The sequence below is a fragment of the Erinaceus europaeus genome, chromosome 12 (assembly GCF_950295315.1).
Source record: "Erinaceus europaeus chromosome 12, mEriEur2.1, whole genome shotgun sequence".
NCBI lineage: Eukaryota > Metazoa > Chordata > Mammalia > Eulipotyphla > Erinaceidae > Erinaceus > Erinaceus europaeus.
This window is the reverse complement of record NC_080173.1, coordinates 74203263-74275351: the sequence shown is the minus strand read 5'-3', so window position 1 is coordinate 74275351 and position 72089 is coordinate 74203263. Positions and strand designations below refer to the sequence as shown.

Sequence of the window (72089 nt, the reverse complement as noted above, 5' to 3'; positions counted from 1 at the left end):
ATGTGTTGACTGTTGAAAGATAGGTTGGCCACTGTGTAAGATGAAGATTAGTGCCTTAGAAAATCAAGGGGGCACAGAATGGGAGAATATCTTTACATGCCATACATCAGACAAGAGGCTAAAACCAGAATATATAAAGAACTTGCCAAACTCAACCACAAGAAAACAAATAACCCCATCCAAAAATGGGGAGAGGACATGGGCAGAATATTTAACACAGAAGAGATCCAAATAGTCAAGAAACACATGAAAAAATGCTCCAAGTCTTTGATGCAAATAAAGACAACAATGAGATACCACTTCACTCCTGTGAGAATGTCATACACCAGAATTGATAGAAGCAACAAATGCTGGAGAGGTTGTGGGGACAAAAGAACCCTCCTGCACTGCTGGTGGGAATGTCAATTCGTCCAACTTCTGTGGAGAACAGTCTGGAGAACTCTCAGAAGGCTAGAAATGGACCTACCCTATGACCCTGCAATTCCTCTCCTGGGGATATATCCTAAGGAACCCAACACACCCTTCCAAAAAGATCTGTGTACATGTATGTTCTTGGCAGCACAATTTGTAATAGCCAAAACCTGGAAGCAACCCAGGTGTCCAACAACAGATGAGTGGCTGAGCAAGTTGTGGTCTGTATACACAATGGAATACTACTCAGCTGTAAAAAATGGTGACTTCACTGTTTTCAGCCGATCTTGGATGGACCTTGAAAAATTCATGTTAAGTGAAATAACTCAGAAACAGAAGGATGAATATGGGATGATCTCACTCTCAGGCAGAAGTTGAAAAACAAGATCAGAAAAGAAAACACAAGTAGAACCTGAACTGGAGTTGGTGTATTGCAACAAAGTAAAAGACTCTGGAGTGGGTGGATGGGGAGAATACAGGTCCAAGAAGGATGACAGAGGACCTAGTGGGGGTTGTATTGTTATATGGAAAACTGAGACATGTTATGCATGTACAAACTGTTGTATTTACTATTGAATGTAAAACATTAATTCTCCAATAAAGAAATTAAAAATAAATAAATAAATTCCAACAATTATAAAAGCAAATGAAAACTTTGTTATTTCAGAGTTTTGGCCTATCTCAGAAGTATCTTCTGAGAATAAGTTGGTCTTGTCAATTTTTCTTTCTGAGGGGCTGGGTGATGGCTCACCCAGTAGATGACACCTATTACCATGTGCAAGGATCCAGATTCCCCCACCTCACCCAGTCACCTGCAGGTGGAAATTGCACAATCGATGAAGCAGTGCTGCAGTTGTCTCTCTCTCTCCCTCCCTCTCTGTCCCCCTTCTCAATATCTCTGTCTGTCTCTATCAAAAAAGGAGGAGGAGGAGGATGGAAAAAAGTTTTTTTTTTTTTTGCCACCAGAATTATCATCAAGGTTTTGTACTTTCATGATTCTGTCACTCCTGGAGGACATTGAAAAAAAAAAAAGAAAGAAAATCAAGGGGGGGGGGGTCGGGCGTTAGTGCAAAGCGTGAGGACCGGTGTAAGATCCCGGTTCGAGGCCCCAGCTCCCCACCTGCAGGGGAGTCGCTTCACAGGCAGTGAAGCAGGTCTGCAGGTGTCTATCTTTCTCTCCCCTTCTCTGTCTTCCCCTCCTCTCCTCCATTTCTCTCTGTCCTGTCCAACAACGAACACCAACAATAACAATAATAACCACAACAAGGCTACAACAAGGGCAACAAAGGGGGGAAAATGGCCTCCAGGAGCAGTGGATTCATGGTGCAGGCACTGAGCCCCAGCAGTAACCCTGGAGGCAAAAAAAAAAAAAAGAAAAAAAGAAAATCAAGGGGCTGAAGCAATTCAGCATAGGAGAAAAATGTAAGGATGCAGACTTCCTCACAATTCTTTCCTGCATACCAGCCAGGAAAAGTGCCTGCCCTCCAGACTTTGTCGGTATCCTTAAACTGTCTGCATTAACTGTGAGTGTTTCCCAAGGTGGTCACAGTGGGTTATTTAAATGCTTCTTCTTGCTCTTAGGAATATCCGTGCTTATGTGCAGAAACTATTTCACACATTTTTCCCTATGTTTTGCTATGTATCCAAAAATGAGGGTGGGCTATACTTCTTGTCTCTGTTGTAAAAAATTTGGATAATTTGAACTTCAAAAGTGGAAGGGAAGAGAGCTGAGCCAAGAAGCTATATTGTCACTACTACCCTCGAGAAGGAGGTAAGTTTTAGGCACATACATCATGAACCACTAGGAGAATGGCAAGCTCCTGAATTACGTATTCTTTCTGAGAGACAGTAAAGGATAATGAAGAACATCAGAGTTGGATTCAACCCAGTTTGGATTCTAGCTCTGCCTCCTACTGGCCTGTAGGTAAGGCACATTGCTTTTCTAGGTCTCAGATTAAAAAAAAAATCTGTCTATTCTATACTCCCAGAGAGATGATGAATGGGGAGGTTTCCAATGGAGGGCATGAAACACGGAATGCTTATGGAAATGGTATGGAATCATAGCCCTCTTATCTTACAATCTTGTTAATCATTATTAAATCACTAATAAAAAATTTAAAAATATGTATTAAGATAAATCAAATTATTATTTCCAGATCTTCCCCACCCTTATCTCTGAGAGGATTCTACAGCCCCATTCCATCACCATCACATTGGCCATGTGACTTGCTGGTCAAATAAAATTGTGTATAATGAAACAAGTCCTTAAGTAACATCTGCTCATTAGTTGTCAGCTAGATTCTTTCCCTTTCTTTTCTTTTTCTTATTCTCAGCAGTATTGTAACAAAATGATATCAAACCAAATGACATTACTCAAGGATCTGCTGTTTGGATAATAACAGTCTTGTTTCCCCTTCACCAGAAAGTGGGGTTCCAGTAGGGTGAAGTACCTTACAGAGGAACTTCTGTTAGGGTGGCATGGGAGGTGGTAGAACACACTAGTAAGAATTATATTATTCATCTATTTTATTTATTTTTTGTGATTATAGTGGGCTACAAAATCACAGGATTACATGCTATAGTTCCACACCATACCCACCAAAGGTCTGTGCCCCCACCCTCCCAAAAATAACCACCAGTTTTCACAAGTCTTAGAAACAGTTTGCTTGCCTTCTTTTTTCTTGCTTAGTTCTAGATCATGGTGGTGCTGGGGATTGAACCTAGAACCTTTGTTGCCTTGGGAATGGGAATCTTTTTACATAATCATTATGCTATCTCTCCAGCCCTGTGCACAGTTTTAATATCATCAGAGACTGAAGAGAAGCAGAAAATTAAACTCCACTGGAAAGCAGTTTAGGTTCCAATCCAAATATGGTGCACAATGGTGGAAAAGGACCTAATTTGGTGGTGAGAATGTTTTGAAACTATTTCTTAAATGACAAAATAGCAGTGATTTAAAAACAATGGGAGTGGGGGCTGGCGGTGTGTGGGTAGCACAGCGGGTTAAGTGCACGTGGCACAAAGTGCGAGGACCAGCAGAAGGATCCCGGTTCCAGCCCCCAGGTCCCCGCCTGCAGGGTAGTCACTTCACAAGCGATGAAGCGGGTCTGCAGGTGTCTATCTTTCTCTCCCCCTCTGTCTTCCCCATCTCTCTTGATCTCTTGATTTCTCTCTGTCCTATCCAACAACTACAAGGGCAATAAAATGGGAAAAATGGCCTCCAGGAGCAGTGGATTTGTCATGCAGGCACTAAGCCCCAGGAATAACCCTGGAGGGAAAAGAAAAAAAAGCTTCCTTTTGCACTTGTACTTCTTTTACAAAAATCAGAAATAGGCAGTCTGTAAAATAGACTTCCTAGCTTTCATCCACCTTAAGATCCTTAATCTTATCTGCTCTGTTGCTACTTTTTGGTTCCTGTTCATTAATCATTTTGTCTCACTTTATATGCTGCCACCTTCCAGCCACCAAATTGTAGACACTACCATGATTCCATCATGACTTCTCTGGGCAGACAACCTCACCAATGTGTCCTGGAACCTTGCCTCTCCAGAGCTCTACCCCACTAAGAAAGACAGAAACAGGCTGGAGCTATGGATAGACCTTCCAATGCCCATGTCCAGTGGAGAAGCAATTACAGAAGCCAGAACTCCTACTTCCTGTACCCCAGAACCAGTTTTAATCCATACTCCCAGAGGGGGAGACAGAAGTAATAGGAGGAAGATGATAAGAGGGCTCTGAACTCTAGCTCCATGAGGACAGAGACCATTCTCTTGCTGGCAGAGAGAAGGAAAAAGGGAGGAACACTTGGATGTAGTAAGAGGGTCATACGTATCTTGAAGGGGGAGAGAGCACTGGACCTGGAAGAATAAAGGGCAATTATGTACAAATGTAGACAGTTGTAGAGATGATAGTTAACCCATGTCTGCAACCTTAGGAGAACTGTGGTGGCTTGCAGTGGAGGGACTGGGGATTCAGAACTCTGGTGGTGGGAACGGTTTGGAATTATACCCCTGTGGGCATGTAATTTTTAAAATCACTAATAAAAATTATAAAAAATTAAAAGAGAAGTAGGCAGTCTGGAACTGGGGTGATTATGTCAGATTACTGCGGGTGCAGTTTCCCTCTAGCTCTATGTCCTGCCACTCTTAGGATGTGGCTCTTGTCCTCAAGGTCCAGCTGGTTACTAGAGTTCCAGGCACTGCATCTGTGTCTCAGGCAGGGGAGTGGAGGTGAGGGAGAAGGAGGAAACAGTCTCCTTTCCTTCTAATAAGACTTAAGGGCAGTCACACACAACTTTTTCGTTTACTTCTGACTAAGCAGGATATAGTCACATGAGCATGCCTAGCTGCAGTGGGGATTGGAAAGTAGTGTTTGATTCCAGGCAGCAATATGCTCAGCCAAAAGCAAGGTTTCTATTAACTGAGGAGGAAGGGGGGAGGATGATGTGGACAACTGGTAGATTCTGCTGCAGAGGGAGATGAGACCTAAGGACTCTGAACTCCTCTAACAGAGGATGATAATGGCAACCAGAGCTGCTTTCCTTCATTAGCTTAAGTTAGGCTCATACTGAGATTTGAGCACTAGAACTCTTTTTTTTTCCTTAAAATATTTATTTTAGAGTACACAGACCTTGAGTTCATCCCTCAGCAACGCACGTGCGCGCGCGCGCACGCACGCACACACACACACACACACACACACACACACACACACACACCACCCCACAACCCTAGGTCAGATGGATGGAGTTTGCAATTAGTGGTATTCATATATTTTTTCCATATTTGGGAGCTACTCTCTTCCAAGATCCAACTTTCTAGTCCTATTCCCAACTCTGACACCATCTTCCCAGACAGCACTTCCAGCCCACCTGAATGTTAGCTCAGGCAAAAATTAGCAAAGTCATGGCCCCTTTGAAATATACCTAAAATAGACTTCCTACCTTCTTCCAACATGAAGACTCCAAGTCTTATCTGCTATATTCTTACCTTTAGGTTCCTGATTATTAAAAAATTTGCTCTATTTTATATATTAATGCTTTCCAGCTACCAAATAGCAGATGCTACCATGATGTCAACCTGACTTCCCTGGGCAGACAACCTTACCAGTGTGTCCTGGAACTTCACCTCTCCAGAGCCCTACCCCACTAGGGAAAGATAGAAACAGGTTGGCGATATGGCTAGACCTTTCAACATCCATGTCCAGTGGAGAAGCAATTACAGAAGCCCCAACCTCCCACCTTCTGCACCCTATAAAGATCTTTGGTGTATACTTCCAGAGGGATAAAGAATAGGGAAGCTCCTGTGCTAAATATGAACATATCTACATGGGCCCTGGGTTAGATCGATGGGGTAAACAGTTAATTGTATTTATATACTTTCTTCAAGTTTGGGAGCTACTCTGCTGTAACCCAGCTTAATAGCCCTGTTCTCAACTCTGAAACCATCTTCCCAGACAATATTTTTAGTTTACGTCCATGTTAGCTATTAAGCTCAAGCAAAAATTACTAAAATCATGGGCCTCTAGGAACATACCTAAAATAAACTTTCTTGCTTCTCTCTACTCTAAGATCTCTATTCTTCTACTTTTTGGTTCTTGCTTATTAAACATTTTATCCTGCTTTATATCTTACTGTCTTTCAGACACCAAGTTGCAGATACTACTATGATTCCATCCTGACCTTCCTCAGCAGAAGACCTCACCAATGTGCCCTGGGACCTCACCTCTCCAGAGCCCAACACCACTAGGGAAAGATAGAAACAAGCTGCTATGTCCATGTCCAACAGAGAAACAGTTATAGAAGCCAGCAGTCCCACTTTCTGCACCCCCAAAATAACTTTTGTCCATACTCTCAGAGGGGGAGAAATGTTAGGGGAAGATGACCAGAGTTCTCTGAACTCCAACTCCATTAGGACCTGAAGAGAGAAGAGGAAGAAAGGAAGGACATTCAGAAACATTAGCAGGTGTAGGTGTGACTTAGAAAGAGAGAAGGCAGGACCATAGAGAAAAATGGGATATATGTATATATTACTCAACCCATATCCGTGGCCTTGGGAGAATCACTGTAGTTTCCAATGGAGGGAATGGGGACTTAGAGCTCTGGTGGTGGGAATGGTGTGATAATATACTCTTGTATCTCATAACTTTGTAAATAACTAATAAAAAATTACAAAAATGTACATGTGTGCAAGATTATTGGATTACGTAAGAATATGATAAATCGGGGGTCGGGCGGTAGCACAGCGGGTTAAGCACACATGGTGCAAAGTGCAAGGACCAACTGAAGGATCCCAGTTCGAGCCTCTGGCTCCCCACCTGCAGGGGAGTTGCTTCACAGGCGGTGAAGCAGGTCTGCAGGTGTCTCTCTCTCCCCTTCTGTCTTCCCCTCCTTTCTCCATTTATCTCTGTCCTATCCAAAAACAACATCAATAGCAACGACAATAATAACCAGAACAATGATAAAAACAACCAGGGTAACAAAAGGGAAAAAAATGGCCTCCAGGAGCAGTAGATTCGTGGTGCAGGCACTGAGCCCCAGCAATAACCCTGGAGGCAAAAAAAAAAAAAAAGAATAAATCAGAAAGTTAAAATAGTAGATTTGACAGCTTCTGGGAAGCCTGGTTTCCAATTGGGAGGTGCATGCACTAGGCTCCATCTTCATGGACCAAGTGGCCTTGTGGGGGGAGGGTATAATAGTGCTTTTATGTCTGCTCCAACAGGGCTACATATAGTACATATTCACCTGGAAGAGGAAGACAGGTGAGGACCAAGATCTTCAAGATAAAGATTAGACAGTCAAGGAATGCATACACCCACGATTCCACTGCATGTGTAAAAAATGATGCCAGAATTCCAGAAAACTTTGGTTGGTATCAAGAATCCCAAAAGGGGGGTCGGGAGGTGGCGCAGTGGGTTAAGCGCACGTGGCGCAAAGCGCAAGTGACGGGTGTAAGGATCCCGGTTGAGCCCCCGGCTCCCCACCTGCAGGGGAGTCGCTTCACAAGTGGTGAAGCAGGTCTGCAGGTGTCTTATCTTTCTCTCCCCCTCTCTGTCTTCCCCTCCTCTCTCCATTTCTCTCTGTCCTATCCAACAACGAACAACATCAACAATGGTAATAATAATAACCACAACGAGGCTACAACAAAAGGGGGGAAAAAATGGCCTCCAGGAGCGGTGGATTCATGGTGCAGGCATCGAGCCCAGCAATAACCCTGGAGGAAAAAAAAAAAAAAAGAATCCCAAAAGAATAGAAAGGGTTAGTTGTGGTCTTCCTAAAGGAGGAGCTGGCAAAACTTTAGGTAAAAACTTTGATTCGATTTTGAGCAAATGTTCCCACTAAGGGAAGCGATGCCCAATATGTCAAAATGTAATTGATAGGGAGTCGGGCGGTAGCGTGGGTTAAGTGCACATGACGCCAAGCGCAAGGACTGGCGTAAGGATCCTGGTTCGAGCCCCTCCCTCCCCACCTGCAGGGGAGTCTCTTCACAGGCAGTGAAGCAGGTCTGCAGGTGTTTATCTTTCCCTCCCCCTGTCTTCCCTTCCTCTCTCCATTTCTCTCTGTCCTAATAACGACGATGTCAATAACAACAACAATAATAACTACAATAACAAAAAACAAAAAGGCCAACAAAAGGGAAAATAAATATAAAAAAATTAAGAAAAAATGGAATTGACAAATAGCTGGTTTCAGGAGCATGCCAGCAAAAGTAGCTGCAGCTAAAGGAAGAATATCACCTGACTGAAACTCACCATCACAGCATAGAAGAGAAATATGCTTACATGGTTAAAGTAGTAAACTCTGGTGAACTCACCTTTTCACCTCATCTTGAATGGAGCTTGAAGTAATCATGTTGTGAGATAAGTCAGAAAGAAGGATGAATATGGGATGATCTCACTCATAGACAGAAGTTAAAAAAAAAAAAAAGGGAAACATAAAGCAGAACTTGGAGTGGGCTTGGTGTACTGCACCAAAGTAAAAGACTGGGTTAAGAGGGGGAGAGGGGGGAGCGTTCAGGTCCTCGGACATGATGGCAGAGGAGGACCTAGTGGGGGTTGAATTGTTTTGTGGAAAACTGGGAAATGTTATGCATGTACAAACTATCGTATTTTACTGTCAACTCTAAACCATTATTCCCTCCAATAAAGAAAAAAAAAAGTAAGCTCTAGGTATACTAAGTCACAGTGTCACTTATACCAAAAGCTGATCTGTGGCAGAATCTGACATCATCCCCAGGAAAGCCTTTGAACATTTCTTTTACAAGCTACACCAACATGGTATGCCAGTGTTCTATAGTTTTTCAGCTGTGACTGGTAAATACAGAAAGATGGCATTTCTCATTCAAATGTCAGAGCAGTAGCCTACTTATAGACTTTAATGACAATGAGGTGCTTAGGTAAAAGAACTAATTCATCATAAGGATCCCAGTTTGAGCCCCTGGCTCCCCACCTGCAGGGGAGTCGCTTCACAAGTGGTGAAGCAGGTCTGCAGGTGTCTTTCTCTCCCCCATCACTCTCTTCCCCTCCTGTCTCCATTTCTCTCTGTCCTATCCAACAATGACAACATCAATAACAACAACAATAACTACAACAATAAAACAAGGGCAACAAAAGGGAATAAATATTTTTAAAAAACTAATTCATGTATTTTACAAACCGGATGGCATCCTGAATACAGAATATTTCCATTTACTAAATAAGTGCAACATTAGAATGGCAGGTGGAGTAGCCAATATTGAATACATTTTGAAAATAGGATATCGAAATGATAGAGTATATGAGTGTCCAGACAAGTACACAGACTCTTGCAATATTGCAATAAAGCTTTATTTTAGTAATGAGAGAACAGAGACACCACTCTGACACATGCAATGCTAGGGATCAAACTCAGCTTCCAATGTTTTAATTCACTGCACTACCTCCTAGGTTGTTTATAATGCTTTAACAAAGAAAAAATTATTCAAGGAAGTGAAGTCTTACAGGAGATTCTAGAAACATGCGGCTTCACTGCTCCAGGCTGACTTTTTCAGATAGATTGGCTGGAATGTGTGTGTGTGGAGGGAGGAGGGGGGAAAAACCTCAAAACTAAGTCCTCTTTCAATGTGCTGGGGGCTAGAGCAGAACCCGGGTCACACACAGCATAGCAGAACACTATCCAAGTGGGCTATTTTGCTGGTCCTATAAACATGCCTTTTTCAAGAAGGTCTCTCTTCTCTCAATAAATGCAAGAACAACTAATTTGTCCATGTTGCTGAAAGACTTTTTAAGAATATATTGTTTTTGAGCTCAGATCTAGAGGGATGTAGAGGTCACACAGGCTCCTAAGCTAATTATGGGCCTCAGATCATATCAAATTGATGGGGTTTATAGTCAACAATATGTATACCCCTTTCCCATATTAGGGAGCTACTCTCTTCCCTGATCCAGCTTTCTGGTCCTTTTCCCAGCCATGACATCATCTCCCCAGACAATAATTAAGATTCACCTGCATATCAGATTTCAGGCTCAGGCAAAAAAACCAAACCAAACAGAACAAACAAAAAACCACTAGTATAGCTACAGGCCCTTTAAAATATAACTAAAATATGCCTACTAGCTATCTACAAAATGGAGGGCCCCTCAACACTTCATCTGCACTATTCCAGCCTTTAGGTTCATGATTAGTCAACAATTTGTTTGGCTGTGTATGTTAACTCTCAGCCACCAGGTTCCAGATGCTAGCAGGATGCGACCAGACTTCCCTGGACAGACAACCCCACCAATGTGCCTTGGAGCTCCACCTCCCCAGAGGCCTTCCCCACTAGGGAAAGAGAGAGACAGGCTGGGAGTATGGATCGAGCTGTCAATGCTCATGTTCAGCGGGGAAGCAATTACAGAAGCCAGACCTTCCACCTTCTGCATCCCACAATGATCTTGGGTCCATACTCCCAGAGGGTTAAAGAATAGGAAAGCTATCAAGGGAGGGGATGGGATACAGAGGTCTGGTGGTAGGAATTGTGTGGAGTTGTACCCCTCTTACCCTATGGTTTTGTCAATGTTTCCTTTTTATAAATAAAAAAAATTTTTAAAAAGAATATATTGTTTCCCTTGAAGTTTTTCATTTACATTACTGAAGTATTTGCAGACATGTTGAGCCAATCAATGGACTCTCCTTTATCTCCGGTTCTTTCAACACATCTTCACTATGTTTTTACATTGATTAAAAAAAAACCAAAAACCAGGAGGCAGGGCTACTAGCAGAAGCAGATGTGTTTCTCTCCTCCCCTCTCCTCCTCTCCCCTCTTTTCCCCTCCCCTCTCTTCCCCTCCCCTCCCTTCTCCTCTCCTCAAACAACTAGGAATACCAAAGGAGACCACCTGGGATCTAAACAAGACAGGACTGGAATGACTTCAGGAACCCACCAAATCACCGGTGAGTGCAAACACGTGTGGTGGGTGGTCAGAGAGGAGCCTAGGGAGAGATTAAGGGGCTGGTAACGCGGCAATTTATCAGTTGAGACACCACCTCCAGTCTGTTCCACCAAGGGGACAGCTGAAGGGAGGAGAGGACTCCCCAGAGACTCACCAAGTGCAACACTGAGTCTCCATTGTTACTGCCCTCAGAATCTGGAGCAGCGGCAGGAAGGCCCTGGACTGACACCAGGGGACAGAAACTAACCAGGAAACTCAGGAGAAGACCTATACCTCCTTTTATGCCACTGAGCTCCAAATCAGGGATTAAAATACTATTGAAACAACTGTTAACTTCCACAACTATGAACCTTTTAATTACCTTACTTAGACACAAGTCAATCCAGGCAAGAGTGATCAGTAATTTGAAAAGTACTGAGAGAGGGGCCTCATAACATAATATATAAAATGGTTAAAGCAACAAGAAGAAAAACTGGTGAAATGAACCAGGACAAGAGTCCAGCTAAAAGCCCCCCAAAGGGTGAAGCACAAAATAATGAGGTCAACATCCAAACACTAGTTAAGGAAATAATCACAGGAGTTTGAAAGAATTGTCATCAGAAATGCAGAAACAACAAATGAGACTCTGGAAGAAAATACCAATTATCTCAAGGTTATTAGATAGCTGAAAGCTGAAATAGCTGAGCTAAGAACACAACTAGCTGAACAAGCTAAAACAGTATCAGAACAGGGTCACAAAACAGATGAACTCCAGAAAACAGTAGAGGGGAGAGACAATAGAATCAATGAGGCTGAAGACAGAATTAGCAAGATCAAGGATGAATTAGAGACAACTTGCAAGCTTTACCCCTGCAGGTGGGGACTGGAGACTTGAACTCAAGTACTTGCGCATGGTGACATGTCCACTTACCAATTGTGCTATCCACAATCCAGTACATTATATTTTATTTATTTATTTTAAATTTTAAAAATATTTATTTATTCACTTTGGTGCCCTTGTTTTACTGTTGTAGTTGTTGTTGTTATTGATGTTGTCATTGTTGGATAGAGAGAAACAGAGAGAAATGGAGAGAGGAGGGGAAGACAGAAGGGGAAAGAAAGAGAGACACCTGCAGACCTGCTTCACCTCCAATGAAGCAACTCCCCTGCAGGTGGGGAGCTGGGGGCTGGAACCGGGATCCTTACGTTGGTCCTTGCACTTTGCACCATATGTGCTTAACCCACTGTGCTACTGCCTGACTCCCATTTTATTTATTTTTAAATTGAGACAGAAATTGAGAGGGAAGGGACACAGAGAGGGTGGAGGTGGAGGGAGAAGAAAAGGGAGAAACAGCTACAGTGCTACTTCACTGCTTGTGAAGCTTCCCCTGCCCCCTAAGTGGCGAATAAGGGCTTAAACTCAGGTCCCTGCACATTGAAATTTATGTGTTCAAGTGGTTATACCATCACTAGCCCCACTTCAGTAAAATTTTTAAGAAAACATGACAGATGAAGGATTAAATCTGTAACACATAAAAAAAAAATCCAAAAATTGATTTAGAGGCCTGGAGAGATAGCATAATGGTTTTACATAGAGACTTTGATGCCCAAGGCACCAAAGGTCCCATGTTCAATTGGGGTACCACCATAAGCCAGAGAGGAGCAGTGCTCTGGTAAAAATAAATAAATAGGGGCTGGGTGGCACACCTGGTTGAGTACACACATTACAGTGTGCAAGGAGTCTGCAGAGAGGAAGCTTCACCAGTGTAGGTGAAACAGTGTTGCAGATCTCTCTCTCTCTCTCCCTCTCCCTCTCCTTCTCTTCCCTCCCTCCCCTGCTTCTCTCTTAACTTCTGTCTCTACCCAAAATATATAAATAGATAAATGAATAAATAGTATTTAAAAATAAGTAACTATAAAAACCCCAACTACTCAGACAGAAATAAAATGGATATAATGGCCAGCTCTAGAAGAAGAGCTCTAAATGACCAGTAAATACTAAAATGAAATTCTTGCTTTTCAGCAGTCAGGGGAATGGAAATGAAAACAGATATATAAGATTGGCAAAACAAACATCCTGATCATTATGTTCAGTATTGGCAAGGCTAGGAGAAGTTGGCCACTCTTACACATTTGCTAGTAGGAATGTCAATTTCTGGAGACTCTTTGGCAGGTGATCTGGCCAATTCTAGTATAATACAAAATCCACATCTCACATACCATGATTTTATGTGTGTTATCTCTGAAAATATGCCTGAGGGACTGGCAACAGTGGTCAGTTTTCTTTGGAGAAGAAAACTATGCTCTAGAAAATTTACATATCATGAAGTGCCTTTTGTACCTTTTGGACTTTATATAGTATTGATACAGACTTCTTAGCTGACAAGTAGAATCTTTCTGTAATTTTTGTTTGTTTTAGTTGCTAAGGTTATTGCTGGGCTTCAGTGCCTGTACAACTCCACCACTTCCAGGATAATTTTTTTTCTTCCCTCTAGATAGAAGGTAAGACAGAGATAAAGAGAGGGAAGGAGCAGGACTGCAGGACTGCTCTGCTGTGAAGCAGCCCTGCTGCAGGCATTCCTGTGTGATGGTCCGAATCTTGAACCTGGGCCCTTGTACTTGGTAATGTGTGTGCTCTACCAAGTGAGCCTCCCGCAGATCTTGAGATTTATTCTTTCTAATATCTGTGTTTATGACAATCGATTTCCCTCTAAAATGGCTTTCACAAATAGTGTGGTTACCAGAACAAAGGGAAGTATGGGGGAGGAGCGGGCAGAGCGGCCATTTTGACCTTGTGATGACACTGAAACTTTGCTCATAGGTGCAGTGAGTCATATATACATCTAGAGGCATGAAACTGTACTCCCAAAATTTCACTGTGTTATAAACCAATGATAAATATATACAATTTGATTGAAAAAAAAAAAAGAACAGGGGAGTCGGGCGGAAGCGCAGCTGGTTAAGTGCATGTGGCATGAAGCACAAGGACTGGTGTAAGGATCCTGGTTTGAGCCCCCAGCTTCCCACCTGCAGGGGAGTCACTTCACAGGCAGTGAAGCAGGTCTGCAGGTGTGTCTATCTTTTCTCCCCCTCTGTCTTCCCCTCCTTTCTCCATTTTTCCCTGTCTTATCTAACAATGCTTGTGAAACGACTCCCCTGCAGGTGGGTACCTAGGAGCAATAAAGGGAAAAACTAACCAACTAATTTAAATCAACTAATTTAATATTAATTAAAATTAAAAATACTAGCTCATCAAAAGACTTTAAGAGAATAAAAGAACAGGTCACAAAGTGAAAACTATTGGCAACAAATTTTACCACAAAAAAACTCACGCTAGTCCTATGAATCATAAAATTCTTTAATCAATGAAAAACAGAAAGGAAGAAAGGAAATTGGGCAAGATATGAAAACGCACCATGTAAGAGATATCCAAGTGACTAATATACAAATGAAAATATATATACTCAACTTGATTATAAAAAGGGAAATGCAAAATAAATCATAATGTGATGCCACAATACACCTTCTAGAGTAGCTGAAAAATAAAAGTGACAATAACAAGTGTGGACAAGACTATGTTGACATACGGCAATGACAATCTTATAGCACTGTTGGCTGAAGTGCAAATGATAAGGTCAGTTGGGAAAGCTCACTTCAGAAAGTTTGGCATTTTCTTTTAAAGCAGAAGATCCACATAGGTTCTAAGCCAGGTTTATGCCTCCATATTGATCCAATAAAAATCTGTGCAGATGAGACACATATTGTTTGAAAACTCACAGGAGCACCATTCGCGAAGGTTCCAGATTGAAAACAATATATATGACCATCAGAAATGGAATGAATAAATACATTTTTTTTATGTGTAGACCATAAACTAACTGCAGCCACATGCAACAGTATGGATGAACCCATGTAATATTGACCCAAATAAGTCAGCACCAAGGAGTACATCACTGCCATTCCACTCACAGGAGGTTAGACAGGCAAAACGAAACCAAATTTGAGTTTATAGTATGCTTAGCAGGTAAAGTCAAAGAGTGGGGAAAAAAAAAAAACCCTTAATACCAAGAGTATAGAGAGAAAGAAGTAGTGACTGAAGAAGTATTAGGGGAAGCTATGAGAGTGTTAAAAGGAATTCAATTCTTTTCCTGACCTGTGGGGAAGGGACACACTGATGTTTGCTTTATGATAATCCAGTGAGACATATATGTTTAGTTTTCTTGCTCTTCATGTATCTATGTTCTATTTCAAATACTTCTAAATGTCCTAAGATAAAGACTAGAAAACATGGGAAAAATCTGTTTGATTAGGTGACATAATTTTGAGCAATTTTTTTTTGTCAGATGTTTGTGGTTATTTTAGTATTATTTTGTCAAGCAGTGTAACACCTAAGTGAGCATTTGGGAACAAATAGCATTAGGAAAGAAATTCATTCTGAAATGAGCTGAGGCCTGAGAAATACGCTAAAGAAAACATGAAAATATTTTTTTAAGGTCCATTCAGAGAAGGGGGGGAAGTCAAGGCTAGGTCAGTGCTTGGGGATTTTGATGTAATGTAAACAGATGAGAGAAAGAAAGCAGACCCACTCAGCTTTTGTGCTGTTTCTGTCTTCCTCCAGGAGAATAACCTTCAAACTAAAAAAGACAGGCTAGCCATCACAGAGATGAAACTGGAGTCCAAGAAGAATAAAGAAATTGTAAAAACTTTGTACTGTAAGATCACAGATTAGTCAACACAGATAACAAGGCATGCAAGAACCAGGGAACAGGCAGAAAATGGACACCAGACAAGGAAATAGCAAACACCCTAGTTTATTGAGGGGGGAGTCCTGTCAATGTCCCACCCTGCTCCAAAGCCAAAACTCGGTGGAAACGAATCCTAAAGGTGAGTCACTGGGAGTCCTCGGTCAATCAGGGAAGACAAGTCTCAACAAGTGGTTTTATTTCAGACAATGACAACATCTGACTAGATGTGACAAACATAGCTCACATTGGGGTATATGTCAGGAATTTGATAAATTCGGTATATCACTCAGAACTTCCTAGAAAATGGGGAGCCTGTTGCAAATAAGAAGCAAACCTACTCTAAGACCCTAAAGATGCGGTTATCAGGGAGGATGGGGTAGGTTGTGCTGCTATGACTACAGAAACCCAGACCCCAGCAGCTCTCCCACCAGGCCCATTTCTCCCTGTTTATCCACAGTGCTTCAGCAGAAGCTCTGCCCTGCCTTCTCCTTGTTTTTAGACTCCAGGCCAAGCAAGTAGCTCTATCTGCAGAGTCACTGGGATGGGAAGAGGACGAGGAGGAGGAGGAGGGCGGGGTCATTGTGTTTTGGTTCTGAAAGCTGCCATCCTGGAGTGACAGACCAACTCATGGCCCATCTAAACTTCAAAGTGAGTAGGAAAGCACATTGCTCTGGGAAGGCTTAGAAAAGTCACAACTGGGATCCATGATTGCTCAACAAATTGTTTGGCTTCATATGTTAACTCTCTTTTCAATCACCAGGTTCCAGATGCCACCAGGATGCTGGCTAGGCTTCCCTGGATTGAAGACCCCACCAATGTGTCCTGGAGCTCAGCTTCCCCAGAGACACACCTTACTAGGGAAAGAGAGAGGCAGACTGGGAGTATGGACCGACCAGTCAACGCCCATGTTCAGCGGGGAAGCAATTACAGAAGCCAGACCTTCTACCTTCTGCAACCCTCAACGACCCTGGGTCCATGCTCCCAGAGGGCTAGAGAATGGGAATGCTATCATGGGAGGGGGTGGGATATGGGGATTGGGTGGTGGGAATTGTGTGGAGTTGTACCCCTCCTACCTTATGTTTTTGTTCATTAATCCTTTCTTAAATAAAAAATTAAAAAAAAAAAAAAGAAAAGTCACAACTACCTAGTGACTAGCATGTCTGACCTCCACAAACAGATGGCAGTCTTCAGCACTCTCATGTGGCTATATAAGCTGACCCAAGTGGGCTTTGGACAAGGGGGATGGACCTATAGATTGACAGGGATCCAACATTTATTTTTATTGTTACTGGGATTATTCCTGGGGCTTGGTGCTTGCACTACAAATCTACTGCCTCCAGTTCTTTTTCTTTTTTAAAGATATATTTATTGGGGGGGGGAATTAAGGGTTTACAGTAAATACAATTGTTGATACATGTGTAAAATTTCTCAATTTTCTGCAAAATATTCTTACCCCCAGCCTAGGTCTTCTTCTACCACCATGCACCAGGACCTGAAAGCCCTACTCTCACCCCCATGCAGAGTCCCTTACTTTGGTGCAATAAATCAAACCCAGTCTAAGTTCTGCTCTGTGTTTCTCTTTCTGTTCTTATTTCTCATCTTCTGTTTATGAGTAAGATATCCCATATTCATCCTTCTCTTTCTGGCTTACCTCACTTAACATGATTCCTTCAAACTTCATCCAAGATGAGGTGAAGAGGGTAATTCATCATTTTCTAGAGCTGAATAGTATTCCATTATAAATTTATACCACAACTTTCTCAGCCACTCATCTGTTGTTGGACACCTAGGTTGCTTCTAGGTTTTGGCTATTACAGATTGTGTCCAGAGGAAGTGCTCACAGAAGCCTTGCCTGTGAGCTTACCGTCTTGCTAGAGGTTCAGGTGACTACCTCACTGGATAGCACTGCACAGAGAAGGTGGTTCCCAGAGACACCTATTTTCCCCTGAAACCAGAGACCTCTGAATGAGAGAAACCTTACATGTGTGGAAATATATAATCGTACTTGTAATGGCATAGATATGATTGCATTTAATAATCACAGAAGGAGATAGAGTTGCACATGGTCAGACCTCACTGTTTACAGATTTGGCATTTTCTACTGTGTCTCTTTGCTAAACTTTACTCAGAACCTCCAGACTGACCACAAAAAGCAGTGCTTTTATGGTTGCTGGTGGACCTATGAAGAGAGGAAAATTATTTGTACTACTTAAGGGACATGGTCGAGGCTGAGACAGAACAAAGTGACCTGTTCTTGCTTTGACTTATTCTGTCAACAAGTGCCTTTTGTTTTTCATTTATTTTTTTCTTCTTTAGATAGAGCCATACCGGGTGGGTGGGTGGGGGGAATAGAGAGAGAGAGAGACACTTCAGCACTGAGGTTTTATTCGGTCCATTGGGGGCTGAGTTTGAACCCAGGTTGTATACGTGGCAAAGCAGTGCACTATTTAAGTGAACTATTTCACTTAAATAGTGCACCTTCTATTTAGTGGCATAATTTCTTTTGTACCTTCTATTTAGTGGCATAATTTTGTACCTTCTATTTAGTGGCATAATTTCTTCAGGCTTGTGCCTTCTGTCCCCCAGGCAGAGTTCAGAGTGTTGTCAAATGTTCTTCAGTCCCATAGAGTGGCCACTTGCCTTGTGTGTGTGTGTGTGGGGGGGTAGTGGGGAGGGATACCTGTTCGTTAAGCTTTGTCTGGGCTTCAGTTACACAGCTGTTGTCTGCCAGCTCAGCATTAGTGAACCAGCAGTATATATCAAATGAGGTGTTTTTTGCACAAGAACACTCAGAAAACCAAATTATGTATTGATCAGTTAATAAAACTGTGGGGAGCAGAGGCTGGGAGACATGTCTGTATTTCCCCTAGGAGTGCTGGTTTAGTATTCATTAATTCAGCATTCCCAGCCACTTTATAGAATATGACTACCAGTGATGACAAGAATTTTTAAAAGCCCAAAGATGTAATTCTACATCGAGGGGATATTTGCTATGATTTTTGGCCACCCAGCATCTGAATTCATTCCTGTAATTTGGGGATCTTTTCTGGTTCATGGTGAGGCAAGTAGCCCTCCACCCGCACAATCCAGCTCACAGCACAGACTTTTGAGGAGCTTCCTTCAGTGGGATGGAGCCTGTGCTGAGAACCCAGAGACCAGGGTCCCCTTCCTCTGCACCAAGCCCGCTCTCCCCAGGCAGTGCGGCTTTGGACAAGTCCTCTGCCCTCCCTGCCACTGTCTGGAAAAGGAAGAGTTTGGGACTCTTTGTTTAGGGGCTCAGGTGGGGACTCTCTCCCAGTCCACAGAGCTCTCCCTGGAAAGGTCAGGTCAGAGAGAGCAGGGCTGTTTTCTCTGCAGCTCTTCTAATGAATGTGCTTAGCACAGGGACTGTCTGTTGCCATGGTGAGAGCTTCCTGTGGTGCTGGGCCTAGGAGACCCGTTGTAGGGACTGAGGCATCTTGATGGGAGAAGGGGGGGGGGGGGTCGACAGGGGAGGGACACAAGAGAGGGGAGAATATTGATGGGAGTAGGGTGTAGGGAGGCCTGACAGAGGATTCCATACACAGGAAAAGGCCCAGAATCAACAGACTTTTCTAGCAGCACTGATTGAAGGTGGAACTTGGAGAAGCAAAGGCATTTTGCAGGTCAAATTCCACAATTCCATGGCTGGCTTGTCAAGACTTCTGTTACCTCTTATTTGACCACAGAGATAGAATCACTTCTTTTCTGCAGGAGTCGGCTCTCCTAGGCTGAAAGTTTAGTAAAGAGCACTCTGGGAGAAGGGGGTGAGTGGAGAGCTTCACCACTCAGAGTGTGACCATGTTCCCCCTTGGTGTCACCTGGGAACTTGTTAGAAGGCAGATTGCAGGCCCACATCAGATCTGTAGCATCAAAAATGGCATTTTAGTAAGATCCTGGGACTTACATGTGCATCAAAGTTTTAGAAGCCCCAGTGGGAAGAATGGCTAGGAGACAACAGACTTGATACCAGTATTAACTTTGTGACTTTCTATAAAATGGAGAAGTAAAAGAATTGTTTAAAGATTTATTTTGGATGGGGGAGAAAGCATAGTAGTTATGCAAAAGGCTCTCATGCCTGAGGCTCTGAGGTCCCAGGTTCAATCCCCCAACTACCATAAGCCAGAGCTGAGCAGTGCTCTGGTTAAAAAAGAAAAAAGTGCACATAAATGATGTATTTTAGTTTGAGAGAGAGAAAATGAAAGAAAAGTGGAGGGAGGAAGAGAGGGGGAGGGATAAAGGGAGAGGGAGCGGAGTGAGAGAGAGCCACCAAAGCAATACTCAGCTCTGAATAAAATGGTGCAAGGGATTGAATTTTCAGTCTCTGGAGTCTCAGGCATGCGAGTTGGTGCTCTAACAGACTGAGCTAACTCCCTCACTCAAAAAGGATTTTCCTATTTATTTTTATTATTTGATAGGACAGAGAGAAATTGAGAGGGGAAGGGGAGTTAGAGAAAGAGAGGAAGAGACACACTTGTAGTACTGCTTTACCACTTATGAAACTTCTCCCTTGCAGGTGGGAACCAGGGACTTGAAACCAGGCCCTTGGGCAGAGTAACATGCACATTCTGCAGGGTGAATTACTGCCTGGCCTCGTAAAAATGATTTATAAAGGTGATACTAGGTTCTGTTAAGAAACTTGAGTTAGGGCGGTGGGAGATAGCATAATGGTTATGCAAAGAAACTCTCATTCTTGAGGCTCCAAAATCCCAGGTTCAATCCCCTGCACCATCATAAACCAGAGCTGAGCAGTGCTCTGGTAAATAAAATAAAATAAAATAAAATAAAGAAAGAGAAGAGAGAAAGGAAGAAAGAAATAAACTTGAGTTAGAGGAGGTTTGTGAATCACAGAGGCCTTGAAAACCAATGATCCCACCTGCAGTCAACCTGCAGGAGTTGGGTTTTCCGCATCACTAATGATGATGCCATCACAAAGGCAACTAAAGGTCTTTTGGAAACTGACAAAGGATAAGTGTTCTTGAGACCTCTGGAATAGCTAAACAAGGAAGTCAACATCTCTGGTTGAATGGAGATAGGACCTGGGCAGGGGGTAGATAGCATAATGGTTATGCAGAGACTCAAATGCTTGAGGCTCCAAAGTCCCAAGTTCAAGCCTCCTCACCACAATAAGCCAGAGCTGTGTAGTGCTCTGGTGTTTCTCTCTGTGTCTTTCTCTCTTTGTATCTCTCTCAAAAATAAAATAAAATAAATAAAATACTTTAAAAGAAGAAGAAGAAAGAAATAGAACCTGATTTTGGGGGGTTAGGGAAAGTTGAAAGCTTCACATTTCACAACCCAGTACAGTCAGCTAAGCCCAGTGCTTTGTAAGCTTCACCAGGCATCTGAATCCCCTGAACAAATTGTTCAGCATTTGGCTGAACAAATGCTGATTTCTGGGCCCCCACCCAGGGTTTCTGACTTTGGTGAGCCCAACAATGTACATTCCCACCAAGGTGATATAGGTGCTGTCGGTCTAGAGACCATGCTTTGAGAACTACTGACATCAAGCATTGCATCTTCTGTGTCTGTAGAGAAGGTACTGTTGGTGTTTCTATTACAGCCACTTTACAGCCCAGCCCCTGGACTTTATTTTAGTAAAGTGATCAAGAGGACAATATGAAGCTAGCTGCTTGACAAGAAAGAAGACTGTCAGCTGTGCAGGAAGGGAAAAGCAGAATTTCAGCAACTGGCAGCAAGTGAGGCTGGGTGACTGTCCTTACTCAGGAACCAAGGCGAGCACCCAGGTGAGCAGGTCTCACCTTGGAGAAGCTGTGATCAGGGCTGCCAATTCAGGCATAGGAGGCAGGACTGTCAGGAGACGTGGTCCCAGCAAGAAGGCAGATACCTTGGTGCAGGGATCTGACAGCGAGGCTGAGTGGACACCAAAACTCCTGAGTATAGCAGCTCTGTAAATGCACAGGTGGGGAGGACTAAGCAGCTGGACAGCCCAAGGATTCAAGTGTTTGGGAACCAAGAGCAGTGGGCAAAGTGGGAGCGATGAAAGTGATAAAACCCAGTTGTGCTTTTTCCTGGGCTGTTATCATCAGCAGGCTCAGTCCCTGGGGAATGGCTGTTCCAAGAGTTAGTGCTCCTGCCCAGGAATGCACTTTCCCCTCATTCTACTTTTAAGGGAAGAAGCTAGTGAATTCCAACAAGGCTGACAATTGAAATTACCTGACTGCCATAGTCAGAAAATCTGAGGTTTGCCAGGCTGATGGGGAGGGGCCATTTCTTAGCATCAAGAGTCCTGATGGAGTCCCATAGGGTGGGTAGCATTGTAGCACTCAGTTCTTTCTGTTCACAGACATGGGTCCAGAAGTCATTGGGAACTAAAGGAGCCTTACAACCTACCTAGCTGATCACTTATTTTAAAGATATTTGAAAATATGGTTCTGTCTGAAGCCATTGTTCTAGACATTGTCCTTCCTCTCCCTTAGTTTCTGCTGAAAGGGTAACCCATGGCAGGCATGTTTATACTATGTGATTAACCATTCTTTTCCAGTCAGGTCTGACTGGATAAGAGTCAGTCACCTGATCCACGGGTAGCCAATCTATTGGTTGGTCAATGACGACAGTCAATTTCTTAAAAAAAAAAATAATAATAATAATTAAAGAGAGCTTAAGTTATTGTTGGGTAGGAGCTGGAGATACTGGATGGTCACGTTGGACCATATTTATTATTATTTATTTATTTGCCTCCAGGGTTATTGCTGGGGCTTGGTGCCTGCACTATGAACCCACTGCTCCTGGCAGCCATTTTATTTTTCTGTTGTTGCTGTTGGATAGGACAGAGAAATCGAAAGAGGAGGGGAAGACAGAGGGGGAGAGAAAGACACCTGCAGACCTGCTTCACTGCCTGCGAAGGAATCACCCCTTGCAGGTGGGGAGGTGGGGGCTCGAACCAGGATCCTTGCACCAGATCTTAAACTTCTCATTGTGTGTGCTTAACCCGGTGCACTACCGCCCAGCCCCTGGACCTTATTTTAGTAAAGTGATCAAGAGAGAGAAGAGAGGAGAGGAGAGAGAGGGAAAAACTCAACATCTCCAGTTTGATGCTTCACAGCCAGATAGTCAAATCCATTTTATCCAAACCAAACTCTTACTCTACAGGCCTGCTTCCTTTCCTCCCATCTCTTGCTCAGCAAAGGCACTATCACACTATCCAATCAGGCAAACCAGGAACTCTGGAGTCAACACTGTCACCTCCTGCCTCTCACTCACAACACCCTAAAAGCTGTCATTCTTGCTTTTACTTCCTTAACTAAATTCGCTCCCATTCCCCTCGGGTGCCTCTAGTTAGGACACCACTGCCACTCCTCTCTGCCCTCGCCTCCCTGAATCTATGCAATGGTCTCCCCACAGTTGGACTTGAGTCTCCATTTGGCACTCCCTCTCTAGTCATTGGTTTTTAAAATATGTAAATCTGATCACATGTGGTCTGGCCCTGCCTACTTCTCCACCCCTCTTGCCTCCACCCTGTTTTCTGCACTCCAGTACACGGAGTTTTTTTTTTTTTTTTTTGCCTCCAGGGTTATTGTTGGGGCTTGGTGGTGCACCACACACCCACTGCTCCTGGAGACTTTTTTTTCTTTTGTTGCCCTTGTTGTTTATCATTATTGTTATTATTGTTGTTGTTATTGCTGTCATTGTTGGATAGGACAGAGAGAAATCCAGAGAGGACGGGAAGACAGAGAGGGGGAGAGAAGGACAGACACCTGCAGACTTGCTTCACTGCCTCTGAAGTGACTCCTCTGCAGGACGGGTGCCGGGGGCTGGAACCGGGATCCTTAAGCTGGTCCTTGCGCTTCGCGCCACATGCCCTTAACCCGCTACGCTACCACCCGGCCTCCCTTTTTTTTTTTTTTTAATAGTCACTCTAACTTGGAATGTTCTCTCACCCTCTTCCAGATGCTTCCTGGAAATGGGTGCCTTTCAAAGTATGACAGTAGAGATGATGAGAGAATTTGAGCTCTGGGGAAGGGCTAGCCCAACATTTGCAAATTCCACTTTGACTCAATCCACTGTGTGTTGGGTCTTTGGTCATTCAGAAGGCAAAGAACACAAATTTAGTTTACCTTTTCTTTGAGGCCCTAGAGTCAAAGTTTCTGTCTTACCCTGCTTCATATCATCAGTGCCTTGAAGAAGTTGTGGTATTTTGCATGCAAATGTCAAACAATGAAGCCAAGTAGTGATACTGGAAATTGTACTGTAGGGAGAAAGACTAGGGAGCAGCACGAGGCAGGGAGTGAGGAGAAGCCCTGGGCCAGCCAACCCACCAACCCGGGGAGGAGTCCCGTGGAATAAAGACCCTAAAGACTGAGGTTGATTCTTTCACAGTTATTTTATTATTATTACTTTTTCTTTTCTTTAAACCAGAGCACTGCTCAGCTCTAGCTTATCGTGGTGTGGGAGACTGAAACTGGGATTCTGGAGCCTCAGACATGAATGAGCACCTCTTTGCATCACCATTAGGCTATCTACCTCCTCACTGTTAACATCTCTTCAAGGTCACTCACTTCCCCCCTTGCCTTCGGGGGGACTGCGCCTCAACCACCTGCCTTACCAACTGCCAGATCAATGACTAAACAGACTAGGTGGAAGCAAGGTGGAAGGTGGATATGCTCCCAAAGCCTGCTCAACTCATAATCAGAAAAACAGGGCGTAAGTTCTGACTTTGATTTTTGCTTCTCATTCATGATGCTCCACAAGTCCTCTTGAAGGGCACGAGGAATGTGGTGACCTGCTTTCTCTCCCTCCTGTCTACAAAGGCATCCTCTTCTTCCTTCTTGCCCCACGCACCGCCTGCCCTCTGTTTCTCTCCCCTATGGCCGCCTTCAGGAAGCACAGAGGGCAGGGAAAGGACCTGGATCAGAGATCCCAGGGAACAGCCAACACTGTATTTCTAGGGTCAGTGAAAAAGTTACAGCATGGCCGGGAATGCACCTCCAAAACAAGACTGATATGCCTTCCCTCTTTGAACTGATTGAAGGAGACTTGAGTGGGTTAGTTGTTCGCCATCCTGCCCCTGGAGGGACCCTGGCTTTCCCTGGTGGCATTGGATAGGAGACACAGGATCCAGGTAGGATGGGAAATTACCTTCCATGTGTCAGAACCAATGCCTGATATTTTAAATATAAAAGCTATGAGATCTGACCATTCTTTTAAAATTTTTTAAATTATTTTTATTTGTTGGATACAAACAGCCAGAAATCAAGAGGGAAGGGGGTGATAGAGAGGGAGAGAGACAGAGAGACACCTGCAGCCCTGCTTCACCACTCACAAAGCTTTCCCCCTGCAGGTGGGGACTGGGGGCTTGAACCTGGGTCCTTTTGCATTGTAATACGTGCACTCAACCAGGTACGCCACCACCCGGAGCCCCTCCATTCTTTCTTTTATACTTAAATACTTATTTATTAAAAGAGAGAGCATATGTTAACCAGAACATCACTCTGGCACATGCGATGCCAGGGATTGAACCTGAGGCCTCATATATATTAAATCCAACACTCTGGTCATTGCACCACCTCCAGGGTCATCATTCTCATTTTTCAGATGAAGAAACAAGCTCAACAGTAACTTCCCTTAGGTCCTTCTTCACAACTGTGAACTCTGAACAAAGACTCAAAACCAAATAAAACTGTCTAGAAGCACTGGAAAGCAACCAGAAGGGGGCCAGGTGGTGGCACACCTGACCAGCACATACAATACAACGCACAAGGACCGGGGTTCAAGCTGTTGGTCCCCACCTGCAGAGGAAAATGTTCACAAGCGGTGAAGTAGAGCTGCAGGTGTCTTTCTGTCTCTCTTTTCTCTCTCCCCTCGCCTCTAAATTTCTGTCTCTATCCAATAATATAATGAAAATAAAAAAAGCAGCCAGAAGCAGGCACAGCCTAGAAAGGATCTGCATAGGAGCAGATTAGAGATGACAAAAGAAATACTTATTAAACTTGAAAATAGTTCCATAGAAAGTCCACTGTGAAGAACAAAAGAGCTAGAGAGAAATGGAGTCTTAGGGACTTGAGGGAAATATCAAAAGTTCTTGCCTATGTAGGATTATAGTCCAAGAAGAAGAGGAAAGAATAAGGCAAATACAAAAACAAGTTAGAATAATGGGAAAATGTTAACAGAAGTAGTGTCTGACATTGTCTCTAATTTGTTGAAAGAGGAACATTTACATAACTAAGAATCCTTTTGAGCCCCATGCAGAAGTAGACAATACATGTACCTAGACATATAATCAGACTATTAAAAACCAGACTATTTTCTCCATTGTTTTTGTTGTTGCTGTTATTGTTATGTTGGATAGGACAGAGAGAAATTGAGGAGAGAAAGACAGTGGGGGGAGAGACAGACATCTGCAGATCTGCTTCACCGCTTGTGAAGAGACCCTTCCCCCTGCAGGTGGGGAGCTGAGAGTTTGAACCTGGATCCTTGTGCGGGTCCTTATGTTCCGCACTATGTGTGCTTAGCCTGGTGCACTACTGCCCCTGTCCACCAGAATATTTTTAAAACCTATTTTCACATGGGGATACAACGGTATACATATCACTACTTATCAGAAAGAATGGGGTTGAGGAGACAGAATGGGGGTATCTTTAAAGCACTAAGGGTGGGGAAAAAATAACTTGTGAGTTTCAGAAAATACCTTTCAAAACTGAAAGACAGTTGCAGGTAAACAAAAATAGGGAACTGGCCACCAACAGACCCGCCCAAAGAAATGCTACAGGAAGTTCTTCAGGTGGGAGGGGAGTTCTGTCAAATGGAAGCTCAGATTACCAGGAAGAAACAAAGAGCACAACAGATGCTAACCTGTGAGTAAATATAAAAAGCTGCTTTGCAGGGCTGGCTGGTAATGCGCTGGCTTAAACTCAACAGTATGAAGTGCAAGGATCAGTTCAAGGGTTCCTGTTCGAGCCCCCAGTTCCCCACCTGCAAGCGGGGGGGGGGGGGGGGTTTGGCAGTGAAGCAGGTCTGCAGGTATCTATCTTTCTTTCCTCCCCTCTGTCTTCCCCTCCTTTCTTGATTTCTCTCTGTCCTATTCAACAATAAGAACAACAACAAAATTGGAAAAAAAAAAAAAAAAAAGGCCTCTAGGAGCAGTAGATTCGTAGTGCAGGTACTGAGTCCCAGAAATAATCCTGAAGGCAAAACAAACAAACAAACAAAAAACTGATTCCCTTTAATCTTTAAACTGCATGTGCCTATTTCAAACAATTAGAACCATATATAGTAGATGTAGTATCTGTGGCAACTGTATATCATAGAAAGGATCCAGGGGCAGTAAAAATGGGCTCATAAATTCCAGAGATTTTATCGTCTCTGCAAAGTACAAGTCATTTGCCAGTGTCCTGCAATCAAGGAGGAAAGGATGAGTGATATCCTCTTCCTTTTACATCAAGCAAGAAAAGTACATGAGTGAGAGCTGGGGAAACAGCATAAAGGTTATGCAAAAAAATTCACACTTGAGGCTCTGAGGTTCCAGGTTCAACCCCTAGCACCACCATAAGCCAGAGCTGAGCAGTGCTTTGGTCTCTTTCCCTCTGTCTCTTGCATTAAAATAAAATATTTTTTAAAAGAACAGGGCAGGGAGATAACTCACCCCATAGCACACTTTACCATATGGAAGAACCTGGGTTCAAGTCCCCAACACCACACAGGATCATCGTGTAGTGACAGATGGTGTGGTCTGTCTGTCGAATTAGAAGGAGAAAAAAAAAATAGTCTACCGGGAACAGTGGAATCATATTGGGGCAGGGATGGGACCTGAGGGAAAGGCTGCAAGTATTACCTTCTCATCAAGCTCTGAAGCTCTGTACTGTGTGTGCACAGACTTGTCCTTCTGCCTGTCAGAAGGTCACCTTCACTGGTTCAGAGGTGCCTGTTGCCACACACCTTGTGAGGGAGAGAGTCACTGTCCATGGACACTAAACCTTGCTAGCTACCCAGACTTGCCAAGGTATCTGAAGACCTAGACAAAGCAGATCAGAATTCATGTGGGAGAGACCTAGGGCAGGATCTGCGGTATTCCTCCACAATCTAGAGCATCCCAGACTGCAGGAAGCTTATGCCTGTGTTCTGCTCAGCAATGCATCCATATGAAATCTAGCCTAAGAGTCAGCTCTGTGTCCAACATTACAGACCAGAGACATGAGGTGAGTTAGGGTCTTACTTCAAGATAACCTGGCCCTATGCCTGCACAGTAAAGATGATATGCCCCTGTCAACATGCTTCAGCTCAGACTGTGTCCAGAGACTTCAGGTGTGGAATGACAACCCTTCAGCTTCATTATTCCCGTGAGACCGTTCCTTTCATAGTATTCTCTAATTCCATCCCAGGTGGTTCACTTTCTAACAAAATCCCAAAACCTAGATACACACCAGTTTCTGTGAGAGAGAGCATATGTTCACACGTATCCGTAAACTACTGCAAAATATATACCTGAAAGCAGAAGTACACTAGAGTTTGCAGTGAGTACCCCCCTAACACTTCCTCTCCACTATTCCAACTTTTGGGTCCATGATTACTCAACAATTTGTTTGGCTTTGTATGTTAACTTTCTTTTCAGCCACCAGGTTCCAGATGCCATCAGGATGCCGGTCAGGCTTCCCTGGACTGAAGACCCCACCAATGTGTCCTGGAGCTCCGCTTCCCCAGAGCCCCACCCTACTAGGGAAAGAGAGAGGCAGACTGGGAGTATGGACCAACCAGTCAACGTCCACGTTCAGCGGGGAAGCAATTACAGAAGCCAGACCTTCCACTTTCTGCAACCCACGACCCTGGGTCCATGCTCCCAGAGGGATAGAGAATGGGGAGGGGATGGGATATGGAGATTGGGTGGTGGGAACTGTGTGGAGTTGTACCCCTCCTACCCTATGGATTTGTTAATTTATCCTTTCTTAAATAAAAAATAAATAAATAAAAAAGATGATATGCCCATTGTTTACCCATTGCCTCTTGGCTCTGAATCCACATTTCCACCTTGGCTCTGACAATGTTCATGCTGGATCTCCATTAGCACATTTCCCAGACTCCTTTGCTGGCAGAGCTGTTATTGGGCACTATCTATAGCAGGCCCTGGAGGAAGAGCAGGCACTTTCTTCTTCCTGGGGGTTTGTGGCTCATGCTAGTTTAATCCCAGCAGCAGAAGCTCACTAATTCTAGTCCCTAGCTCCCTTCCATACCCTAGAAACAGCAGAACAGTACCCCCAGAACTTGATGGCACCCCTCTCCTCAATGTCTGAGCTCTGGTTCCAGAGGTGCCAGTAAGAACCTAGTTTCTGATCCCTCCAACATCTTACCTTTGCTTGTCCCTGGCCCTGGAAGTGGGAAATGCTTTTTGTAGCTATTTTTGCTGGGCTTTCCTCAGTATTCCCTCATCTCTTTGTCTGCTTGTGACCCCACACCCTTGTGTTAAATTTCCCAGGCATGTGAGCCTGGGAGATAGCATAACAGCTATGCAAAAAAGACTTCCATGCCTGAGATGCTAAGGTCCCTCCAAGGCCTCAGGTTCAATCCCCGGCACCACTGTAAGCCAGAACTGAGTAGTACTTTTGTTTAAAATAATAATAATCTGGCATGATTTCTGTATTCCTGACATGTTCTTGCTAATTTGGAAAGAAATGGAGATGCTTCTCCTAGGAGCTGATTTATATGACACAGCATGGAACAAGAGGAATGCGTAGGCTTTGGGTCACAAAGATCCGAAGTTCAAATCTCAGCTCTGCTTTTCCTCCCTTAGTGACTACAGGTGAGTCTCACTTTGTCTGAGCCTCAGTCCCTCCACTTAAAAGACAGGCTGACCACATAAACTTGATCAGTCAGTCTCTCTGGGAACACAAGACAAAAACAGAATTTGAATTGAATTATGCAAAAGGGAGCAATTACTCTGGAAACATTCCAGAAATGAAGCTATCAAGTGCAAAGGGTAAGAAGCACCTCACATGTGACTGGAAACAGGAACTCATGCATTCAGGATCTCTCTCCCCACTTAAAAAATTTTTTTAATTATTTTTATTTATTTCCTTTTTTTGTCCTTGTTGTTTTACTGCTGTAGTTATTGATGTCGTTGTTGTTGGATAGGACAGAGAAATGGAGAGAGAAGGGGAAGACAGAGAAGGGGAGAGAAAGATAGACACCTGCAGACCTGCTTTACTGCTTGTGAAGAGACTCCCCTATAGGTGGGGAGCCGGGGGCTTGAACCAGGATCCTTACCTGTCCTTGCGCTTTGCTCCATGTGCGCTTAACCCGCTGCGCTACTGCCCGACTCCCCTCTCTCCTCACTTTTATCTTCGTAAAACTGATCTTCACCACATAATCATCTTCCCATGTGAGGAAGAAAAGCGCCTCATGTAGCTTCCAAACTCTGTCCTGTATAGTTCTGCCTTCAGCGGACAGGGCCCTTCCTAGATAGGCCAGCTCAGAGGGGGTAGGGGTGAGCGTGCAGTGTGTGGGGGGGCGGGCAACACGTACCTATCCCAATCCCAGTCCCAGCCCCACACACATCACTGCAACTTGGGAGCAGAATCACAGAAAGGGTGTCAACTGTTTAGCAGCTATACCGTCTCTGGGTCTTACAGAAACTCGGCTGGGTGAAGGAGGTAGTCCAGGAAACAGCTAAGTCAGTAGAATATAAACTTCACCATCCAAGAAGACCTGGGTTCAATGCTCCATCAGCACATGGGGGAAGGGTGTTAAAGGGAGACTTCCTGAGTGGTGGAACAGTACTTTGGTACCTATCTCTCTTACTCCGTTTATCTCCCTTTAACATAAAAAGGAGCCGTCAGGCATCTGAATCATATAGGAGCAAAACTCCTGCGAAAACCATGATGGCATACAAATAAACAAAGACTCGGTCATTTTCCAGATGACTAACTCAATGAGGTTCAAAAAGTGGGTGGTAGTCAGGGTCCTGATCACTGTCATGTAGCTTTTATCTAAGTAGCAATACTTGATGTCACATTAGAGTCCAAATCATTTGAGGTTCAGCTAGCTGGCAGGAAGCAGTGGCTGTGGGAAGGTAGGAGGGGACCACATTGCCATGTCTGGGCCTAGGAGGGGTAGGCCAGAGAACATAGCAGAACCCATGTCCTCTAGGAGGTGGGGGGTTTTGGACTTCATTAGATGAAGAGAAGACAATGAAGGTACAGAAAGGTTTTGTACTCAATTCCAGGTTCCACAGCTCAGAAGCAGTCCCAAGAGTTGAACCCAAGCCTTTTGGAATCTCTGACCACCCATCACAGCATCAAGGTGTTCAGTCCCCTGGAGAAGGGCCTGGCTAAGGGAAAGGCCTAGATGGCCTTCACTGGCTCCAAGTCCTCTCACTCTGCCAGAGCACAGGCTCACCCATGTCATGCCATTTGAGGAAATGTGGGCAAAGGGTGTAAAGATACCAAGAAGGGAGGCCGGGCGGTAGCGCAGTGAGTGAAGTGCACATGGCATGAAGCACAAGGATGGGCACAACAATCCTGGTTCGAGCCCCCGGCTCCCTACCTGCAGGGGGGTTGCTTCAGGGGCGGGGAAGCAGATCTGCAGGTGTCTGTCTTTCTCTCCCCCCTCTGTCTTCCCTTCCTCTCTTGATTTCTCTCTGTCCTGTCCAACAACAGCAACAGCAATGACAACAATGGCAAGGGCAACAAAAATGGGAAAGATGGCCTCCAGGAGCAGTGGATTCGTGGTACAGGCACTAAGCCCCAGTGATAACCCTGGGGGCAAAGAAAAAAATACCAAGAAGGATGGTTAAGGGAAAACCATCCCAGAGGGAAGTTAAAGGGAGCTGTCACATTTCTGGGAGAAAAGTCACAGAAAGAGTAGTTGAGGTCAGAGTTTTCTGGCAATGGTGGTCAGTGTCAGCTATGAAACTCCCAAGGGCCCAGCTAGCCACCCCTCAGCAGGCAGACTCCAGCACAGACCAGGCCTCCCACATACTTGTTTCACGCTCACAATGCTCGGATCCCTGAACCAGGAGGCTCCTCCTCCCCAGCCAGTAACCAAGAAGTCATATTCAGTCTCTGAGGTGCAGAGAGGTGAAAGGTCCCACCTATCACAGGCAGCTCCAAGTGCCTGCAGTGGCTAGGGAGCCTCTCACTCCCTTGGTGCAGACATGGAAGGCCAGTGTTCAGATTAAGTGCACAAGGTCACACTCAGCCAACAGAAGCAGCCTGGCTCCAGTTGGGGCTCACCCTAGATTATCCAAAAGACCCTGTTTTAACACCTTCCCTTTCTTTTCCTTGCCACCTAGGCTTCACTGGGGCTTTGGGCCTGTATCATTCCTTCGCTCCTAGTAGACTTCCCCCACCCCCAGTAGACGTGAAAGGCAGAGAGAAAGAGAGGAAGAAAGGCCCCAGAGCACTGCTTTCCTGCTCACAGCTTCTCCTCTGCACAGTGCTCCCATGTGGTGGCCGGGGCTTGAACCCATCTCTTAGCCTTGATAACCTTCCCTTTCTGAGAGGAGGTCTTCTCATCTGTCAAGGAGACCAGATTCATGATTGCGAGAATCACTGTGGAGATGGAAACTATATTTATGCAACACTGGAGACTGAATCCAGAGTCTCATGCACGTGCTGGTCCAAATTTCTTTTTTAACTTCTAGAGTTAGAGAGAGAGAATGCACAGCACCACTCCACCATTCATGGAGTTCACTTTTTCTGTGACAAAGACAATGGTGTGTGTGTGTGTCAGTCCAGAGTCAGGGACTGAACCTGGGGCCTGTAGCACCTCAGCTATGCAGATGCTGTATTCAACCACTGAGCAGCCTCCCCAGCCCCCTGGAGTTCTCCTTGCTGCTCCCATGTGGTGCCGGTGACCGAGACCACAGCCTGACTCATGCAAGATGGGTGTTCTACAGCTGAGTCACCATATCAGGCTGACACAGTCTTTAACTCCAGGCACCACTGTACAAATACCAGGAGTGAACTGACACCTCAGGCTTATACCAGGTGGAGGAACAAGAGCTGCCAACGGAGGGTGGACATCAGAGGAAAAGGAAGAAATAATGTTAACAGGAAGTAGCAGAGTCCAAATAGGCACTTCTTCAGACCTGGTGCCGAACTTACTTTTTTTTTTTTTTTTTTTTTTTTACATTTTCCTCCATATGCCATCACTTCCTGCCTTTACATCTTTAGAACAAGGGGGGGGGGGAGTTTCCTTTACCTAAAGTACCTTCCCTGCTCCTCCTATTTAAATCCTATCCTCCTAGAAAAAGATCTATATACCCTTCAAAACCGGTTTCATCCATCTTCTTTGAGAAGTCCTGCTTCCTGGCACTAGGAACCCCGCCCCAGCCCTCAAGGTTTACGGCTCCACTGTCTCTGTCTATCAATGGGTTTAGTGTTCCCTCCAGGACACCTATGGTCCTCAGCCCTCACCTGTGGATCTGTGGCATCAGAATCACTACAGAGCAGCATCAGAACATTCAAGCCCAGGTCCCATCCTGTGGGAGATTGATGCAGAGGGTCTGGGGGCAGGGCCAGGTGTCAGAAATATAAGCATATGCCCAGGGGGTGCTTGTGAAGCTCAATCCAGATTGGAGATCCCTGGGGTTATGTCTCCTGAAAACAGGGCCTTCTCCTGTGTATCAGGACCTGGCTCAGAGGAAGTGTGGAAGAGAGGAAGATGTGCAGCAGCCGAAAATGAGCTCAGGGGACCTAGTGGCAGCATACCTGCTTAAGTGCATGTTACAATATGTGCAAGGACCTGGGTTCAAGCCCCTAGTCCACACCTGCAGGGGAAAGCTTCATGAGTGGTGAAGCAGTGCTGCAGGTGTCTATCTGTCTCCCTCTCTCCCTCCCCCTTCCTCTCAATTTCTGGCTGTCTATATCCAATAAATAAAGACAAAAAAAATAGAAAAGAAAGAAAGAAAGAAAGAAAGAAAGAGAGAGAGAGAGAGAAAGAAAGAAAGAAATAAAGAGAGAAAGAAAGAAAGAAAGAAAGAAAGAAAGAAAGAAAGAAAGAAAAGAAACCCAAGACCTCATGCATGGCTTTCCTATTCAGCCACCTTGCCAGTCACCTGCCTTGCAGGGCAGCTCTATAAGCCCCAGCGGTGAGCTTGGCTGTCATGCACTCTCCAGTCCCAGCTGAGCTGCTAGGCCTCCTGACCATTTAGCTGGCCGGGTTCACAGCTATTAAGAAAGACTGTTCGAGTGAAGCAATGCCTGTGGGTGACAGGGAGCAAAGGGACCCAGTGCCACTGGGGTTGCTGAGTCAGCCTGGTTCCAGTCCTTCAAGAGGACTTTCCTCAAGTTTCTAGGGGAAGTGAGATGTGGGGTAGGGCTCAGGGTGGAAGGACAGGGAGAAACTAAGTTCTCAGAGTTAAAGACTCCTCTGCCTATTCAGAAGTCTGTATAGGGGCCTGGCTCTGCAAGGTCAAGGCTACTGGAGGAGGCAGGGTATGGAGGATATGGGACAGTGGGGTCAGGCAGACCCTGGATTCCCCCACTTCCTAGCAGAGTGAACATGAGCAAGTGCCCGGCATCTCTGAGCTTGTGTTTCCTCACCGGTGAAAAGAGTCCAGTGAGGCCCACATGCAGAGTTAAGATGCAGTAAATAACTAAGAAATAAAATAGCCCCCAGCATAAGGATCCTACTTGAGCCCCTGGCTCCCCACCTGCAGAGGGGAGTCTCTTCACAAGTGGTGAAGCAGGTCTGCAGGTGTATATCTTTCTCTCCCCCTCTCTGTCTTCCCCTCCTCTCTCCATTTCTCTCTGTCCTATCCAACAATGACAACATCAATAACAACAATAACTACAACAACAATAAAAAAACAAGGGCAACAAAAGGGAAAATAAATAAATATATAAAACATATAAATTTAAAAAAATTAAATTAAATAGCTCGAGAGTCAGGAGGCAGCCCCCATCTCCACGACCAGATTGAAGTCAACAGGAAAACAAATTATCAACCAGAGTTTGTCCGGTGAACCTTGGGACAAAGTGGGAGGACAGACCTAGGGCTCCCTGGGCTCTGGACTCAGGTCCCTCCCTTGGGCAATCTCTCTGTTGCACCTTGTTCAGAGTTTCTCCCATGTTCCTTGGCACACCCATCCTGCCAGCATGATCTCATGTTGGCTGGATTACAGCTGAATTACATTCTAGTTCCACTGAATGACACAGACACTCCTGGAGGCCTCTCAATTTTTTTTTTTTTGCCTCCAGGGTTATTGCTGGGGCTCAGTGCCTGCACCATGAATCCACTGTTCCTGGAGGCCGTTTTTTTTTTTACCCCCTTTTGTTGCCCTTGTTGCTGTAGCCTTGTTGTGGTTATTATTATTACTGTTGTTGTTGATGTTGGGGATCCTTACTCTGGTCCTTGTGCTTCGCACCACGTGCGCTTAACCCGCTACACCACTGCCCAATCCCTGAGGCCTCTCAGTTTTTAAAAAAACTTTTAAGTGATTTCATTCAGCCACTCCAGCAATCCTCTCAAGGGAGTTGTTACTCTCTCCATTTTGCAGCTGTGGAAACTGAGGATGGGAGAGAATAAGGAAGCTCTTCAGAGTCCCACAAACTCAGTCAAGTTGGGGGGTGACCCCTGCAGAGACTCACTGAAGATTACCCACCCTTACTGACGGGTGGTTTCACTCAGCTTCTAGAAGGGCCCTCTGAAGCTGCACGTGGGCCCACTGCCCACTGCCACGCACTGTCATTCTAGCTTTGGCATGAAGGAAAAAACACCTTTCAATTACCTTGCAGACCTGAAGTGGAGGGCAGTATTCTTACTCAGATCTACCTTTCTACCCTCGAAAGAGAATGAAGTTTCACACAGGTGGAAGCAGAGGAAGGAAGGAAAGCCAGGAGCTGGGTTTAGGGGCAAGGAGGGAGGAAGGAGTCTGAGGACTTCAGATGTCAGATTCTCCAGCCTCTGCTCATGGCTGCGTAGAACTCTTTCCCTTCAGCAAAGCCTATGATCAGTCTCAACTATTCTGTATTATTACAGAAGGGTAGGCCAGTGGGGATGGGGTGGGGCTGTCAGGCCCTGAAACTGCACTTTTATTTTCAGCTTCATTTCATCCCATATCATTTCAATTCAGTTCTACCAAAGCACTGCTCCGTGCTATTGGTGGTGCCAGGGATTGAACCTGGGACCTCTTACATGTAAGTCTGGTGGTGCTGGGGGTTGAACCTGGGACCTCTTACATGTAAGTCTGGTGGTGCTGGGGATTGAACCTAGGACCTCTTACAGGCAAGTCCATTTGCTACTACAACATACCTCCCTAGCCTCCCTAGTCCTCAAATTTATTTTTTATCATATTAACTATGTTATTCCTTTGGGGGAAAAAACCAACTTCCTGTAAACAGAGCATCCAGAATTATCCTCAACCTCAGGTCAATCCCTTCCTTCCTCACCTCCAGGCCATATCAGACAGCCCATCCTCTGGGGACAATTTCATTCTCATCTTGTGTGCTAGTCCCAGCTACTCAACTGGAAGAAGGTCTGGAAGAAGGTCTTTTTTTTTTTTTTTTTTTTTTTTAATGTGGGCCTCCCTCTCAGCGCCTGTTCAGCTGTGAGGAGATAAGATTGTCTGACTTACTCCCCCACCTCCCTCACCCCAGACACTGTCAGCTGACTCCCCTTGGCTGTTAAAAATGAAAGTGACAAGTCTGACTTTCTTTTATGAGACACAGGGAATTTATTAGATTGCACAGGAAAAGGACAGATTCTGGTGAAAGTATGAGGAGTGTAGACTCCCCTGGTCAGGAAGGAGTCCCCAGTCATCTGGCTGGCTGTGCTGGCCTACACCACATAGCCCAGGGCGGACACTATAGTCATGCCACACCCTTCTACCACTCCCCAGATGTTGGCCTCTTAAGGAATCCAGTCAGAGAAGGGGTTAGTTAGGAGCTAGGCTCTGGACCTTCTCCCTACGTGGAGGGCTTCAGAACTTTATTGACTTCTGTAAAGTGGAAAATTTTTAAAGCACAGAATTGACCAGAACTTTGACCTATGAAGAAAACACCAAGGACAGGGGAGATAGTGTAATGGTTATGCAAAAAGACTCTTCATACCTGAGACTCTGATGGACATCCCTCACATCACCAGAAGTCAGAGCTGATCAGAAAAACAAACAAACAACAACAACAAAAACACCACCACTACCACCACCAAAAAGAAAACTCCCAAAACTTTGTCACTGAAATTGGTTGCAAAACTGACCAGTCTCACAGTAGAAGGGGAGAAATCCAAGGTACAAGGCAAAATTGTGGAAGAGGATACCTCACAAATTCAGTAAAGTGCATTCAGCAATGTTCAAGGCAACATTATGGGGATGGGGATGGGGATGGGGATGGGGATGGGGATGGGGATGGGGATGGGGATGGGGATGGGGATGGGGATGGGGATGGGGATGGGGATGGGGATGGGGATGGGGATGGGATGGGGATGGGGATGGGATGGGGATGGGGATGGGGATGGGATGGGGATGGGATGGGGATGGGATGGGGATGGGGATGGGATGGGGATGGGGATGGGGATGGGGATGGGGATGGGATGGGGATGGGGATGGGGTTGGGATGGGGATGGGGTTGGGGATGGGGTTGGGGCTGGGGATGGGGATGGGGATGGGGATGGGGATGGGGATGGGGATGGGGATGGGGATGGGGATGGGATGGGGATGGGATGGGGATGGGGATGGGACAGAGCTCGCCTGTGTTTCCCTAAAGGAACCAAGCACAATATACCAACCTCACCCACTCCACAGAATTCCCTACAGTACTTAAAAAAAAATGAGGGTAATTACACTGATGGGAAGGATCTCCAAAACCAATATGTTTCTAGAAAGCAGACTGTAAGACAATATCATTTATATTTAATAAAGTAGACAAAGCAAACATGTCTGTGTCCATGCATATAAAGCAAAGGAAGGGGGGCGAGCGGTAGCACAGAGGGTTAAGCACACATGTTGCAAAGTGCAAGACCAGCATAAGAATCCTGGTTTGAGCCCCCGGCTCCCCACCTTCATGGGGGGGGGGTTGATTCACAAGTGGTGAAGAAGGTCTGCAAGTGTCTATCTTTCTCTCCCCATTTTCCCCTCCTCTCTCGATTTCTCTCGGTCCTATCCAACAATGACAGCAACAACAACAACAACAATAACAACGATAAACAACAAGGGCAACAAAAGGGGGAAAATGGCCTCCAGGAGTAGTAGATTCATAGTGCAGGCACCGAGTCCCAGGGATAACCCTGGAAATAAAATAAAATAAAGTGAAGGAAAGGGTTTTGGGTAGATGTGCATCAAAACTAACTAACAAAACCTAGAAGCAACCAAGGTGTTCAACAACAGATGAATGGCTGAGAAAATTGTGGTATATATACACAATGGAATACTTCTCAGCTATCAAAAATAGTGAATTCATCTTCACCACACCCTGGATGGAGCTTGAAGGAATCATGTTAAGTGAGATGAAGTCAGACAGAGAAGGATGAATATGGGATGATCCCACTCACAAACAGAAGTTAAAAAACAAGAACAGAAGGGAAAACAGAAAGCAGAACTAGGACTGGAGTTAATGTATTGCACCAAAGTAAAACGCTAGAAGAAGAAGAACCAAAGTAAAAGACTGGGGTGAGTGGGTGGTGGGGTTCAGGTCCTGGAACATGGTGGCAGAGAAGGACCTAGTGGGGGTTGAATTGTTATGTGGAAAACAGAAATATTATGCATGTGCAAACTATTGTATTTACTGTCAACTGTAAACCATTAATCCCCCAATAAAGAAATTAAAAAACAAAACCAAAAAATGAACAACTGACTATCTCTAGGAAGGGGAGTGAAATTGGACTGGTGGACAAGGAAAATTCATGGTAATATGTGGATTTGGGTTCCTGTATTAAGTAGGGAAAATAAATGACTTTTAATAAAAACAAATCCTTAAAAAAGGAAAGTAGACATGATCTCCTGTTGGCTCAGATCTGCTCCAAGTGCAAGAGAAAGAGGAGTGTGCTCCATGTGGCCTCGGGATGGCTCTCCCAGAGCTGACTTCATTCTGCAGTGGATGCCAGGGCTAAACACAGCTTCCCAGAGCTCGGAGGCCTCACCAACTCACTGAACAAGCAGCAAACACAGCACACACTGGAGAGCTGAAAGGAGAGCAAGTTCCCTTAACTCACACACACTTGCTTTGGCCCTATATGATTCCAGCTGTACAAAGAGCTGTTGTCTACATCTTTGCCCACACCTGGGGGCAGTAGTGCCTGTGAGCTGCTTTGTGGCTATATATCTAGATGGGCAGGGGAGATAGCACAATGGTTATGTAAAAAGACCTCCATGCCTGAGGTTCTAAGGATCTAGCTTTAATTCCTAGCACCATAATAAGCCAGAGCTAAGCAGTGCTCTGGTCTTTCTCTCTACCTATCTTTCTCTCTGTTATTCTCTTACTAAAATAAATAAACATATTGAGTAATTGACTGATTAAGACAGAGAGAAGAGGAAACCAGAGCCATCATCCTGGCACATGTGATGCTGGGGATCAAACTCAGGACCTTAGGCTTGAGAGTCCAGTGCTTTATTCACTATACCACTTCCTAGTGAGAAAGAAGTAGAAGAGCCAATGAAGGAGATGGTGGTGGTGATGGTGGCATACCTGGTATGGTGTACATTTTACCATGTGTGAGGAACTGGTTCAAGGCCCTGGCCCCCCAGCTGCAAGGAAGAAGCTTCACAAGTAGTAGAGCAATACTGTAGGCGTTTCTCTCTCCTCCTCTCTCTCTCCATATATATCTTATCCTTCAGTAAATGAATCTTTTAAATTTTTTATTATCTTTATTTTTATTTATTGGACAGAGACAGCCAGAAATTGAGAGGGAAGGGGGTTCTAGAGAGGAAGAGAGAGACAGAGAGACACCTGCATCAGTGCTTCACCACTTGCAAAGCTTTCCCCCTGCAGGTGGGAGCTTGGGGCTTGAACCTGGGTCCTTGTGCATTGTAACATGTGTGCTCAACCAGGTATGCCACCACCCAGCTCCTTAAATAATTTTTTTAAGTGAAAAGGCATTACAAGAGAAAATGAGCACCACTTCATGATGGTAAAAGCTTTGTTTGGCTCACCTAGAAGATTCAATTATAAATTTTAGGGAAAGAAAAAGACTGAAAAAGAAAGAACAAACCCATCATTTACAGATATGAATTGGGCAAAGTCCAAAAGGATCTAAAGTTACCAAAATCTGTATGTTTGATGATATTGCTAGATACAAAATGTTGAAATTTAACTTAAAGAGAGGGTTTGGGGAGCTAGAGTACGTAAAAGGATTCATAGTGGGGAGCTGGGAATGGGTTTAAACAATACAAGGCTTATTAGGGCATTACAAAAGCATAGGACATATATTTAAATATACAATATAAGCAATTATCAACAGAGGTTAAGCATACGCTAGGCCTATAAAGTCTGAGTATAGTTATCAAAAGTTTAGTCCCATAAGATAAACAATTATCAGCTATGATAAAGGTTGCTCATGGCTATAGAGGGGTCTAAAAGTTTACCAGCTAGCTGAGTCACACGTGTTCAGTTCCCAGGAGAAGTAGCCATGGCGGATACCTGGAGCATCTGTGCCAAGATGCTTCTGACCAGGAGAAGCAGCAGAAGCCAAAGAGAGCGACCTGCTCCAAGTGCATGCTTTTTATACATTTCCTTGTGTCTCAGCCTGAGGGCTCTGTTCTGGCTCCTATGCTATTTAATATTTACATCAATGACCTTCCAGAAACTTCTTCAAGGAAGTTCATCTACGCCGATGACATCTGCTGTGCAACTCAGGCATCCAAGTTTGACATCCTCGAGGAAACACTCACGAAAGACATGTCTCTGATATCTGATTACTGTAAAAAATGGCGACTAATCCCTAGCACTGCAAAAACGGTATCATCTGTTTTCCATCTACACCATGCCTCGGCCTCGCGTGAGCTTAACGTGCAGCTTGGCGATACGAGAATCCGGCATGAAGCCCAGCCAGTCTATCTTGGCGTTATTCTCGATCGCACTCTGTCATTTCACAAACATCTCATAAAAACTGCAGCAAAGGTGGGCGCGAGGAATAACATCATTGCAAGACTGGCCAGCTCCTCATGGGGCGCGAGCGCTTCCACACTACGATCATCTCTGGCATTATGCTATTCCACTGCAGAATACTGTGCCCCAGTATGGTTCCGTAGCCCCCATGTCCACTCGGTCGATTCCAAATTATATTCCTCCATGAGGATAATTTCTGGAACCATCCGTTCCACCCCGGTTCCATGGCTGCCAGTTCTTAGCAACATCGCCCCGCCAGATATTCGTCGGGATGCGGCATCATCTAAGTTCATTTCCCACGTCTACGCTCGACCGGACCTGCCAATATACGCGGATATCTTCGCCCACCCTGTCCAACACTTGACATCTCGTCACCCAATCTGGTCCCCTATGCCTACACTGAACTTCTCTGTTCCAGACTCTTGGAAACAGAGTTGGCAGTCAGCTGAGGTCAAGAACAAACACCTCATCACAGACCCCTGCAAGCGTCAACCCGGCTTTGACCTAGCACTCTATGACTGGGCCCTCCTCAATCGCTATGGAACAGGCCATGGCCGGTGCGCCGCTATGTTCCATCGCTGGGGAGCCAGAGACGACCCGAACTGCCCCTGTGGCTCCAGACAGACTATGACCCACATAGTCAACGACTGCCACCTCTCCAGATTCAAAGGAGGTCTCGAAACTTTACATCAGGCTCAACCTGACGCTGTTGACTGGCTATGGAAGAAGGGCGAATGCTAGAAGAAGAAGGCTGATATCATTCATATGCTAATAGTCCCAAACTCCTATTGGAGACACAACAACAAAATCTACATAAGGTGTTTTGTTTTCCTGTATACTAGCAATTGAAAGCTTAGAAAAATGGTGGGAGGGAGTCGGGCTGTAGCGCAGCGGGTTAAGCGCAGGTGGCACAAAGCACAAGGACCGGCATAAGGATCCCAGTTCGAACCCTGGCTCCCCACCTGCAGGGGAGTCGCTTCACAGGCGGTGAAGCAGGTCTGCAGGTGTCTATCTTTCTCTCCCCCTCTCTGTCTTCCCCTCCTCTCTCCATTTCTCTCTATCCTATCCAACAATGACGACAACAACAATAATAACTACAACAATAAAAAAACAAGGGCAACAAAAGGGAATAAATAAATAAAATAAAAATAAAAAAATAAAAAGAAAAATGGTGGGTTTTAAATGTTCTAATTTATTTATTTATTTATTTTCCCTTTTGTTGCCCTTGTTTTGTATTGTTGTTGTAATTATTATTGCTGTTGTCATGGATGTCGTCATTGTTAGGACTGAGAGAAATGGAGAGGGGAGGGGAAGACAGAGAAGGGGAGAGAAAGATAGACACCTGCAGACCTGCTTTACCGCCTGTGAAGTGACTCCCCTGCAGGTGGGGAGCTGGGGGCTCGAACCGGGATCCTTATGCTGATCCTTGCACTTCGCGTCACGTGCACTTAACCCTCTGCGCTACCGCCCAACTACCTAGATGTTCTATTTATAAGTGCATAAAAAGATAATAAATTTCTGGAGATTAAGAGTAGGAGAAGGTCTTCAATCTCACTGTGTATTGATCTATATTACAGACTATAAATCTGTATTGAGAGATACTTTTTTTTAAAATTTCTTTATTGGCGAATTAATGTTTTACATTCAACAGTAAATACAATAGTTTGTACATGCATAACATTCCCCAGTTTCCCATATAACAATACAACCCCCACTAGGTCCTCTGAAGGACCTGTATTCTCCCCACCCACCCACCCCAGAGTCTTTTACTTGGGTGCAATATGCCAATTCCAGTTCAGGTTCTACTTGTGTTTTCTCTTCTGATCTTGTTTTTCAGCTTCTGCCTGAGAGTGAGATCATTCCATATTCATCCTTCTGTTTCTGACTTATTTCACTTAACATGAATTTTTCAAGGTCCACTCAAGATCGGCTGAAAACAGTGAAGTCACCATTTTTTATAGCTGAGTACTATTCCATTGTATATATACCACAACTTGCTCAGCCACTCCAGTTGTTGAACACCTGGGTTGCTTCCAGGTTTTGGCTATTGCAAATTGTGCTGCCAAGAACATATGTGTACACAGATCTTTTTGGATGGATGTATTGAGTTCCTTAGGATATAACCTCAGGAGAGGAATTGCAGGGTCATAGGGTAGGTCCATTTCTAGCCTTCTGAGAGTTCTCCAGACTGTTCTCCACAGAGGTTGGACCAATTGACATTCCCACCAGCAGTGCAGGAGGGTTCCTTTGACCCCACACCCTCTCCAGCATTTGCTGCTGTTACCTTTTCTGGTGTATGGCATTCTCACAGGAGTGAAGTGGTATCTCATTGTTGTCTTGATTTGCATTTCTCTGACAATCAGAGACTTGGAACATTTTTCATGTGTTTCTTGGCCTTTTGGATCTCTTCTGTGGTGAATAATCTGTCCAAGTCCTCCCCCCATTTTTGGATGGGGTTATTTGTTGTCTTGTTGTTGAGTTTGGCAAGCTCTTTATATATGTTGGTTATTCAACTCTTGTCTGATGTATGGCATGTAAAGATCTTCTCCCATTCTGTGAGGGGTCTCTTGGTTTGGGTAGTGGTTTCTTTTGCTGTGCAGAAGCTTTTTAATTTGATGTAGTCCCATAGGTTTATACTTGCCTTAGTCTTCTTTGTAATTGGATTCGTTTCATTGAAGATGTCTTTAAAATGTATGTGAAAAAGAGTTCTGCCAATGTTTTCCTCTAAGTATCTGATAGTTTCTGGTCTAACATCCAAGTCCTTGATCCACTTGGAATTTACTTTTGTATTTGGTGAAATACAGTGGTTCAGTTTCATTCTTCTGCATGTTTCAACCCATTGTTTCCAACACCATTTGTTGAAGAGACTCTGCTTTCCCCATTTAATAGTCTGGGCCCCTTTGTCAAAGATTAGATGTCCATAAGTGTGGGTCATAATCTTGTGTTTATTAAAATTCAAAAATTCTTAACACAATTCACAGAGAATCAAAATGAAGAGAACAGAACTATAAAAATAAGTATTATCAAAACTATATCGATAACTGTGGTAACCAAGGTGTTTGGGGGTGGGGAGGTTGGGTAAAGGATGGGGAGTTTTATACTAGGTACAGAGTTTCATATGGGCAGGATGGAGTTACTGGGATAGAGGGGTGGTGATGGCTTCACAACAATGAGAATGTATTTAATACCAATCAAGTGGAAGAAGTGGACACTTAAAGTGATTAAAATGGTGGGGTAGATGGCAGCAAAATTACTCACTTGGATAGTGACCCAGGTTCAAGCCCTACCCCAACTGCACTGAAGGAAGCTTCAGTCTCTTTCACTTTCTACCTCTGTGTCTCTAAAAAAAAAAAATGTTTCAAGTGACAAAATTTACACTGCACACCTTAAAATATATTAAAAAAGAGAAAAATAAATTGCCATGAAGACTGTATACATAATAGACAACCCAGTAGATAGATGGCAAAAAAATTCTATGTATTTCATAAAAAAAAGAGTCTCCATAAGTTGATACATTTGAATAGGTGCTCAGTCTCATTAATAAGTAAGTACAGAGGATGGATGGTAGCACAGTGAGTTAAGCACACATGGAGCCAAAGTGCAAGGACCAGCTCAAGCATCCTGGTTATAGTCCCTGGCTCCCCACCTGCAGGGGCGTTGCTTCACAAGTGGTGAAGCAGGCCTACATGTGTCTGTCTTTCTCTTACCCCCCTTTCCCTCCCTCTCTGGATTTCTCTCTGTCCTATCCAACAGCAATAACAGCAACAACAAGAGCAACAAAATGGGGAGAAAAATGGCCTCCAGGAACAGTGGATTTGTAGTGCAGGCAGGCTCTGAGCCCCAGCGATAACCCTGGAGGCAAAAAAACAAACAAAACCAGAAACCACAAAGAGATTTTACTCCATTTGTACATACCACAAGACCAGTAAAATTTTCTGATGCCACCAAGTATTTACTGTGATTTGTGTGGAGCTACAGGAATCATATACTGTTCTCAAGACAGAAATTGGTGCAACCACTCTGGCGCACAATTCGATATTTTTTGGTAAAGCTGAATATAAGTATACCTACAGAAACTCAAGCAGATCTGTAGCCAAGAGTCATAAAACGTACATGTCAGGTTGCTTGTTAAACTAGGATACAGGAAAGATTTTTGTGTACTGATAAAAAGGAAGGAAGGAAGGAAGGAAGGGATGGATGGAGGAAAGAAAGAATGATTTCATCTAATAATATATTACATATAATAATATCTATATAGTAAAATGGGCATTGGTGGAGTAGTATATAGCACTGAAAATGAACTAGAGGAGCTAGGAGATAGCTTACCCAGCAGAGGACACACCTCACCATGTGCAAGGACTCAGATTTGAGACCTGGCACCACATAGGAGGCACCCTGGATGGCAATAGGGGAAACGTCACAGATAACATGCACGTGGTACGGCAGCTTTCCTTCTCTCTGCTTCTCTTTGGCACCTTTCTGTCTGCCTCTGTAGCTGGACCTTTTAAAAAAATCAGCCTGGAATCAGTAGAACTGCCCATGTGTAAGAAGCTGGTGTTATCAAAAGAGAGAGAAAGAAAATGAACTAGAGCCATATGCAACAATATAAAACTTACAGATAAAATGTTAGGAAAAAACAATAAATAGAAAAGCATGCATGTAGTATAATTCAACTTCTTTTTTAACATCTGTCAAAAATATGGAAAATACATTAATATTGATTAGGGAGAAATACATATTCTGATCAACTGCACAGCTCCGCTTACCACATTTAGTGTGCATAGAGGGGAGAGAGTTTTTGAAAGGCAACGTATGAATAGCAGCGCAGGAGGTGGCACCGTGGATAAAGTGCTGGGCTCCCAAGCATGAAGTCCCTCCTGAGTTCAGCCACCAGCACCACATGTGCCAGACTGGTACTCTGGTTCTCTCTCTCTCTCTCTCTCTCCTCTTTTTCATATGAATAAAGAATCTTAAAAAAAAAAGAAGGAAGGAAAAGAGGGAGGGAGGGAGGAAGGAGGGAAGAAGGAAAAGAAAATGGAATCCCTTCTCAAAACATATTAATACTTCTTTACATCAGCCTAAAGTAAAACCAGAGAATATTCAAGAAGCCAACATAAGAGGTACAGAAGGGACTGGGTGGGGGAGGAAGGGAGGAGATGTATCCCAGTTTATCTGTGTTTTACTTTCCTATTGGAACCATGTGAACACGGTTCTTGTTTGTAAAATTAAATTTGAAATTAAATTTAATATTAAAAGTATGTTGTTGGGAACTGAATGCAAAGCTGTGACAGATCAGAATAGAGGGGGTTCTCTCCCCTCCAGTGAGCTGAAAGCTCTGTTGTCACCCCCTGAGGCTGTGCTGCATTGCCACCACACACTTCATCCACCTGGCTTTCAGCTCAGCCCATTCAGCCAGGTCCATGGTCTCAACCCCCCTGGCTGTAGCAATCTGCCCTGGGGATGTGGGAGGGGGGAACTGTCCTCCTGGGGGAAGCAGAGAAGCCAGCAACTACCCCCTACCCCAGGAAGGTTGCCTAACACAGAGAGATAGGGCTCACACTCCTGTCTAGCTTGGTGATATGTCTCCTGTCCACACAAGGGCTCACCTGTGTGGACTTCATGGCAACACCTGCAGACCACCAGCTCCAGTTCTGCTTCCCTCTCTACCTTCTTCTACCTTCATTCCCCATTCAGAATAGGGTTGCATCCTGCCTGCGTACCCCCTTCCCATCCTGGGCCCACCTAGAAACCCCCCAGTAATCACATGGACCCTGTGGAGGCCTTGCCCTTTCCCACTCAGATCCTCTGCGTTCTGGATTTGGTGTCCCAGCCTGTGCTCAAAACCTTGCTCAGAAACTGGCAGGCCCTTCAGGGCTCTCTGGGACATGAGCTGGAACAATATTAAATGCAGCTCCTTTGAGGAACCAGCAGTTTGGAGAAAACAGCTGTTAGGGACACAGTTTTGATCCCTTTTCACAGTCTGACACACTTGTTCAGTAAAGGAAAGCCCTGCATCTAGACTGGAAGCTAGGAAAACCGTCCACCCACTAGGAGTGATACAGTCTTTATGCTAAAGACAGAAACAGATTAGAGATGAGCCTTTGGGAACCAACTTTCAAGCCACCTTTCCCAAGAAGCACGGCCTCACAAAACCAACCACTCTTCCAAAGGGGGAAGAGCAGAAGTTGGGCAAAAGGTGAGTCCCTGCATACTGCTCCCCACCCACCAGCCTCACTCTGAGCACAGTCTGAATCTAAGAGAACCATTTTCTAACATCACCATGTGGCAGAGGTCCCATAAATATTTTTCTACTGACTTTTGTTTTAGTCTTTAACTGTATCCTATAAACTGCTTCAGTAAACAGTGCAAGGCGAAGGAAGAGAAGTTTCAGAGAGCAGAACCAGTCTTTGAAAAGCTAGCATAAACTCACAGCCAACTCTGCTGTGGGCTGCCAAGGAGGAGCTTGGGGCACAGAGCAGGCACGGATATGGCCACCTGGACTCTGCCAGTGTCTTCAGAGGCATTGCCAAGTGGAGAAGGAAGAAGGAGGGAAGGGCCAGCTAAACGGGGAGGGGTTGAGGGAGGGGAAAGAAAGGGAGAGAGATCGATCACAAATCCAGCAAAGCATAGAACTGCGCTACTACTGCCTGGCCCCCACAGTTTTATGCTTGGCTAGGTTCATGATCTCTGTGTGTGTGTGTGTGTGTGTGTGTGTGTGTGTGTGTGTGTGTGTGTGTAGGTGTCTATCTTTTTCTCCCCTTCTCTGTCTTCCCCTCCTCTCTGGATTTCCCTCTGTCCTATCCAACAGCAATGACAACCATAACAACAAGGGCAACTAATGGACAAAATGGCCTCCAGGAGCAGTGGATTTATAATGCAGGCACCCAGTCCCAGCAATAACCCTGGAGGCAGAAAAAAAAAAACAGAACAAAACTGTGAGGTGCCTCAGGAACCCTCCACTACTGTGATGTGAGCTTTAGCACTCAGGCTATGGAATCCAACTGCATGATTTCAAATCCTGATCTAGCATGCTCAGTCTCCTTATCTGTAACCAAAGGCTGCAAATAGCACCAATTAAAAGGGCTGATGTCAGTATCACAGGAGACAAGTCATGCAAAGCCAGTCAACACTCACTATATTGTGCCCAATCTGATTTCACAGGCAGGACTTTAGGGACTCTGAAAAGGCCAAGGACATCCCACAAACCAATCCCTTTGATTGCAAAATGTCCTTCTTTAACTTTTTTCTCCCTTTCTTTCAGGGACAACCAAGTCCTGGGTTTTCCAGAAACTTGAATCTGTCCACAAACATGAATCTGCCCACAGGTACGGACTGGGTGAGACGTGCCATCAATACCTGCCTTGAGACAGCTCATGCTGCTCCTGGGAGGCAGGAGCACTCAGGGAGCCATTCTCCCCATTCAGCTGGCGAATGTGGGGGTCAGTGGAGGGCCCTGTGCCCTGTAGAAGGACCTCAGCTCTGAGACAGAACCTGGTGCCCACTGCTGCTTATGTCACCCTGGCCATGTCACATAACCTCCAAGTCTCCAAAATTTCATTCACAAAATGGAAACACGAGGGGCTGAAGAGAAAGCTCACTTTGCCCTGCTGTAAAAGGGAACGGCCACACTATCACCAAGATCATGACAAAACACAAATGTGACAACACCAGCAGTTAAAACATCCAACCTCAAGGAACTGAGTGAAGGATGGCCCCACTGACATCAGAAAGGCTCAAGGGATGCCCAGCTAGGTTGGAGTCTCTTGCATGTTGCATCTTTGACAGGATCCAAACAGGATAATATTCTTGCAAGTGCTTTAATCAGAGGGTTTTCTGGGCATCCTAGTGTTAATTAAACATACATTAATTAGGCCTCTAGAAACCTCTGAGGCTCAGAGGGGTGAAATGATTGGCTCTATGTCACTGAGCAAGTAAGTGGCAAAGCAGGCAAATAGATGCCAGGCTGGCAGGTGCTAGACCTTTCCCTCTGTGCCTGTTCTAGAATATGCAGCTCTACAACCTAGTGGGTGACCTTACCTCTCATCGCACCCCCAGCTCTGGCATGGAGATCTTGGCCTGCTCCTACTCCACAGCTTCCATGTGAGTGAGAGGACAGAGGGTATATCACAGCTGCAACCCCAGTGTTTGATGTGACGGGGTTGGGGCCTGTGCTCTTGTCCATCGGACAGCCAAGTGCTTAGTGGAAGCACTAAGCACAGTGCTGAGCCACTGCCAGTCCTCAAGGGCCTTGAGTGTGACATCCATCAGGCTGAAAGCACTTATGGGCAGGGAAGATGTTCTCTGCACCTGTAAAGTCTGGTGATGCAGATGTGGAAACTACATATGGAGCTCCAGGGAGAAGCAGGTTCTAGGTCTGTGGTTGAGAAAGAGGACAGCATGAAAGAGACAGCGCAGTGATGGCCAGTCAAGTGGTGAAGAACCATGGAGATTTGTACCCAGAAACTAAAGGAGGATGTTCAGGAAGGAGTTGGTCATGGTGCCAAATACTACAGAGGCTCCCTGGAGGGTCAGGATCAAGAGGCCATTGGGTTTTACAACCAAGAAGCACAGGAGGCTGTTGCAGGAGGGGTGTGTGTGTGTGTGGGGGGGGGTTTATGGAGGGAGGGGTGAGAGGGTACCGGTCTGGGCAAATAGACACAGAAGGAGATGCTTGTTTCACTCCAACAAGAACAGCTAAATTTTCTGGAATAGCTAATGTGTGCCACCCACTATTATACATGTTTTTGTTCTTAACTCCAGTAATTCTCAGTGGTCCCCTAAAAGGTATACTACCCCCATGTTACACATGGTAAGATCAGAGAGGCTAGTTTCCCCCAAAGTAACACAGCTAAGGAGATCCAGGAATTGAGCACAGTCTTTTTTTTATGCAAAATTTCAGGTTTTTATTTATTTTTTTTTTTTCTTACATTGGTAGGAGTCGATGTCAGGAACTTAAAGGTAAGCAAAAACCCATTTCCTACCTCTTAGCTGAACAAAAACACAACGTGGCACTTTCACATGAGAATGCAATATTATCTGAGAAGGAAACCACTTTGCAGTGTTTAACAGGCCTATTTTGCATAAACGTGTCCTCCAGTCCCAAGTTATCTTTCCTCAGGACTCTGAAGAGTTGTCACTATAGCTCGCCAACATTTCCTTACTGGAAATACCAGTATTTCAGTCCCCCAAAAATGACTTTAAAATCTTAAAGTTCTGTGTCTCCTCTGGCTTGCCTCTCTGTTGATTCCACCCAGGCTCTATGAATGGTCTGCTTCATATAATCATCTCCATCTTCATAGATTTTCTTTAGCACATTTGCCAGCTCTTCGCTGGGATCTGTCTCTGTGCCATAGGTGGGCTTTTCTTTCTCTTTGCATTCTTTTTCCACCTGAGCCAGGTAGTCCCACCGAGTGTTTTCTACCTTCTTTTCACATAAGATAAGCACTGTGTCAGTCTTGACCTCTCTATAAAATGCACCTGCACATTCTCATGGGGTACTGGATGAACCCCAGTTAAGGTAATGTAGATTTTCACAAACTTATCTGACTGATCCCACCTGTAGTTGCTGCTCTTCACAGTGTATCCTGTTGTAATGGGAGCCACCACAGCTTGTCACTGTCAAGATGATCTTTCTTCTGTGGTGTCTGTTGAGTCTAATTTTGAATTTCTGTTTCAATTGTGGATTTCTCTGCTGTAAGGGCATCACGTGCTCTTTTTCTAGTGGTCTTTTCAAGTAGTATCTTCACTTCCTCTAGATCCTTCTGTAGCTTCTCATTCACCGCCAAGGTCGCAGACCGAGCCCCTACAGCACCAAGAAGAGAAAATGCCACCCGCGCTCTGCGCCGAGTCTCACAGTCTACTTTTTCTTAGCCAAAACCTTAATCAATGAAGAGTAAAACTAGAGAAGAGGACCCCCAGGTGACAGGGGGCCAAGTGACAGCAGGTAGAGAAAATCCCTTTCTTCTGGCTTCTGCCCATATAAGCCACTGACTCAGAGTCAAGACATACATAGTATTACATACAGACTGAAGCAACTTCTCTCCAACCCAAATCTACAATAAGCCCCATTTGCTGTGGTGTGAGCCAGCTAAGGAAGCCACTGGAAGATTGGAGCCCATAATCCATTAAGGATCAACACACACACACACACACACACACACACACACACACACACACACACACACACCATTTACATGAGCATAGCCTTCAAACTTTCATGACTTCAACTTCTCTAACCAGCTCTGATGGGCACAGGTGGGGAGAATCATCTTGAAAGGGCTGATAGGGAACCTAAACCCTGGGGTTGTGTCAGGGGCTGAGGTATCAGAATGCCCAACTATTGTGTGGGAAATAGGCTTAACCTCATTCTCACTGACCAACTCTGCCAAGATACCAGGAAGATGGAGCTCAGGAGAAGGAAAAGTCCAGAGTGAAACATTCATTCGCGTTCCTGTGTTGACCACCTACTCTGAGCAGAGTCTATTCTAGGCAGAGACAGAAAAGCAATGGTCCTTTCCCAAGGTGGGGAGATAGATGATGCTGCTCATTCTCCCCCTGGTGTGTGGATGCTGGGACTAGATGTCATGAAGGAAGGCTGTGCTCTCTTTGGGGCTGGCATGGCCACCCTTCCCTCCTGCACAAATGGCAGCTTGCTGCCACCATAGCAGGGGAGTCGTGCATCAGAGATACCAGTGGTGTCTCACAGGTGAGCAGATCTTTCTCCCTGACAGCCTCAGCAGCAAAGCCAGGATCCAGCACTAGTTACTTTCAAGACAGCCTCCACCCTACCACCAACTCTGTGTTGCCTGGGGCCAATGCACTCACATCCCTGAACCTCATCTTCCTGGTGCCATTGGGCCAGCCCTGCAGAGTTCTGTGAGAATGACATGGATGGTATGCATGGAAATGCTTTGTAAGCTGTCAATCTCCACAAAGAGCAAGGGTTTTTCTAAGGCTCCTAGTGAATCCCCACGATTGAGATTCCACAATGTCATCGCCTTGCTCTGAAGGCAGCGGATGAGTTAATTCTTAAGCTCTTCATCTCAGGGGGAACAGAGGTAGAGCTAAGGGCAGGTCTGGGGCCTCTTTTGGAAATGACAGGATTCATTTAGCAATCAATTAGCACAGTCCCCAGGTCCAGGGACTGCATGCTCGCTTGCTCGGCAGAAAGAATGTGCCGCACTACGCTGATTAGAACCAGATGCCCTGGCAAACAGGCCTGGCTGAGCGGGGGCGGGATTCCTGGGCACCCAGCTCCAGGATGGAATACGGGGTTGGCTAGTATATTCTGAGCACTGACATGAAGCCGGAGGCCAGGGAAACCAAGCCAAGAGAGCAGCCTGACTGGGGAATGTGTGCATTTGAGAAGATTCAGAGGCAGGAGAGGGGAGAAGGTTAACCCTGCCAGAAAGCATTTGGGATAAAATTAGTCCCACCAAATACAGACTATGACTTTTGACCAATAAAAGCTGATTCTAAATGTGACACGATGGCACACGAGGATGCAAGGGACTTGGGGGATGAGCAAATTGTAGGAGGCCCATGAATTCTGGTGCCTTGAAAGAGAACACAAACACACATTACCATGCATAAGGACCTGGGTTAAATCCCCTAGTTCCCACCTGCAGTGGGGAAGCTTCATGAACAGTGAAACAGTGCTGCAGGTGCTTCTCCCTCTCTCCCTCTTTTTAATTTTGTTAATCTTTATTTGATAGAGACAGCCAGAAATTGAGAGGAAGGGAGAGATAAAGGAGGAGACAGAGACACCTGCAACACTGCTTCACCACCTGTGAAGCTTTCCCCCTGCAAGTGGGGACCAGGAGCTTGAACCCGGGTCCTTGTGCACTGTAGCATGAGCACTCAACCAGGTGCGCCACCACCCAGCCCTCTCTCTCCCTTTTCACTCTCAACTTCTGTCTCTACCCAATAAAGAAAGACAGGTGTGGAATTGTACCCCTCATCCTATGGTCTTGTCAGTGCTTCCATTTTATAATAAAAACTCAAAAAAAAAAAAAAGAAAGAAAGACAGTGACAGAGGAGGGAGAAAGAAAGGAAGAGATGAAAGAAAGGGAGAAAGAGAAGAAAGAAAGAAGGAAGGAAACCTACTGCTGTCAGTGTATGTCCTCCATTAAGCGAATCATAAACACACTTACATATTTACCAAAGCAACATCTGCCTGTATGTCCATTTTGAAGATAGAAAAATCAAGGTACAAAGAGATAACCCACACAAGACCACACAACTAGTAAGTAACACCCCAAATTTGAGCCCTATTCCCTTGGGAGGTTCCTCTCCTGATCATGACACTACCATTCATTTGTCTGCTTCTAGCTTTGTCTTTTACCTATTATACATGGAAAGAGGACTTGGAGCTCCTCTAACTCAAATTCAGCAGCACTACATGAAAGCACACAACAGAGTTCCTGACAGGGTGGGCAGTCTCAGTCACAGTCCTGCAATGCCAGAAGGCTCACTCACTACTTCTCTAAAGCTGTTGGTCCAGGTGCATTTATGTATTTAGTTCCATGGGAGAGAAAGAGATCAAAGCACTGCTCAGCCCTTGTATACGATGATGCCAGGGGTCAAACCTTAGACCTCTGGGACCTCAGGCATGCAAGTCTGGTGCACTACTGCTTCACATCCCCTAGCCCAGATGGTCACCTATTTTTAAAAAAAATTTAAATTTACTTAATATTGGACAGAAACAGAGAGAAATTGCAAGGGGAGGGCGAGTTAGAGAGGGAGAGAGACAGACACCTGCAGCCCTGCTTCACCACTCGTGAAGCTTTCCCTCTGCAAATGGGGACCAGGGGCTTGAAACCAGGTCCTTGCACACTGTAATGTGTGTGCTTAACCAGGTGCACCATTGCCTGCCCCCCCTTTTTAAGATAAAGAGTAGGAGAGGGAGAGGGAGAGAGATATTAAGTACCAAATTCAGTGCACTGGGGGCCAGGAGTATAACTGGGCCACACATGTGGCAGAGCTATTTCACCAACCCTCTTTCTTCTACAACATCAAAAGTTGTGTCCCTGTAAGCTTGGAAACCCCCAGCCCATAGAGCTTCTTCTGCCATCTGGGTCCCTCAGGTGGTGATGATTATTTTAGAGCATGACCATGAGCCTGTCCTTTTTCTTCCTTGAGGATTTCCTCTTTTTTTTTTTTTTTTTTAGAGTGAGAGATCAGAGTGTATGTGGTGCCAGGGGATTCATCCTTGCAAGTCCTGCACTCTACCCACCAGGCCACCTCCGCAGCGGCCTGTCCTCAGCCTCTACTTGTAGGTGTTCCCTGTACAGTCAGCCGTGCAGCTCCCACTCCATTTCCTGCACCTGTGCCAGGACACCTTCCAGTCCATCAGTGTCGCTGGTGGGCTCAGATGTGGACATGGGTCCTCAAGGTCTTTAGTCTTCCCTGCAGCACAAAGTGGAACGTTCTCTAAGATCAACTTTTTAATACAAACCAGTTGCCATTATAAATGTGGTATATTTTCAGCATGGGGATGGGGCTCTGAGGAGGAATGCCTGCTTCACAGACAGGAGGCCCTAGGTTCAGCTCCTAACATGCTCATGCACGCACACACATGTGCTTCTTTCTCACTATAGGGAAACTTTAAAAAGCTACAAGCTGGGTAAAACTGCCTCCTCAGAGAGGGGGAAAATCACTGCCTCCAGCCTACTTTGCTATGCTGCACTTCTACCTAACTTCACACTAGGTCTCTACATTTGTGACCTTTTCCACTTCCCATTATGGCATGTAGGAGTTTGCTGTTATCAGAAAGTCCTTGAAAATGTCATTTATAATGGTTGCATGAGCAGTCTGTGAAATGCACACAACTGCCTTCCTATTTCCCACTTAAAGCGCTGCTGTAAATCTCTCTCCTCAGATCCTCCTGAATACAGAACCTCATTTGAGGACTCTACAAGGCATCACCTACACATTAGCGGACAGACTCTTCACTCTAAACTCCTTGCCACAGATGTCAAGCCCTTACTCCCAAATTTCCATCGCCAGGAAAACTTCACACTATCATGGCTGAACTGAGGCTGCTGCCAATGCACAGATACCCTACTCTGGCCCTGCACCCCTTTTATTCCCTAGATCTCATAACCTCATTATGTCACAGTTGGAAAGTCCTTAAAAGACCCATCCTTTTCAAGTTTCATAAGACTCTAATGTCAGCTTGAATGCTGGGTAAGTCATTCTCTAACACATTTTATATACACAATAAAAGCAAACGCACAGTGTGTTAACAAAAATGCCACTGAACTGAAGCCACAAAAGTGGTTCATTTTACATAATACCTGCTGTGTGCTACAATAGTAGCCATAATAGTTTTAAAGGGTCCTGGCATGTCAGGCTTCTTTCCTTTCTTTCTTTCTTTTTCTTCTTTTCCAGAACATTGCTCAATTCTGGTTTATGGTGGTGCTGGGATTGATATCCAGGACACTGAAGCCTCAGGTACGAAATTCTTTTACATAACCATTTATACTAATTCCTCCCCCCACCCCAGCCTCAGATCAGACATTTTAAATAGAAAAAAAGACTTAGAGATACATTCTTGCCTATGGCCATACCACCCTGAACACACCGGTTTTGGAAGTAAAGCAGAGTCAGGTCTGGTTAGTACTTAGATGGGAGATACATTCTTACCATAAGAGAAATGCAACTTGAAACTACACTGAGTTATCATCTCACACCAGAGAGAATGGCTTACATCAACAAACCAGGAAACAACAGGTGTTGGAGAGTTTGTAAAGGGAGCTCTGCTTCCACTGATGGTAGAAATGCAAACAAGTATAGCCCTTTTGGAAGACTGTATGGAGAGTCCCTAAATAAATAAAAATGGAATTACCTTATGACCCAGCAATACCACTCTAAGACACTTATCCCGTGGACACTCAAGCACTAATAGTAAAGACATATGCATCCCTATGTTCATAGTTGCATTACTAACAATACCCAAAGAGTGAAACAGCCTAAATAAATAAACTGTTCCACAGTAGGAAGACTCAGAATAATGAAGATGATAGATCTCCTTGCAAATAATCAATAAAGACTGCAAACATAAACAGAAATTTCTGTGTGTATGTATTTATGGTTAATCTGACAAACTGATTCTAAAGTTTATATGGAATAGCAAAGACCCTAAATAGATAAGCCAATTTTCGAGAACAAGTAGATGATTTCCCCTAGCAGATAGCTGGACATCTGATGAATTGTAGTAATTATTACAGTGTGATGTTGGTATTGACATAGGGATAGGAAAAAAAAAACTGACACAGATGGAACACAGTAGAAGACTCTTAGCACAGGCAATATACTTAGGGGCCAAGAAAACACTTCAGTTAATATTATCAATAGTTGACCAAGTTGGGGGGAGGGGAAATAATTCTTATCTTATACAGTAGGCAAAAATCAATTTCAGGCAGATGAAAAACCAAAAGGTGAAATGCAACATTTAAAAAATCAAATAGGAATATAGAAGAAAATCCCAGGAGAAGATTTAAAAAAAAAAACCACAAACCAAATATGTTAAATCTGATGACACATAATGTTCCTTCTATTGGAGTTTAAAGATTAAGCCTCATTTTTCTTTTAAAATTCAGTATAAACCTTTCTTATAACCTAGCAATTCCACTCTGAGGAAGAGAAACAAGACCATGTCCACACACACACACACACACACACACACACACACACAATCAGAAACAAGAATACTTGTAGTCATTTTACTTATAATGGCCCCAAATCGACATAACCTCCATGTCTATTAACAAGAGACTGGATAAACATATTATGGTATACTTGTAAAAGAGACATATATTCAACAGTGAAAACAAAGTCTATGCTACATGATCGATGAATCTTAAAAACATGCAGAGCAAAAAATTTTAGATACATTATATCATTCCATTTATATGAAGTTCTAAATCAGCAAAGTATGTACCTAGTAATAGACATCAAAGCAGTTGTAGGCAAAGAGTACAAAAGGTCCCACTGTGGTGACAGAAACCGTAAGGGAGTGAGTTACATCACTACATGCATATGTCAAGATCCATCAAACTTTAGCAACTAAGATTTGCATATGTGGAGCCAGGCAGTGGCTCATCTGGTAGAGTGCACACAATATAGTGCACAAGGACCCAGGTTCAAGCCTTTGGTTCCCACCTGTAGCAGGGAAGCTTCAGGAGAGGTAAAGCAGTGTTGCAGGTATCTTCTCTCTCCTTTATTTTCCCTCTCTCAATTTTTCTGTCTCTATCCAAAATAAATAAAATAATTAAAAGAAAGAATTGTGTATCTAACTGCATTGTTACATTTTCAAGTCTCCTTTTTACCCACTCCCTAAATGGAAACTATAAACTAAAAACAGTCTCTATCTTATAATGGTTTTTCTCACAATTTTTTCCAGCTTTATAAAGGTGTGAAAGTGATTCAATTTGCCTTCAGTAGACTGTTGATGTTCTTTCCCAAGCTGTGAGGTATCTCCTGTGATGCTGGGCAGAGGCTGCAAGCCACCACTCCCAGTCACCCAGGTAATCATCAGGGTAAATTACCTATAATTTTCTGTACAGTATGTTGCTAGCATTTAGGGGGTATTCTGCTTTGTATTTTTATATCCCAGTAGGGCTACAAAATACCCACCTGTGTCTGAGATGTTCTATACTTTATTAGCATAAAGGCCTTCTCACTGCATTAGATGGTTTTGCCCAATTGGAGGCTAATGCCAGGGTTCTGAACACACTGAAGACAGGCTATCACTTCAGTAGATTAGATATACTGGATGCATTTCCTTTTTTTTTTTCCACACTAAATACATTTTAAATATACAATAGGCTTATTAGGACATAAGTCAAGGAAAATCTATGTATCCCAAGAGAAGATACTTGCTTGCAAAGAGATTCCTGTTCTGAAAAATTTATAAAAAGAAACTCAAGTCATTTTTCTGGAGAAAAACCACCGAACAGAATATGCAAAAGACACAAACACACAGTTCATAGAAAACAGCTGAACAAATGTGCTCAACCTGCCAACAGTCAGAAGAATAACAAGATGGTATTTCTTACCTGTTGGGTATGTGTTTTTAAAGTCTGAGAACACTGGGCACTGATAAAATCATAGTGGAATTATGAGATGACTGGGGTGTGGATGCTCAGCTTTGTGAGGCTGCAGACTGGCCAAACCCAGGGAACATCAAGGTGCACTTTACTTACGACTCAGGTGCTGCGTCAGGGGCTCCTCATGGTCTGCAGATGGGGGAGCTTTTGCCTCTGAGTGTACACTGGAGAGCCTCGCTATAGCATTGTTTATAACAAGAGAAAAGGAAAAAGAGCAAGGTCAGTGGATGAAGAGTGGGGAAAGGCAAGCACAATGTCTATCCCAGATATCAACAGCAGGATGGCTGAACAGTAACAATCTGTGAAAACGAATGAATTCCAGGGTACAGTTAATGTCAGTACTTTGACCTGTGGGCAATGCCTTGTGCTGACTGGTGTTTTCAAATCCACCGTGGAAAGGCACAAGGTGGACCTTGCTCTGATTGAGAACCATTCTCCTAAAGTCTCCACAGGCCTCAAGCCGCAGCAGGTCAAGGCTGGAGAAGGCAGTCTCCAGCCAAGCTTGGAACCTCAGGCTCTTTCCCAGATTCATTATACTCCCTGCCCCCATCCCAGCCAGAGCCCATTCACAAGCAAACAATATGAAAACAAAGGGAAGTCAACTGGCAGAGGCCTTTCCATGTGCAGAGCAAGGAAGTCTTGGTCTCAAGGTTAAGTGACAAGAGGAACTCACCCACAGTGCAGGTCCTGGGGGTCAAGCACTCTCTTAACAAACAAGAAAGGAAGGTGACCCCAGGGGGGACGGGGTGGAGAGTCTCTAAGTGATCTGCTTATAGGATGAAGAAGCCAAGGATACACAGTCCCCTGGAAATGGAACGGTGATCACTTATAAGTGCAAACTGTTTTATATTCTGGGAGAGCTTTCTCTGAGCCAAACTCCTCCTGCAGGTTTAAATGGTGGGTGAGTCATTGTTATAAATAGACCAGTGATGAAAATGTCATCAGAAACGACATAGACCCATCAACATAACCTTGGAGGCAGTGGAAGGCGCTACATGAATTAGAGATTTGGTTCTAAGAGGGGTGGGATGTGGTGGTTTTAGTGAGTTGTGTGCAAGAGGAAGCAGACCATCGAGAACAGGGCTCCCAAGCAGGAAGATAATGATGCGGGGGACCGGCCAGCAGCAAAGACACTATCCAAGCAGAATCCAGACCACAGTCTGTCAGCCTCTGTACCAGGTTGAGCCATCTCACCTTCTAGAAATCCTTATAAACAATTCAAACCCTTCTAGAATGCCAAACGCCCAACCCATCAGTCAACACATGAGAGAACAAAATCTCTCAACTGGCATAGGCTCCTTCATTCATTCACCAGTGATGAACCAGGCCCCTAGGGACAAAAGAAGGGCCTGTCCTCAAGCTCACTAATCATGGACAGGCGCATAAGGAGCTCTTGGGGAGCTTGAAGGGGAGAGACTGTCAGTAGGGAAATCAAGCACAAGAAGCTGGGCAGTGGCACTCTCATTACAGTACATATGTTACCATGCACAAGGACCCAGGTTCAAGTTCCTGATCCCAGCCTGAGTGGGGAAAGTTTCATGAGCAGTGACACTGCAGGTGTCTCTCTCTTTTCTCTCTCCCCCTCTACCTCCCTCTTCCATCTCCACTTCTCTCTGTCTGTCCAATAAATAAAAATAAAATAAAGAGAAGAAGGAAGGAAGGAGAGGGGAGAGAGAGAGAGAAAGCACAGTTCCCCAGGGGCACTTGCATCTAGCCATGCTGGGGGGTGAGCAGAGGCTGTCCAGATGTCTTCCCTGCCCTCCCTAGTAGGACTGAGTGCCCTTCTCTTTGCCCTCATAGATCCCTGTGCTGTATCGTATCCTAGACCACATGCCAGAACTAAGGTAAGGCCCACAGCTAAGAATAAGAGGGAGAGTGGGGTGTATTAAGAACCTGGTATAGCCAGAAGACGAGGCCAGGCCCACCTAGCTGCCATGAGCTACCACACTGAAAAGAACCAGGAAGCTATGGAATGCCCCCAAAATGGATTGACAGACAGGAAAGGAGGGCTCAACCTAACATAATGGAAAGCAACGAGGGAAAAATACAAACGTTTCCTATTTAGACTGCTATGGGTCAACAGTCTTTAATGAACCTCGAATCACAGGATTATGCTTTCTCCCAGAGGTGAGAGATGTCACCCTTCACCTTCCCCATCCCTGCCACCAACAACAGCCTTGGGTACAATAGTGCTCAGTGGATGGAGACCAAAGCTCAGAGCCCTGTTCTTGACATAGGGTCACCTGGGCTCCTCATACCACATTTCCTGCCTGTTGAACAACCAAGCCCTCAGAACCAGAAGTCACTGATAGCAGGCACCCCCTGCCTCCCTCCCCACTCCAGAGGTCACTGCTGCATGTCCTGGAGCAAACCCATTCTTTAAGAGACTCAGTTTCTGCCTTCACATCAGCTTATCTTCTCTCTTCTTTTGGTGTGAGGTCCAGGGCCAGCAGAGCCTGGCCTGGCTTTATGGAGTGGACAGTCCACATTTGCTCTGGGAAAACAGAACAAGGAATGCCACCCCAAACCCTCCCCCCAAGGTCAACCAGCCAACCAGAGGTCAACAGGAAGTGACATTGAGGCTCTGATGGTTGGTGGTGGGGAGTGGGGGGGAACACCTCCCTTTCAGCCACACAGACAAAACTCAAAGCAGTGAGAGGGGCAGGTGGCAGCCTGGGCCTCTCAGGGATGACTAAGACTGTTGATGAACAGACTGTTGGCAGACCTGCTGTTTCAAGGGGCTTTCCCAGACTTTGTCCTAACATTGCCTCAAAGGGGGTAGGCCAGGGGGCAGGGAGCTCAAGTCATCTATTCCTTAGACACTACTCAGCTTGTAGGGCCAGGAGTCTGGAATCTACTTGCACACACACACACACACACACACACCCCATCAGAATACAAGAATGCAGGCCCCAGATAGATCTCACAAATCACAGGGCCCTACAGCCTCACAACAATAGCCAGAAGGGCACCATGTTCAGGCCCTGGACCCCTCCACCCTGTAGGAGTTTGGTTTCAATCTGTGTTTGCACACAAGCATGAAAAGATCTCATCCCTGAGGAAATTGAGGCTTGGCCCAAAGTGACAATGACACAGGGAATCAGTGCTGAGTAAGGAGTCGGTACGACAGATACATGGAGCCATTGCAGTTTGTAGGTTTCAGGGAGGGAGTGACATCATACTGGAAGCAAGCAAAGACCAGATTAACTAGGGGGTAGCTGAAATGGCTCCTTGCTTGGTTTTGAGAATAAAGCAAGTCCTCAGGGGGTGGGGGGGGGGGAATGTGGGTAGGGAAAAGATGGAGGGAATAGATCTGCAGCAATCAGATGGAAATCTGAGTCTTAGCCATTGCTGGGGTGGTATCACCAGATATGACATGGAAGGAAGTGGTCTGATAAGCAGAGAGGACCAAAGATGACCCCAAGTTTCTGATGGTGGTGTCTAAGAGGTAGGTGGGGGTGTCACTAGGAATAGAGAAGTGTGGGGGGGGGTTTGGATCCTTGACCTGAGGCAGGTTGAGTTTGAGAAACAGGAAGGTCAGGACCATTTCCTGTGAGAACCACAGAGCAGGGATGTACTTGTCTACATTGGGCTTTGAAATCACTGAGTTTCAGTGCTTTCTCTGTCATTCACTTGCTCTGTGATCTTGGTCAAATCATTTCACTTCTGTGAGCTCAGGGTCCTCATGTAAACTGAGACTAATAATAGCACTCACCCAGTGTTAAGGACTAAAACACTTACTTGACATGTTCTAAGTACTGAAAAATATTTGTTTCATTCTCATGGCACTATGCCAAATGCCTAATGCACTACTTATAACCTCACTATCCTCCCAACAACCTGGAAAGCTGTCATCCACAACCCCCCCCCACCAATTTATATAGATGAAAAAGAATGTGTGTGTGTGTGTGTTGAATAACTGATTCAGAGTTACATAGCCAGCTTTAGGATCAGAGCAGATTGCTGAACCCAGATTCTTCTAATTTAGAACACAACCCTTCCAGCAGCAGATTCTATCATGGCTGACTTCCTTTGTCTACAGGGCTGTCTCCCCCTCCATGGGAAGGTGCAGTTCAAGAGGTTCAGAGAGAAGATAGTATATTTGGTGCCCATAGAACATGGACCCAGAAGGGATGGGAGATAACTCACACTTTACTATGTGTGATGACCTGGGTGCAAACCCTCAGTCACCACATAGGAGCACTCTATAAAAGGAGACACTCTGCCAGCAGCATAGAGTAGTGCTATGATATCTCTCCTCCTCAGTCTCTCTCGCCCTCTCTCTCTCTAACTCTGTCTTTATCTGAAATTGAAAGATAAAAAGAGGGAGTCGGACAGTAGCTCAGTGGGTTAAGCACATGTGGCGCAAAGCGCAAGGACCAGTATAAGAATCCCAGTTCGAGCCCCTGGCTCCCCACCTGCAGGGGAGTTGCTTCACAGGTGGTGAAGCAGGTCTTCAGGTATCTATCTTTCTTTCCCCCTGTCTTCCTCTCCTCTCTCCATATCTCTCTGTCCTATCCAACAACGATGACATCAACAACAGCAGCTACAACAACAATAAAAACAACAAGGACAACAAAAAGGAAATAAATAAATATATATAAAAAAAGAAACGAATTCCCAGTGGCAAAGAACATGGGCCTAGATATCACATGGACATGATCTGGATGGTTTAGTCACCAACAGACCTTATGACAATTTCCCTTTACTCTCTCTACTTTTCTTCTACAGTCAATAAGACTGTACTCTCAACCCAGTGAGTCACCGGAAAATGTAAATTAGAAAAAAAAAAGGCAAGAGGAATATTGCTCCTACATAAGCCCCTGCTATCTGTGAATCATTCGAGACAGGTATAATGGACAAAATTACAGATCACCCACATGCTAGACCTGAAATCAGTCCTAAAGGCTTATTTCAGAATCTAGTGGTTTCTCCAGCAGAGCCTGGAGACCCGGAAGCCAGCTTAGAGGAGGAGTTGAACCTGTAATAGCATTTGGTCATTTCACTGGGGGCCCAGGGTGGGAAGAACCCTAGAATCAGATACCAGAGACCCAGCAGTTGCAGAGTCCTCTCCCACCCTAGCATCCCCACCCTGCACACAGTATTTCCTCTCACCCCACCCCCACCGCCATTATCCACTCTCATCTACTCACTCAGCCCCCACCCCCATTTTACTCTTACTTTTCTTTTCCCATCTTGCCTCTTAGAAGAACACAGGTCTGGTTTTTATCATTATAAATTCACTCAACCTAACAAAACACAGGGTCATATTCTATCCCGATAAATGGAGTGATTACTTGTGTGTACAGACTACCCAAAAGTCAACTGACTATTCTCTGCTCCTCTCTTCTTATCTATAAGGTGGACAACAACGACCATTATTATAGCCATAGCTCTGCCATAATTAAGTGAGATAAAGCACATACACTGCCTGTGTTCAGTACAGGCAGCTGTTAATGCCACTGTCATCATCATCTTGGGAGAGGCAAGTGCGAGAAACTCCCCTGTAAGATGGCAGCCTCCTCTCATGGACTCAGGGCCCCACATTCTGGCAGCCAGTAACAGAAACTATAAGGGCACAATATTTAGAATGTATGGAAACCGGTCCCCCAAGGAGAAGAGAGAAGCCCAGAGCCACCCACTAGATGTCATATGTTTTGATGTTGTAATGATCTTGACAGATCAAACTATTACATACACTGACAAAGTAATGACCTCAGTTGATAAAATGGTGAGGAGCACTGACACAAAGGGGAGGTGGCACAATCAAAAAGTGATGTGTTATCACTGTAAGCAGACAAGTGAAAAGAAAGGGCAGGGGAGATAGCACAATGGTTTACACAACAAACTTTCATGCCTGAAGCTTGGAGGTCCCAGGTTTAATCCCCAGTACTACCATAAGCCAGAGTTGAGCAGTACTCTGGTAAAAAGGAAAAATACATATATAAAAAGCATGGCTGGGGCCAGTGAAATAGCTCATTTGGAGAGTATGCTGTCCGGTTATGTGCAAGACCCAGGTTCAAGCCTGGTCCCAATGGCTCTGGAGAAAGCATCAGTGCTATGAAGCTTCACTGTCTCTATCTAAAAATAAAGATAAAATTTTTAAAAGATGTGGTTGTGTAAAAGGCCCCCCCAAAATAAACAAACATGTAACAGGTGGTTCTGATAAAACACCTTTGAAATATGGTTTAAAGTTGGGCATTGAACTGGACAAGATTTGAGGCACATTGGACCACATGTCCTTAACCATGAACACTTCTCCACTGAGTACCACGAGCCCTCCTCACTCAGGAGAACCCCTGCTCCCTTCTCTGTGAACAGATGGCCACAAAGGAACTTTCTGGACCTCCACAGCTAGACAACACACCAAGCCTCTGTCTTAAGTGGCCCATACTCTCTCTCCCCCCTTTCCTACTAAATAAACTTTATGTTTAAATTGTAACATGGAGAAGCTGGACAGTGACACAGTGGGTTAAGTGTCCATATCACCATGCACAAGGACCTGGGTTTGAGCCTCTGATCCCCATCTATGGGGGAAGAGGGGGAGGAGGGATGCTTCACAAGTGGTGAAGCAGATTTCAGGTGTTTATCTTTCTCTCTGTCTTATCAAAACAAACTAGAAAGGAAAAAAGAAAAAAAGGAAAAAGGAAAAATGCCACCAGGAGCGGTAGATTAATAGTGCTGGCACCTAGGTGCAACAATAACCCTGGTGGCAATCAAAAGAATAATAGTAATAATGGAATGTGGACCCTTGTAATTAAAGTGTTCTGTGATGACACACAATCAGCTTGAGTTGCTATGTGAAACGTGACAGCACGCAAGATCAAGCCTGACGTTACAGTAAGTCAGCGGTGGAGTCCAGATAGGCCCGTCCAGGCCACTTCTCACTCCATCCCAGCAACACCGCCTCCTCATAGCCTCCAAAGTGGAGATCAAAGGAGCAAGCTTAAAGCATCTTTGTCAACCAGGAAAACAAGACGAGCTCCTAGAAAAGTGAAAGCATTATGTATCCAACTAGTTTCACACTACAGTTCTCTTAGCTCAAGTCCAAGTGCAAGGGCATGTGGTCAATGGAAGTCCCACTCTTATGTGTTTGTGCCAGTGTCCAAAGGAAAATACCCTGAGACTTTTCAGGAAAAAACTCACCCTGGGGCTTCCCTGAAATGTCATCAGGAAGCACAGTTTGAAGACCTTCCCTTTCAGTCTGCCTTCCCAGACCCCCTCCATATGAACTACACCCCTACAATGCAGCCTGACCTGGGGTCTCAGCAATAACTCCTGAACCTGAGGCCTCCTCTCTCTCTCTCCCCCTCCCTCTCCTCTCTCACTGATTCTCTCTAAGTAAATCAATGGATGAATGGATAGATGGATGGATACATACATACATACATAGATACATACATACATGATAATAAAAGTATGGGCAAAGACAATCCAGCCAGGACTTTCAAGAACCAAAGCAAGATGACACACAAAGTTCTGTGGTCTTCCCTGCTACTGTGATACTCCCAAGCAAATCAGGCACATGCTTCAAGGTTCACTTTGCTCACTCCTCCAGGAAGCCTTCTTTGATGCCAAGCTTACAGTTTGCCCTCCTCCAAATTTCTGTCCCAAGTGGTCTCCCTGCCCTCCCCTCTCCCATGTCTGGGGCCCTTTGGCCTGCCTGACCTACTCTAAGCACAGAGCCAGCGCTGACCCAAGGTCAGAATCACCAGAGGCAGAACTCAGCTCCCAGTCCTGACTACACGGCAGAGCCGTCCCCACTTCCCCAGGCTGCTCCCTTCCTCCAGTGAGCCCAGGCAGCTCAGAGCCAATAGGAAAGGCCTTAGCCGTGAACATCACAGGCACCTGGGAAGCAGTGGTAGCTCTGTGTCCAGGGAAAGCAAGTATCAGGAGGTCTTACCCCCACTTAGGATGCCACTCAATTGGCTGTAAGTAGCAAAAATCTCAGTCAATGATTCAGTAGGGACACACATACCTGGCCTGTGTGAGGCCCCAGTTTTGATCCCTGGTGATGCCTATACCAGTGGTACTCTAGTGTCTCAACTAAAGAAAAAAAAATCTTACTCCAAATCTCAGTTAATATAGCCTCTAACATACGTACATTCATTTTACCATAAGAGGTGTCAGAGCAGGCTGGGAGTATGGATCGACCACGCAATGCCCATCTTCAGCAGGGAAGCAATCACAGAAGCCAGACCTTCCACCTTCTGTACCCCACAATGACCCTGGGTCTATACTCCCAGAGGGTTAAAGAATAGGAAAGCTATCAGGGGAGGGGATGGGATACAGAGGTCTGGTGGTGGGAATTGTGTGGAGTTGTACCCCTCTTATCCTATGGTTTCTGTCAGTGTTTCCTTTTTATAAATAAAAATTAAAAAGAAAAAAAGGTATGAGAGGTGGATAGAGTCAGCAAGCCCAGGCTGTCACCAAGGACCTAGATTTGTCCCATGTTCCTATGAGTTTTATTCTCATCACAAAATTGCTGCATTGTGTCCATACTGTGGGGAAAGGAGCAAAGACGCACACCTGCCATGTCTGTTGCTCTAAAAAGTTTTTACTAGAGGGCTGGACACACCTGGTAGAGCATATCCTTTACCAATCATGAGACCCTGTGTTCAAGTCCCAACACCATATGGAATCACTTGTGGTGTCGCTCCTTTATGGCACTTCTTCCCCCCCCTCCCCTCGATGACAGGAGGGGGGGGGAGGGAGAGGGAGAGGAAGAGGGAGAGAGAGGATTGTGTTTGGAAGGCTACTTAGCAGAATTAAGCATGCATGATGTTCTGAGTTCATTCCCCAGTACCACATTAAAAAAATAATAATTTAAAACCTTGCCTGGAAGTTTCACCCTACAGCTTTTGAAAATGTCTTACTGAAGTCCACCCCTGGTTGCAAGGGGGCCTGGAAAGTCAATATTTTCATTCTAATGTACAGTGGTGACTCTCAAACATCAATATGAAAACAAACCTAGGAAATCAAGAGGAAGCTCCATGAATGGTGTGGTGGTATTGTGGTGTCTCTCCTTCTCAGTCTCTGTTTGAAATTGGAATGGGGAAAAAAAAAATCTACCAGGAGCAGTGGAATCAAGCAGGAATAAGACTCCAGCAGCAAAAATAAACAAAATACAGACTGGGATTCTAAATTAGGCCTTTCTAGTTAGAGTTGATTTTTAGATCACATGTTAAATAGCAAGGTGTAGGCGAGGCAAAGAAGAAACCAAAAGGAATCATTTGTGGAGAGTCAAGCCATCAAACCTAAAGCACCTTCAGAACAGCACTTCTCTGGCACCGTCCACTGCAGCTACACTCTGCCACAGGCTAAGCAACACTTACTCCTTCATTTGGGTGCCACCCGCTTAGTCCCCTCACATGGGTGTCAACAGGGACAGAACCTTGACCATGGGGGGTTGGGCTCCTGGTTTTCCTACCACCACTGATCACAAGAAGCCACCAAGCCTGGGGAGCTGGAAATGGTCTATGGCTTGCTGAGGGTTCCCAACCTCAGGTGAAGGGTGAAGAGAGAGGCCCTCCCCAAAGCAAAGCCTGCCTCCAACCCTTGATCCTCCTACCCCACACAGAGCCAAGGTTCAAACTTAGATCCCCTAGTGTTGAAAGTCAGGACCTCTCACCTTCCTAAGCTGCTTCTGACTGTCCTCTTCAGCCCAGCTCCAAAAAACTAGGAAGGACATGAGCTCTAAAGCCTGGCAAGGCCACTACAGCTGGACCTTGAGAGCTTCTGGGAGTTCTTGGTTGCAAGACCAGCTGAGGGCCAGAATAGCCCATGACTCTTCAGATGACTCTGAGACATAAAAGTAAATGAGTGAAAAAAACAAGACCAAACAGTCCCTGTAACTTGCCTTGAAACTGACCTTAAGAAGTTCTTATCAAAGTTGTTGTCTGGGGAGATGATGTCATGGCTGGAAAATAACTTGGATCCACCTGCATGTCAGATGTCAGACTCAGGGAAAAAAAAAAAAACTAGTATAATCATGGGCCCTTTGGAACATAACTAAAATAGGTCTACTAACTATCTACAAAATGGAGGACCCCCCCCCCCAACTCTTCCTCTGAACTATTCCAGCCTTTAGGTTCATGATTAGTCAACAATTTGATTGGCTTTATGTGTTAACTCTTTTTTCAGCCACCAGGTTCCACATGCTACCATGATGCCAACTGGACTTCCCTGGGCAGACAACCCCACCAATATGTCCTGGAGCCATGCTTCCCCAGAGCCCTGCCCCACTAGGAAAAGAGAGAGGCAGGCTGGGAGTATGGATTGGCCTGTCAATGCCCATGTTCAGCAGGGAAGCAATTACAGAAGCCAGACCTTCCACCTTCTGCACCCCATAGTGACCCTGGGTCTATACTCCCAGAGGGTTAAAGAATAGGAAAGCGGGGGTTGGGCGGTTGCACAGCGGTTTGCACATGGCGCTAAGCACAAGGACTGGCTTAAGGATCCCGGTTTGAGCCCCAGGCTCCCCACCTGCAGGGGGGTCACTTCACAGGTGGTGAAACAGGTCTGTAGGTGTCTATCTTTCCCCCTCTGTCTTCCCCTCCTCTCTCCATTTCTCTCTGTACTATCCAACAACAATGACATCAGTAACAACAGTAATAATAGCCACAACAACAATAAAACGAGGGCAACAAAAGGGAAAAAATATATATAGCCTCTAGGAGCAGTGGATTCATGGTGCAGGCACCGAGCACCAGCAATAACCTGGAGGAAAAACAAAAATAGGAAAGCTATCAGGGGAGGGAATGGGATACGGAGGTCTGGTGGTGGGAATTGTGTGGAGTTGTACCCCTCTTATTCTATAGTTTTTGTCAGTGTTTCCTTTTTACAAATAGTTTTTAAAATGGAAACAACAACAACAAAAAAGTTCTGAACAATGGGTGGGAGGAGATAGATTATGCAGAAACTTTAATGCCAGAGGCTCTCAGGTTTAACTCCTCATATCAGAGCTAAGAAGTGCTCTGGTATTCTGATCAACACTCTACCCACTTGGGAAAGTAAACTGATGAAGGAACTAATGGGGGGGCAGGACTGGACAGAGGGAGATAATTTTCTCCTAAGCCTTCTCACTTCTTCATCCCCCAACCCTTTCAGCCCCATCACATTGGTACATGCCTTCTGGAGTCTGGAGCCTCCAGATCCCAGCATAGGGGTGCACAATAAAAATTAAACCACACAATAAAAAAAAATTGTGTTTCTTTCACACCTAACATCCAGTTTTCAATCACGATGCCTGCCCAGTAGGCAGCAAATCTTACGCCATGTGGCCTATCCTGCCCACCTTGAAGCTAAGAAACTGACACAGGGATTGGTCAGTGAATCCGCACATAGACCAGCAGTATGCGGTAGAAACATGAGAGAAGCCAGTCAGGTTCCCTCTGGAAAACTGAACTGAGAGTTCCAGACCCCAGATGAAGAATGCTTAGGGTGGTTTTGTTTCCACAGCTTCAGCTTCCGTTGAGGGTGTTCTGCTCGGCTGAAACCTAGACTGTATTCCTGCTCATCTCAGCATTACCTTTGGGTTTTTTCTGTTTATTATGTTTCTGTTTTTTTAATCCCTTTTCTTAAAGGTTAGCCCACGTTCAAGTCAGCACAGTCAGTTACTGCATAATTGACTACAAGCTGGCAGCGCCTCTCCAGCTGTAATCCCACCTCTACTCCTGGTTTCTGTGAAGAAGGTTGATAAAATTCCATGGCTCAGGCTAATCTTATCAAATGATCTGTCCACCACACCTTCAGTGCTCTCTTCTGCACATACTTTCTTCTGTAACATAGAAACCAATTTTTTTTTTTTTTTTGCCTCCAAGGTTATCACTTGGATTCGGTGCCTGCACTACAAATCCACTGCTCCTGTGGCCATTTTTTCAATTTTTTGAATAGGACAGAGAGGAATTGAGAAAGAAGGGGAAAGAAAGATAGACACTGCAGGCCTGTTTCACTGCTTGTGAAATGATCCCCCTGAAGGTGGGGAGCCAGCGGCTCAAACTGGGATTCTTACACCAGTCCTTGCGCTTCACACCATGTGTACTTTAACCCAGTGAGTCTCCACCCAGCCACCAGGTGTTTGTTTGTTTTACTTAGCAATTCTACCTTTGATTCATGTCTTCATACATTTTGCTATAAACAGTCAGGAGCCTATCAGTACCTTGCTTAGAAATCTCTAGCTATTGATAAAACACCAACTCAGGCAGCCCCTGTGGAAATCAGTATGGAAAATCCTTAAATAAAACTGGAAATGCTTCATGATGCAACAATATTCATTCTTAGGCATATATCCAAAGGACATGAAAATACTAACTCAAAAGGCTATTGTGCCTTATTCACAGTAGCCAAGGAAAGGAAACAACCTAAATGCCCATCAGCGGATGACTGGATCAAGAAGTTATGGGATAAAGAAAAAAAAAAAAAGACTCATTAATGAGAAAGAAAAAGGGAGAGAGAAAAGGAGAGCATCATTCTGATAAATGTGATGCCAGGGATTAAACTCAGGACTTCATGCTTGAAAGTCCAGTGCCTTAGTCACTGTGCCCACCATATGGTTCATAGAAATTATGGGATCTATGTTCAATCAAATATTACTTTTCTTTTTTTTATATTTTATTTTATTTATTTATTCCCTTTTGTTGCCCTTGTTGTTTTATTGTTGTAGTTATTATTGTTGTCGTCGTTGTTGGATAGGACAGAGAGAAACGGAGAGAGGAGGGGAAGACAGAGGGGGGAGAGAAAGAGAGACACCTGCAGACCTGCTTCACCGCCTGTGAAGCGACTCCCCTGCAGGTGGGGAGCCGGGTTCGAACCGGGATCCTTATGCCGGTCCTTGTGCTTTGCGCCACCTGCGCTTAACCCGCTTCGCTACAGCCCGACTCCCTCAAATATTACTTTTCAATTTTAAATGGTGATATTGTATCCTTTGGGACAAAATGGATGGAACTGGAAGTGATTATGCTTAAGAAAGCTTAAGTAAAATAAGTGAAAGACAACTACTAGATGGTTTCACTTATATGTGGCATATAGATCATTAAAGCACGAACCTGCTTGCACCAAAACATTATGGTAAGCAAGCTATCTCTCAGACTTTGAGAACTATGGTGGTTATTGGAGAGGAAAGCATAGAACTTTGGTGGTGAAATTACATCTCTGTAGTCTTGTAATCTTGCCAATCATTACTAAATCACTAATAAAAATAATTTTTAAAAGAGAAAAAAAATCTCTCTAGATAAACAGCTAATGTTATTACTCAAAATTCTACCTTCCATGAACACCAGAACATAAGCACAATTCAGCCAAGTTCTTTGCAACTCATTCACAAGGATCATTTTTCTCTGCCCTCCAGTAGCATTTCCTCATTCTCATCTAAGAGCTATCACACAAGAATTGCCTTTACCATTCATATTTCTACCAACATTCTATGAACAATTGCTTGTGTGTTCTCCAATAAGATGGAGGCTCCTCTTTCTCTTGAATCTGCACTTTAAAAATCTTCATGGGGACTAGAAGATAGCTCACAGGGTAGAGCTTATGGTACTTTACCCTAAGCGATGGTCTAGGACTTGACAAATCCCCAACCTGCCTTTATTATACAGAAGATGTCTAGCTCCAGTGGCAAAGAAGAAATGTTTGGAAATTCAATATCCTCATCTTCCCACATACATGATCCCAATCTACAGGACACCATTCTTCCTCAATCAGTGACCTCATTTTATTATTATTTCTTTATTGGGGGATTAATGGTTTGCATTCAACAGTAAAATACAATAGTTTGTATATATGTGACATTTCTCAGTTTTCCACATTTCCATTCAGCTCCCATTAGGTCCTGCTCTGCCACCATGTTCCAGGATCTGAACCCTCCAGTGACCTCATTTAATAGGAGACAAGTTGTTACACTGATAATACAACTTCATTATAAACCAGGCAGTGAGCAGATAAGATTCTGCAGGATAGTGTTTTGATTTTTTGTTTGTTTGTTCTTTTGTTTTGTTTTGTTTTTTAGGACTCTCATCCCTAAGGTACCTACAAATACAGTCCTCAAGGTTAAACATGAAAGTCTCCAGGCCATTCATTTCATCCTCAGGGCATTCAACCCCAAGTTCATCCTTTTCTTTGACTACTTTATCTAGCAACATTATGAACAGCCAGTCAACCTTACATTAATTAGTTTTTCCCAAATGCTCTGAAGCATCATCTACACAATCACCCAGCTCCTGGCTTTTTATCAGAGATTGACTTGGGGCATCCAATGGAGATAAAGCATCTCCCTTGCTAGACTGCTCTCTTCAACTATCTCTGCTCTTTATAGTACAGCAGTCATTAGTGTTGGGACTATGTGTAAGCTTGATAGAGCTTAGGAAGAACTTCCCCATCCTTGGATGGAGGTCTGAGAAGATACCCTCTTGGTTAGTCTCTCTCAACCAA

General features: G+C 44.7%; 1 pseudogene; it reads right to left on the bottom strand.

The window, feature by feature from the left end:
• Window positions 1-49753: 49753 nt before the first annotated feature.
• Window positions 49754-51542, bottom strand: LOC132542124 (calcyclin-binding protein-like; annotated as a pseudogene).
• Window positions 51543-72089: the final 20547 nt, after the last annotated feature.